The sequence below is a fragment of the Ranitomeya variabilis genome, chromosome 2, assembly GCF_051348905.1.
Source record: "Ranitomeya variabilis isolate aRanVar5 chromosome 2, aRanVar5.hap1, whole genome shotgun sequence".
Taxonomy (NCBI): domain Eukaryota; kingdom Metazoa; phylum Chordata; class Amphibia; order Anura; family Dendrobatidae; genus Ranitomeya; species Ranitomeya variabilis.
The window spans coordinates 374,216,559-374,288,647 of NC_135233.1; the positions used below are offsets into that span (position 1 = coordinate 374,216,559).

The 72,089-nt window shown below is 46.4% G+C and overlaps 1 long non-coding RNA gene across 1 annotated transcript; it reads left to right on the plus strand.

The window, feature by feature from the left end:
• Positions 1-7,286: 7,286 nt before the first annotated feature.
• LOC143806076 (uncharacterized) lies at positions 7,287-40,267 on the plus strand. The gene is made up of 5 exons (XR_013221383.1): positions 7,287-7,877; positions 33,569-33,637; positions 35,483-35,530; positions 37,583-37,674; positions 38,874-40,267. It is a non-coding gene; the product is annotated as an uncharacterized LOC143806076 (long non-coding RNA).
• Positions 40,268-72,089: the final 31,822 nt, after the last annotated feature.

Genomic DNA, 72,089 nt, shown 5'->3' on the forward strand with positions numbered 1-72,089 from the left:
ATTCAATCATTATGTTTCTGTCTTTGTTTTCTTTTTCTGTTCAGTGGCCAGTGTGAATGTGCGCATACATGCTGCATGCACACCAGTTTATATCCCGATTCGTAAAGCTGACATCAACCCCAATTTATTATCCCACTTGCCCCTGCACCTAGGCAAGTGGAAAGAGCTGTCCAAAACACCAGAATTAGCACATCTAATGGATGCACCTTTTTCTAGAGCGACTGAGTGCTGATTTATTTAGTCTGGGATGGCATAAATATCCATGGCCCCTTCCAAGTCTACTAATATTAGCCCTCAGCTGTCTGCTTTAACTTGTCTGGCTATCAAAAATGGGGGTGACTCCACAACATTTTTAAAATTATTTAAATAATTTAAAAAAATGGCATGGGGACCCCTCTATTCCAAGATGAAGCTGACAGCTGAGGGCTGCAGCCCACAGTTGTCAGTTTTTCCTCTGCTGGTTATCAAAAATAGAATGGACTTCTTTTTTTAAAATGTATTCAAACAGTGCTCCGCCGGCCAATCACAGCAATGAATTGATATGGCTGTACTGGGGCCAGAAGTGCTGCTGCAGCCTTTCAACAAGCTTTGTTCGGGCTGCTGAACCTGAACAGAAACAAGTCCATGTTCGGGATCTATGCACGGACACTAGATGTTAGATACGGACCCCGAAACTTTACTGTTCAGATTTGCCGATCTGTATTCACAATCTTGCAAGGTTTAGTAAGTTTACACCCACTGGGACTTTGATACTAAGATCAGTTTTAATCATTTTTTCCCTAAAAAGATAGCCAAAGGATGGTTTAGGGGGCATTTAAATAATTTAAAATTACAGGGTGTGCTAAAATATTAGTAAAAATCTCCCAAAATATTCCAAAAAATCATCATGGGTTAGAAAACTTTCTTATAAGTGGTTTTGCTTGTTAATAAAAAAAGTTCGTAAAGCATTGTTGAAGTAGAAAACAACCCCATATGAAGGTAACTTTGGAGACAATCACGCCACAAATTTTTTTTTTAACCAGATAATTTATGGGGTATTTTTTTTCTATTTGAACTTCTTTTAACACATGACTTCTACAATGTTCTGAGATGAGTAAAACTCCTGAAATTCAATTTTTTAAGCAGATTTCATCAAATTTGGGTGGCAGCTTCTAGGAAAACTGATATGATTGGCATGTCAGGAGGGGGAAGCAATTAAAAAAATACATCTTTGTACACCTTTCCTTACCTGCTCTAACACCTCTGCCTCTGTTCCAACTCCAATCCTCCATGTCAGTATTCTAAAGTGGACTTTTTTCTTCCCTCACTCCATGCTAGTCGTTACATATGTCCTCACCCCACGCATGAGGCCAATCACAGAACTTGGGTTGGTCTCAGCGCTAGATTGGAAGCAATGGAAGAAAAGAAGATGATTTTGAAGGACTACTGTTCTCAAAATAATCCAGCAGAATTGTGGCGGTTGTCCATCATTTTGACTGATTCGTACAAATTGTATCCCGAAAAATGTGCATTCTGGTGAATAGAGTCCCTCATTTCTATGTATTATATAATTATATGAATTTCTATACTTTTAAAATTACTTTTTATTTTCTAATTTTTCCAGAAATTAAATCCTACCAACATGGGGAAATTACTCTTTTTGGTGTCAAGAATGATTTAGGACTGCTATGGCCCAACAAAGAGGATATCCAGTGTTGACATCATCTATTACATCATCGACCAGTGCAGGAGAATCAATACGTCCACACATTGTCTGAGATGTTCTTTCTATGTGATCACTTGAAAGATGTAGAAACATTTTGTTGTCACTTTTGGTTTTATTATCTCTTTATAAATTATGTTGCTCGTATATGGCAAGGTAACATTTTTCCTAATCTGAATAAAGTAGGTCAATCAAAAATTCTTGGGCAACGATTGTGGTTCAGCAGGAATGTGCTAAAAGTCATCCAGGAAGGAATCTTATAATTAGGGCACTTATAATACTGGGAATACCTGTTAAACTCTTTAACCTAGTAATGAGATCATCAAAATATTGTTAATCTAGGCTTGGTACGTGAAAACGCACAGAGCCTACAACACATACAATATCCTACAGGGCACCTGATTAGAAACACTGCCGCCCTCCACAAGAACTGGGAAAGGGGTAATGGACCTGATTTATGTCTTACACGGTTCTAGTAAAATGAAACCTCATTGGTCATGAAAGGTAATAAAGACTCTTTTAGTGTAAGACAATTTTGAAGAATGAGGCCCGATAATAAATGTCATCCTATAGAAACCACACAAGTAGAACAGAGGGCTGTTTTTGTGGCACAACCTCTAGTTCCAGAGTTGGACTTAGGTGCTGGTCACCGATGGACACAAACAGAAGAGCGTCCCTGTGTAAGAACAATATATGGGTCCTTTGCAGTTCAATAGTTCCTCATAATGCACAATTCCACATGTTTTGTAGGTGAAAATTGGCCTCTTTACCTCTTGGGCCTGTGGTTGCACCATTGATATGTCTGCCCCTGGTGCTCGTTATCAAACAAATCATGTTACAAAACAAAGAGAACAAAATTAGTACTGAAAAATTGCCAGGCTCCTCGAATTTCAGCATGAGAAACATAGAGTTATCCAGCATATTATGTCTTATACTCTAGGTTCTTCAAAGTAGCCACCTTTTGCTTTGATGACTGCTTTGCACACTCTTGGCATTCTCTTGATGAGCTTCAAGAAGTAGTCACCAGGAATGGTCTTCCAACAATCTTGAAGGAGTTCCCAGAGATGCTTAGCACTTGTTGGCCCTTTTGCCTTCACTCTGCGGTCCAGCTCACCCCAAACCATCTCGATTGGGTTCAGGTCTGGTGACTGTGGAGGCCAGGTCATCTGGCGTAGCACCCCATCCCTCTCCTTCTTGGTCAAATAGCCCTTACATAGCCTGGAGGTGTGTTTGGGGTCATTTTCCTGTTGAAAAATAAATGATGGTCCAACTTAACTCAAACCGGATGGAATAGCATGCCACTGCAAGATGATGTGGTAGCCATGCTGGTTCAGTATGCCTTCAGTTTTGAATAAATCAACAACAGTGTCACCAGCAAAGCACCCCCACACCATCACACCTCCTCCTCCATGCTTCACTGTGGGAACCAGGCATGTAGAGTCCATCTGTTCACCTTTTCTGCATCGCACAAAGACACGGTGGTTGGAACCCTTTACCATGAAGGCTGGCTGCACAAAGTCTCCTCTTAGCAGTTGTTGTAGAGATGTGTCTGCTGCTAGAACTCTGTGTGTCATTGACCTTGTCTCTAATCTGAGCTGCTGTTAACCTGCGATTTCTGAGTCTGGTGACTCAGATAAACATCCTCAGAAGCAGAGGTGACTATTGGTCTTCCTTTCCTGGGCGGTCCTCATGTGAGCCAGTTTCTTTGTAGCGCTTGGTGGTTTTTGCCACTGCACTTGGGGACACTTTCAAAGTTTTCCCAATTTTTCGTACTGACTGACCTTCATTTCTTGAAGTAATGATGGCCTCTTGTTTTTCTTTACTTAGCTGCTTTTTTCTTGCCATAATACAAATTCTAACAGTCTATTCAGTAGGACTATCAGCTGTGTATCCACCCGACTTCTGCACAACACACCTGATGTTCCCAACCCCATTTATAAGGCAAGAAATCCCACTTCTTAAACCTGACAGGGTACACCTGTGAAGTGAAAACCATTCCCGGTGACTACCTCTTGAAGCTCATCAAGAGAATGCCAAGAATGTGCAAAGCAGTCATCAAAGCAAAAGGTGGCTACTTTGAAGAACCTAGAATATAAGACATAATTTCAGTTGTTTCACACTTTTTTGTTAAGTATATAATTCCACATGTATTAATTCATAGTTTTGATGCCTTCAGTGTGAATGTACAATTTTCATAGTCATGAAAATACAGAAAAATCTTTAAATGAGGTGTGTCCAAACTTTTGGTCTGTACTGTATATATAAAATAAAGTGCCACCCCTGCAATAGCACCATCATAGGCATCTGCTCTCTGGCATTAAGCAGAATAAATGACCCTGACAGCTGCGTATGTGCGCTTAAAGTGGTTGTCTCACCTTCTTAAATGGGTAAAATTTCAAAGTGTTTATAAAAACAAGCAAATTTGCAATTTATCACTTATAACTAATCTTCTCTTGCTTGTTGTCAAGGTTACCGGCAACCTCTGCAGTCTATAATTGATAGCTGGATTGGTTCCAAGACAAGGATTGCAGCACTTGCAGCTCTATACTATAGAGCCTGTAAGCGCTGCTCTATAGCTGGTCAGATATGGTGGCTTCATTGTCCTGTGCTCCTCCCATGCTACAGTCAAAGTTGCCTCATATAGCAGTATGGGGGCCACGTTGGTATTCTGTGGTTGCTGAACCAGATGCCTCCGAATCCTCTAATACCTGCCTGCATCATTGGGGTTTCTTATCTGTATGCATGGCGTGACATCACCACTGCAATAAGGACATTGTGTTGGATTTATAATCAGAAGATTAGGGGATCTAGGCAAATAGGAGGCATCTACAGGCTAAAAGTGTGGTCAATGAACCAGAGTCCTGCAAATCTATACCTAAACTAACCTAATGTGATGATTGAAATTTGACCTTGTGTCTTCAATAGTAGCTTTGAAAGGGTTTCCCTATCTTTTGATATTAAGAGGCGATATGAAGATTTTGATAAAAAGAGAACAATAATTCTCTAATTTGAATTAATTATGATCTGATTATCTAATTAATAAATCATTTGATTCATTATTATTATCATTATTTTATTGTATATTATTATTGTTATTAATTATTATAAAATTAATTATTTAATCTGATAATCTAATTAATTCAGATACAAAAATTATTGTTCTCTTTTTCTTAGTCTCTGCAATCAAGGTAACACTGAAAGCAAGTTTCCAGTTTGCCAATATATATGCTATTTATGTGTGACCCACATCTCTACAAGATTGAAAATACTTCACTGCTATCCTAAGTTGATCGTTTCCTTGCGACAAGTTCTTTTTTGCATAAATCTCTACCATTAACCATAACGCTGCAATTTAAGCTTGAACCAAATTGCCTATACATCTTCTCTTCTCATATGTACCCACACACCCGGCTTTGCTTCATCTGGTGCTTCCTGCTTTGCTCTCAATATGCCATCTTACATTCCCCATTGTCCTGTTCCTCATTGATCCATGTACCTTCCAGCATGTCTCACTCCACTTCTTCATTTACTCCATTCCATGCCACTCTCCCTGTCGTTGGAGAATCTACCCAACCAACAGAGCCCTCAACAATTTTACGCCAATAGACCCTAGATCAGGGATGCCATAACAAAACACCAATCTTGATGAATCGGCCTCAAAGTATTTTCTCCATCTAGTTTCATCACATAATTACAATGTTCACAATCTCATACCACAAATTTATTGCCACATGCTGCAAAAATACTAAACAGGCTGCAAGCCACATCCCAACCACTGGGTGGCCATATAAATATATTTTAAACTCCTAAAAAAAATTAAAAAACACATAATTTTTTGTCTTCTCAATACAGCAAGAATGGTAGCGAAGGACACAACAGGAACAAATTGGACTCTTTATTATAATTACTTTCTTTTGTGTCACGCTCTGGAATATCTCCTCTCAATATGAGTTTATTCTCTATACAGTATTTAGGTCTCTAAGGTCATGTCAGGACTGGATTAATGAATGGTTTTGCTCTTTAGGTACTGCCTTATCTACCAGCAGTGCATAGAAATATGGCTCATTTCTTACTTATAATTACGGTAATTATTATTAGTTTTTATTTGGATTTTACAGTTAACATTGTAAATCTAAAGGTGTGCCTCAACGACTAAAGCACAGCATATACCCATGTGAGTAACCCGGTATATCCAACTAAATCATTAATTATTCAACTGTCATTAGACCATAGATCCTTAAAGATGACCTTAGCTTAAATGAAACAGTACCATCTACGATTGATTGACGACAGTGTTCTGTGCACATGTGAGTTTACTTTGTGCAGAATTATTATAGTTAGGGGGCAAATACTTTTGTTTTTGTTTGTAAGAGAGGTGAAGTTTTTATTATTTTCATTATCCCTAGTTTTACAATTGTCCCCCAGGATGAAGCATCACGCGAAACGCGCATCGGGGCTCAGTGCTGTGCTGAACTTCAATGGATATGCTCATGAACCTTTGGGTCTGTTTTAAAAAACTTTTTTATATTTTTTAAGACTTCGGTCTTTGGAATTTTTTCTGCATTTTATGTGTATACCACAATTTTTGAAAGTATTTGAATTTATGTATTTGTATGCCACAATATACCACTAGGTCTTTTTTACTCTTAGGCCTATGTGTATTCAGAGTGCAGGCAGCATATTCTGCTTATGTATCTCCCTTGAATTATTTATTTTTGTAGGTTTTTAATGCTTTCTTGATTAAATAAAATATTTGTTTTTTAAATTGGCACAAGCTCCCTTGTCTCTATATGATATACTAGTTTTAAAGGATTGTAGTAGGCTACAAAAACAGGATTTCTCCTAGTACATCTATCCATTGTCTTAATGATTTCCCATTAAAAAACATGATTTTACAGTCTTTTATTTTTAAAAAATAACATTATTCCACGCTTGGTGGCTTCATTTCACACATATAATTGTTGCTGCAAAAATAAAAAACAGATGCGGTGCGTTCTAACTCAATAAACTCAATATAAAGTGGAGATGAACTGTAGGTAGATTAGGGGGGGAAGCGCTCAACTTCTGGGTTTGTGCCGTTACAGGCACAACTCTAGTAAAGAATTACAGCCGGTCAGCAACTGTTAATATTTGTTTGGTCTGCGATTGTCTGTGGGAACTAATCACTTGAAGGCCGCAAAATGTTACAAACTCTAATATGATTCCCTTATAAAATACAAAAAAATAAATCCTCAGAATCTGAATGAATGGGTTAAAACTGTGCTGCCATAATGATGATGGAAAAGGAAAGACAGATTCCAGGAATGTGATTTATTAGTCGAAGCGTTTCGAATTTCCAAACTTCTTCATGAGTACAAACTACAGGGGTTTTTGTCCTGATGAAGAGGTTTGAAAACTCGAAACGCGTTGACTAATAGATCACAATTCTGGATTCCATTTTTCCTTTTCCACCATCATTACGGCAGCGCAGTTTTAACCCATTCATTCCATTTCTGATTTTATCTTAGCTGTGGGTCTGCAGCAGCCTCGAGCCTTTACAGTGGTTGTGGTCGCCTAACCACTCTAAGTGAGTACCATTACCTTCGGTCTTCCCATTTTTACCCGGATAAGACTCTATTGCATTTATTGTTGTTCCATTTTTCTACCTCAAAAAAATAAATCCTCACGCAGATCTCAGATTGTAAAAACATAAACCGTTAAATGGGTTATTAAAGTTACACTGTGCTGATGTATCTGGCCCTAAAAGAAGACTACTTTGACCTGCGGGATGTCATCTGCTTCATACATGGATTCCCCTTTGCTGTGTCGTCAGCTCAATGCCTTCATTATTCCCCTCTTTACATTCATTCTTCTGTGTTCTCGTCCTCCAGGATCAATGTTTATTGACAAGGTGTGCACCCTATAATGTTTACAAGGTGAGGCCAGAGCACGGTCTGACATCACCGAAGAAGCAGGGAGGAACAATGGCTTGGTGTTCTGCGGAATATCAGACAGTAATCATCTATGGGTCTCATATAGATAAAGTAGAGCTACTGCAAAGTAAAACTTCCTTCTATCTGTTTGTATTATGAGGTCTGGCGGTCTACGAGCGAATCACAAAGAACGCCTTTCACACTTTATGGATACAAGCATTTTGGAATTATGGTGCAATCTCACCAGAAGTAGCAAATAACAGGTAACTGCAATCTACACAGTAATTTCACTTTACTGAACTACTTTGTTTTTTCTTAGAGCAGCACAGTCGATAGTCCGATTCTTATGGTTGTTGGTACACCGGGCGCTTGCTGGACAGAGTTTTTGCGGTCACTTCACTGTTAGCGCTGCTCCTCCTCACCTTGTCTTCTTCATCTGTTTGATCTCAATTAACAGGAGTCCATCTGATATGTGGTGTAGCTGCAAATACTCCAGATAGATAGACACATAATGATATACAGTGGGGAAAATAAATATTTGATACACTGCCGATTTTGCACGTTTTCCCACCTACAAGGAATGGAAAGGTCTGTAATTTTTATCATAGCTACACTTCAACAGTGAGAATCAGAATCAAATATAAAAAACAGAAAATCCCATTGTATGATTTTTACATAATTAATTTGCATTTTATTGCATGAAATAAGTACTTGATACAATAGAAAAACATAACTTACAATTTGGTACAGAAACCTTGGTTTGCAACTACATAGGTCAGATGTTTCCTGTAGTGCTTGACCAGGTTTGCACACACTGCAGCAGGGATTTTGGCCCCCTCCTCCATACAGATCTTCTCCAGATCTTTCAGGTTTTGGGAATTGTCACTGAGCAACATTGAGTTTTGTTAGGCTCGCGCTCTGACTTTTTAGCATGAGCGTGGATTGTGGCCTTACTGTGCCACTTATCAGACTTACCCCGGAGGGGCATGACTAAGTAGCTACCTAGGTCTTTGCTGGAGCCTCTAGTGGTGAGCTCAGGCTTGTGCGGCAGGTAGCTGCCAGGTAACACTCAAGGGCAGCGTCTCGTAGTAGCAGCTGACCCCCAAAGGGATAGGACACTGTAATGGAAAGTGCAGGCAGGTATTGTAGGTAGGCACAGCTGATTCACAGGCAATTACTGGCAGCCATGGCTGGAATGCAGACAGTTTGGTGCAGATTGGCATAACCAACTGACATACTGGCAGGTGGGCACGGCTGATATGCAGGGAACTGCAGATGCGGACAAGCAGGGAACCGCAGATAGGGACTAGCAGGGAAACACAGATGCAGACCAGCAGGAAACCACAGATACAGACAAGCAGGAACACTAAAGTCCATGATGTTAAATAGGCACCTCCCAATGGGGGAAAGTGGCATAAGTACCAGATGCCTCCCAGGTATTGGCTGGGGACATCTTAGGAGTGCATGCACTGCCTGTTTAAGAACCAGAAAGTTCCCACTCATGCACCCTAAGCATGCTGCCAGGAAAAATGCACAGCAAGTAGAGGACATAGAGCTCACAGCATGGCCACGAGTGGTGAGTAGTGTTGAGCATTCCGATACCGCAAGTATCGGGTATCGGCCGATACTAGCGGTATCGGAATTCCGATACCGGGATTCCGATACTTGGCGCGTATCGGATACCGGAATCGGAAGTTCCATGATTCAAAATTCAGAAATTCAGCCAATGAGAAAGATTCCAAGTGTGGGCACATCCTGTTTAGCATGGAGGGCATGAAAGTACTGGCAAGGCTGTGATTGGCTGCTGAAATGATGTCATGATGCAGTTTAAAAGTCGCTGGCGCCATTTTGCGATCACTCTGCTGTGAATTCAGTTAGTGACAGGACGCTGTTTGCTGACTGAGGGACAGTTTAGAGATAGCGATTTGCTTCTTTGTGCTTTCCAAAGGCTAATTTAGCAACCGCTGTGTTCACCTACTATTCACCTTGCTTTTGCCTTGTAGCGCTGTTTTCACAGCGATCTGCAAGGTCTCTCTGTGTGTGTGTGTGTGAGTGCAGCCCACTCTCTAGTCTGAGTGCAGCCACATAGGCCATCCATAGCTGGTTGTATTCAGTTCAGGGAGGGTGGTTCATTGCCTCATACTGTCCTTTTTTTTTTTTTTTTTTGAAGTAGTGCAGGCTGCTGCACATTTTTTCAAATAATTCCTATTAGTGTCTTTCCACCCGTCTCCATCTAATTTGTGGAAAAACACTACATAGGATAAAGTAGAGGAGGGTTTTTGGGCCTTGCAGCGCCGTTTACGGCTGTCTGCACGGTCTCCGTGTGACTGCAGCTCGCCCTGTAGTCTGTGAGCAGCCGTAGCTTGGTTGTCTCCAGCTCAGGGTTGTTCACTGCGTCATACCGCCAAATCAATTTTAATTTTTTTTCAAGTACTGTAGTCTGCTGTTAATTAATTTAAAAAAATCCTATTAGTGTCTTTCCACCCGTCTCCAGCTAATTTGTGGAAAAACACTACATAGGATAAAGTAGAGGAGGGTTTTTGGGCCTTGCAGCGCCGTTTACGGCTGTCTGCACGGTCTCCGTGTGACTGCAGCTCGCCCTGTAGTCTGTGAGCAGCTATAGCCTGGTTGTCTCCAGCTCAGGGTTGTTCACTGCGTCATACCGCCAAATCAATTTTAATTTTTTTTCAAGTACTGTAGTCTGCTGCTAATTAATTTAAAAAAATCCTATTAGTGTCTTTCCACCCGTCTCCAGCTAATTTGTGGAAAAACACTACATAGGATAAAGTAGAGGAGGGTTTTTGGGCCTTGCAGCGCCGTTTACGGCTGTCTGCACGGTCTCCGTGTGACTGCAGCTCGCCCTGTAGTCTGTGAGCAGCCGTAGCTTGGTTGTCTCCAGCTCAGGGTTGTTAACTGCGTCATACCGCCAAATCAATTTTAATTTTTTTTCAAGTACTGTAGTCTGCTGCTAATTAATTTAAAAAAATCCTATTAGTGTCTTTCCACCCGTCTCCAGCTAATTTGTGGAAAAACACTACATAGGATAAAGTAGAGGAGGGTTTTTGGGCCTTACAGCGCCGTTAACGTCTGTCTGCACGGTCTCCGTGTGACTGCAGCTCTATCCGTTGTCAGTTCAGCCCCCAAAAAAGAAATAAATAATAAAGTTCACCAAACACACCAGTTACACCACTTTACATTTGTGTAGGCCACATTAACTCATATTAAAGTCTAGTCCACACTTTAGCTAATTAGTGTTTCTTATACCTGTTAGGAGGAGTTTTTCAGGAATAAGCACACAAAGCCGTTAGTACTTTTCTGCTTTTCTTTATCAGTCAACCACGATGAAGAAGGCAGTGAGTAAGGCACGTGGGCGTGGGCGCGGAGCAGGGAGGGGACGTGGGGATTCTGTGCCCGCTGCGGGCACCGGTGACTCATCAGCACCCACTTTCACGAGGGAACAGTCGTTCATGCGCAGCTTTGTCGCCGAGCGCCGTACACCGCTGCTGCGTGAAGACCAAATTGAAGCCGTTGTGGGATGGATGGCAGCTAATGCATCAACTTCCATTAGTGCCACATCCTCTCAGACACAGAGCACTGGAGAGCAGCCATCTGTCTCTTCACCACCTGCCAAATTGCCCAGGCAGACAGAGAGCCCAGGACAGGAGCCGTCTCTACTTCTGTTCTCTGAATCTCTTGGCTTGGAAACAGGGGGCCAGCCAAGCAGCATTGGAGAAATGGAAGAAGAGGCAGGGTGCAGTGATGCCCAACAGCTTTTTCTCTCTGAGTCTGAAGAGGCGGGTGGGCCAGTGGCTCCGTTCACCACATCGCAGGCCGCATCAGCTGATGATGACACTCAGGTGCCACTTACTGGTGCGTGCTCTGCTGCTGAGACTACCCGGGAGGAGCAGTTGGGGGCAGAGGGTAGTGTGGATGACGAGGTCCTTGACCCATCTTGGCGTCAGGGACAGGAAGGTGGTGGGAGCAGCTCTGAGGAAGAGATTCCCCGTACGGTCCAAAGAGGGAGAGGGAGGGGGAAGACTGCGGATCCTGCAGCCTCCGCTTTGGCACCCGTAAGGAGCATGTCTCTTCCAAAAGTCAAAAGGGGGGCTCCCAAGACTTGCAGTGCCTGGTCCTTTTTTGACACAGTTGCAGATGACATTTGCTATGTCAGATGCAAGGTGTGTCATCAAAAAATCAAAAGAGGTCAAAAAGTCGCCAACCTCAATACCTCCAACATGTGGAAACATGTGCGCAACAGGCACCCGGCGGAGTTAGACAAACACACTGAAGAGCTAGGCCAACCAACAGCGGCAGCTACCACCTCTTCAGCTCGTGTTGCCTCTTCCTCTAGCTCACACGCAGCTGGTTCGGCTTCCTCCCAGGATCGCCGTGGAAGAACCTCTGGCCCTGTTGTCCAGAGACCCGCTGTAATTCCACCCGCAGCACCACTTTCCCAGTCAACCACACACTCCCAGCCCAGTCTACAGCCATCGGTAGTACAGGCATGGGAGAAAAGGCGGCCTTTCTCGTCAAACCACCCACGAGCACAGGCTCTGACTGCAGGCATTGCCAAACTTCTGTCACTGGAAATGCTGTCATTCAGGCTGGTGGAGACTGACAGCTTCCGTGACTTGATGTCATTGGCAGTCCCACAGTACAGTGTGCCCAGCCGCTTTTACTTCAGCAGGCAAGCCGTCCCTGCCCTGCACAAGCATGTGGAGGGACACATAAAACACGCGCTACTGAACGCCGTCAGTAGCAAGGTCCACCTCACCACCGATGCGTGGACCAGTCAACATGGACAGGGGCGATACCTTTCCCTCACTGCCCATTGGGTTAATGTAGTTGAGCCGGGTACAGACCGTGCGAGTGGCGCAGGACGTGTCCTGCCCACTCCAAGGATTGCAGGAATCCATTCTGTACGCATTGACTCCTCCTCTTACACCAGTTCCTCAGAATCATCGCTGCAGGAGCCGTCACAGTCCACCTCCACATGGACCCGTGATGAACGTGTACCTGTTACGACCGACATGAGCACAGCCGTGGCCAAACGTCAACAGGCCGTCTTGAAATTAATTTTTTTGGGGAATCGTAGCCACACAGCGCAGGAGCTCTGGAATGCCATCAAGCAGGAGAGCGATGTGTGGTTTGAGCCAGCGAATCTCCAGCCAGGCATGGTAGTGTGTGATAATGGCCGAAATCTGGTGGCAGCCCTGGGCCTCGGCAACCTCACTCACATCCCATGTCTGGCACATGTGCTCAATTTGGTCGTGCAGAGTTTTTTGAGGGACTATCCGGATCTTGATGCACTGCTGCACAAGGTCCGCCTAGAGTGTGCTCACTTGCGGCGTTCCAGCACGGCAAAAGCGCGCATTGCGGCTCTGCAGCGCCGACACCGCCTGCCGGAACATCGCATCATATGTGACCTACCTACCAGGTGGAATTCCACGTTACATATGTTGGAGCGGTTGTGTGAGCAGCAGCAAGCTGTAATGGAGTACCAGCTGTATCAGGCGCACAAAAGTCGCAGTCAGCGCCGTACAGACTTCACAACCACAGAGTGGGCCACTATGAAGGATGTCTGCCAGGTTTTGCGTCCCTTCGATTATTCCACGCGGATGGCGAGTGCAGATGATGCACTAGTCAGCATGACTGTCCCCCTTATCTGCCTGCTTGAAAAATCACTGCAAGCGCTAAGGGATGATGTTGTGGAAGAGGTGGAGGATGAGGATTCACCACTTCCATCATCTTCTGGACAGTCAGCGCCACGTGGTTCCTCACAAACGCGTAGGCAGGGGACAGTTTGTGAGGAGGATGAGGAGGAGTCAATGGAGGAGGAAGACATCCGTCCAGAGGAGGGAGTTACACAATTGTCCAGTACTCAGTGTGTACAGCGAGGGTGGGGTGATGACGAGCGGGCAGAGATCACGCCTCCAGCTGGGGACAGCGTTTCTTGGGCAGTTGGCAGTCTGCAGCACATGGTGGATTACATGCTGCAGTGCCTGAGAAACGACCGCCGCATCGACCACATTCTCAACATGTCTGATTACTGGGTGTTCACCCTCCTCGATCCTCGCTACCGGGACAACGTAGAAAGCCTCATCACACCGTTGAACCGGGAGCGAAAAATGCGGGAGTACCAAGACACACTGGTCAGTTCCATCATCTTCTCCATTCCAACTGAGAGAAGTGCTGCTAGTGCATTCCAAAGCAGCTCAGTGCGTCCAGGCAGTGGTGGAGGCTCTGCACAAAGAGGGAGCAGAAGCAGTGCCTCTGCCCAAGGCAAGACCAGTATGGCCCAACTGTGGCACAGTTTTGTGTGCCCCCCACAAAAGTCTACACCATCACAGACGGCTCCAGTCAGCAGGAGGCAACGGTTCCGTCAGATGGTGACAGACTACATGTCTTGCCCTCTTGCTGTACTCCCAGACGGCTCTTCCCCTTTCAAGTTTTGGGTCTCAAAGCTGGATACATGGCCAGAGCTAAGCCAGTATGCATTGGAGGTGCTGTCTTGCCCTGCGGCCAGTGTATTATCGGAACGTGTCTTTAGTGCTGCAGGTGGTGTACTAACTGACCGTCGCATGCGACTATCCTCCGATAACGTTGACCGGCTTACTTTCCTGAAAATGAACAAGGCCTGGATCTCGCAGGAATTTGCCACTCCTCCTCCTGATTAAATAATTAGGTCACTGTATACGTTATCCAGGTCTCCTGTTGTGTTCATCTTTCAACCACCTGAACTTACATTCCTGGGCTCCAACAACGCCAGTTGAGGCTCAGAAGTGCCATCTGCACAGTCAAAACATACGACCCAGTGTTATTGGGTTTCAGTAACGTCAGCTGATCCCCAGCTGTGTAGCCGGCAATGTGTCCTGCGACCGCCACGCTGACACAACTGAAATGTAAGGGAACCTGTCCCCCCCCCCCCCCAAGGCGTTTGTTACTGAAAGAGCCACCTTGTGCAGCAGTAATGCTGCACAAGGAAAAGGTAGCTATTTTCATTATGCTCCTTGCACACGCAGAACTTAACACTTATAAAATGTGTCCACTGATACCGTAAAACCGTCCCGGAGGTGGGACTTTCCTTCGTAATATGACGCAGCACAGCTGTCATTCCTACCCCCTCGGCGCCGTGCCCCGGCTCCTCATCGTTGTTTGATTCCGTCCCGGAGCCTGCGCTGTTATGTTATCCCTTGGCCAGGCACACTTAGCGCTGCCCATCTTCTGACATCATTTGGTGTCAGGCTGGCTGCGCCTGTGCGGCCGCGCTGTCCGAGAGCCCGCCTCGCAGTGTGGTCTAATGTAATCCCACCGCGGGCCTGGGATCAGTGGCCATGCGCAGTGCATATCCTCGCCTCTCGCTCCACTCCCTACGGCTTCTTCAGACTGTGCGGTGCCAGCTGATCCGTAATAGCATGCCACGGCCGTGGCAGCGCACAGTCTGAAAAAGCCGTAGGGAGGGGAGCGAGAGGCGAGGATATGCACTGCGCATGGCCACTGATCCCAGGCCCGCGGTGGGATTACATTAGACCACACTGCGAGGCGGGCTCTCGGACAGCGCGGCCGCACAAGCGCAGCCAGCCTGACACCAAATGATGTCAGAAGATGGGCAGCGCTAAGTGTGCCTGGCCAAGGGATAACCTAACAGCGCAGGCTCCGGGACGGAATCAAACAACGATGAGGAGCCGGGGCACGGCGCCGAGGGGGTAGGAATGACAGCTGTGCTGCGTCATATTACGAAGGAAAGTCCCACCTCCGGGACAGTTTCACGGTTTCAGGGGACACATTTTATAAGTGTTTAGTTCTGTGCTTGCAAGGAGCATAATTAAAAGAGCCACCTTTTCCTTTTGCATCTTTTGAGCTGCACAAGCTGGCTCTTTCAGCTACAAATGCCTTGGGGGGGGGGGTTAAAGGTTCCCTTTCTCCAATCAGGCTTCGGCCTACATTGTGTTCCTCTGCTTCTACTGCTGTCCCTGGGCTCCAACACCGCTAGTTGTTGCCTGGTAGTGCTGTACGCACAGTCAACAGTCGCTCCTCTGTTATTGGGGTTCAGTAACGTCAGCTGTTCCCCTGCTGTGTGTGTGGCAATCCCTCCAACCTCCTCCAACCTCATCCAAACTCCTCCTCCTCCACCTGTCCCTGGGCTCCAACACCGCTAGTTGCCGTCCAGAAGTGCTGTACGCACAGTCAACAGTCGCTCCTCTGTTATTGGGGTTCAGTAACGTCAGCTGTTCCCCTGCTGTGTGTGTGGCAATCCCTCCTACCTCCTCCAACCTCCTCCTACCTCCTCCTCCTCCACCTGTCCCTGGGCTCCAACACCGCCAGTTGCCGTCCAGAAGTGCTGTACGCACAGTCAACAGTCCCTCCTCTGTTATTGGGGTTCAGTAACGTCAGCTGTTCCCCTGCTGTGTGTGTGGCAATCCCTCCTACCTCCTCCAACCTCCTCCTACCTCCTCCTCCACCTGTCCCTGGGCTCCAACACCGCCAGTTGCCGTCCAGAAGTGCTGTACGCACAGTCAACAGTCCCTCCTCTGTTATTGGGGTTCAGTAACGTCAGCTGTTCCCCTGCTGTGTGTGTGGCAATCCCTCCTACCTCCTCCTTCCTCCTCCACCTGTCCCTGGGCTCCAACACCGCCAGTTGCCGTCCAGAAGTGCTGTACGCACAGTCAACAGTCCCTCCTCTGTTATTGGGGTTCAGTAACGTCAGCTGTTCCCCTGCTGTGTGTGTGGCAATCCCTCCTACCTCCTCCAACCTCCTCCAACCTCCTCCTCCTCCACCTGTCCCTGGGCTCCAACACCGCTAGTTGCCGTCCAGAAGTGCTGTACGCACAGTCAACAGTCGCTCCTCTGTTATTGGGGTTCAGTAACGTCAGCTGTTCCCCTGCTGTGTGTGTGGCAATCCCTCCTACCTCCTCCAACCTCCTCCTACCTCCTCCTCCTCCACCTGTCCCTGGGCTCCAACACCGCCAGTTGCCGTCCAGAAGTGCTGTACGCACAGTCAACAGTCCCTCCTCTGTTATTGGGGTTCAGTAACGTCAGCTGTTCCCCTGCTGTGTGTGTGGCAATCCCTCCTACCTCCTCCTACCTCCTCCTCCTCCACCTGTCCCTGGGCTCCAACACCGCCAGTTGCCGTCCAGAAGTGCTGTACGCACAGTCAACAGTCCCTCCTCTGTTATTGGGGTTCAGTAACGTCAGCTGTTCCCCTGCTGTGTGTGTGGCAATCCCTCCTACCTCCTCCTTCCTCCTCCACCTGTCCCTGGGCTCCAACACCGCCAGTTGCCGTCCAGAAGTGCTGTACGCACAGTCAACAGTCCCTCCTCTGTTATTGGGGTTCAGTAACGTCAGCTGTTCCCCTGCTGTGTGTGTGGCAATCCCTCCTACCTCCTCCAACCTCCTCCAACCTCCTCCTCCTCCACCTGTCCCTGGGCTCCAACACCGCTAGTTGCCGTCCAGAAGTGCTGTACGCACAGTCAACAGTCGCTCCTCTGTTATTGGGGTTCAGTAACGTCAGCTGTTCCCCTGCTGTGTGTGTGGCAATCCCTCCTACCTCCTCCAACCTCCTCCTACCTCCTCCTCCTCCACCTGTCCCTGGGCTCCAACACCGCCAGTTGCCGTCCAGAAGTGCTGTACGCACAGTCAACAGTCCCTCCTCTGTTATTGGGGTTCAGTAACGTCAGCTGTTCCCCTGCTGTGTGTGTGGCAATCCCTCCTACCTCCTCCAACCTCCTCCTACCTCCTCCTCCACCTGTCCCTGGGCTCCAACACCGCCAGTTGCCGTCCAGAAGTGCTGTACGCACAGTCAACAGTCCCTCCTCTGTTATTGGGGTTCAGTAACGTCAGCTGTTCCCCTGCTGTGTGTGTGGCAATCCCTCCTACCTCCTCCTTCCTCCTCCACCTGTCCCTGGGCTCCAACACCGCCAGTTGCCGTCCAGAAGTGCTGTACGCACAGTCAACAGTCCCTCCTCTGTTATTGGGGTTCAGTAACGTCAGCTGTTCCCCTGCTGTGTGTGTGGCAATCCCTCCTACCTCCTCCAACCTCCTCCAACCTCCTCCTCCTCCACCTGTCCCTGGGCTCCAACACCGCTAGTTGCCGTCCAGAAGTGCTGTACGCACAGTCAACAGTCGCTCCTCTGTTATTGGGGTTCAGTAACGTCAGCTGTTCCCCTGCTGTGTGTGTGGCAATCCCTCCTACCTCCTCCAACCTCCTCCTACCTCCTCCTCCTCCACCTGTCCCTGGGCTCCAACACCGCCAGTTGCCGTCCAGAAGTGCTGTACGCACAGTCAACAGTCCCTCCTCTGTTATTGGGGTTCAGTAACGTCAGCTGTTCCCCTGCTGTGTGTGTGGCAATCCCTCCTACCTCCTCCTACCTCCTCCACCTGTCCCTGGGCTCCAACACCGCCAGTTGCCGTCCAGAAGTGCTGTACGCACAGTCAACAGTCCCTCCTCTGTTATTGGGGTTCAGTAACGTCAGCTGTTCCCCTGCTGTGTGTGTGGCAATCCCTCCTACCTCCTCCTACCTCCTCCTCCTCCACCTGTCCCTGGGCTCCAACACCGCCAGTTGCCGTCCAGAAGTGCTGTACGCACAGTCAACAGTCCCTCCTCTGTTATTGGGGTTCAGTAACGTCAGCTGTTCCCCTGCTGTGTGTGTGGCAATCCCTCCTACCTCCTCCAACCTCCTCCAACCTCCTCCTCCTCCACCTGTCCCTGGGCTCCAACACCGCTAGTTGCCGTCCAGAAGTGCTGTACGCACAGAGCCAAACACCTCGCCAATGTGTTAGTGGGGTTCAGCACCGCCAGCTGTTCCCCTGCTGTGTATACGGCAACGTGTACTGCGACCGCCACGCAGACACAACAAGTTAAATGTAAGGGAACCTGACCCCCCCCCCCCCCAGGCGTTTGTTACTGAAGGAGCCACCTTGTGCAGCAGTAATAATGCAAAGGGAAAAAGTGCCTCTTTTCGTGATGCTCCTTGCACATGCTGAACCTAACACTTATGAAATGTGTCCCCACACAGCGTTAAACCGTCCGGTAGGTGGAACTTTCCTTTGTCGTGTGACGCAGCACAGCCATCATTTTTACCCCCTTGGCGCCGTGCGCCCACTCCTCAGCGTTGTTTGAATCTGTCCCGGAGCCTGCGCTGTTAGGTTAGCCCTTGGCCATGCACACATGTTGCGCTGCCCGTCTTCTGACCTCATTTGGTGTCAGGCTGGCTGCGCCTGTGCGGGTGCGCTGGTCGAGATCCCGCCTCGCAGTGTCGTCTAATGTAATCCCACCGCGGGCCTGTGATCCGTGCCCGTGCGCAGTGCATATCCTCTCCTCTCACTCCCCTCCCTACGGCTTCTTCAGACTGTGCGATGTCAGCTGGTCCCTAATAGCATGCCACGGCCGTGACAACGCACAGTCTGAAAAAGCCGTAGGGAGGGGAGTGAGAGGACAGGATATGCACTGCGCACGGGCACGGATCACAGGCCCGCGGTGGGATTACATTAGACGACACTGCGAGGCGGGATCTCGGCCAGCGCACCCGCACAGGCGCAGCCAGCCTGACACCAAATGAGGTCAGAAGACGGGCAGCGCAACATGTGTGCATGGCCAAGGGCTAACCTAACAGCGCAGGCTCCGGGACAGATTCAAACAACGCTGAGGAGTGGGCGCACGGCGCCAAGGGGGTAAAAATGATGGCTGTGCTGCGTCACACGACAAAGGAAAGTTCCACCTACCGGACGGTTTAACGCTGTGAGGAGACACATTTCATAAATGTTTGGTTCCGCATGTACAAGGACCATAATTAAAAGAGCTAAGTTTACCTTTTCCAGCATTAGTGCTGTACACAATGGCTCTTTCAGCTACAAACGCCTGGGGGGGGGGGTGTTAAAGGTTTCCTTTCAACTTGCTCGAGTGCAGGCTTCGGCCTACACTCCGCTCCCCCTGCTCCTCCTGCTGACCCTGGGCTCTAACACCGCCAGTTTTTGCCCAGATGTGCTAGCTGCACAGAGAAAAACACCAGCCAATGTGTCAGTGGGGTTCAGCACCGCCAGCTGTTCCCCTGCTGTGTAGCCGGCAACGTGTCCTGCGACCGCCACGCAGACACAAGAACTGAAATTGAAGGGAACCTGTCCCCCCTCCCCCAGGTGTTTCTATGTTTTACAGCTACCTTGAACAGCAGTAATGCTGCATGTGTTCAAGGTGGCTCAGAAACTTATTCTCCTTGCCCATGTTGAAGTGAACACGTCTAAAATGTGTCCTCTGTGACCATTAAAACGTCCCTCAGGTGTGATTTGACTTTGTATTGACACACGCAACAAGCTCCTTGGTAGCGCTGCCCGTCTTCTGGCATCATTGTTTGGCTGGCTGCGCCTCTGCGGCCGCCCTGACCCACACAACGCCCCTCGGTGTCTTATTTATTGGGACTGCGAGGGTGTGATTGATGGGCAGGATCAGTGCATCAGTTCGCCTGTCCCTCCTCTCCTTCCGCCTTCTTCGGACTGTGCGGCTTCATGGCCGTGGCATGCGATAAGGGATCAGATGACGCCGCACAGTCTGAAGCGGGTGTAAGGACCCGAGTGTGAGAGGCCAACATATGTGCTGCGCCAGGCCCTGAATCCCAGCCCCGCAGTGTTTTAACAATGTTAAGACACTGCGGGGCTGGGATTCATGGGCATCGCGAACCGCACCGGCCGACATTACATGATGCCAGAAGATGGGCAGCGCTAACGGCGCTAGGCCAGGGGATAACACGACAGCGCAGACTCCTGTACAGCAAATAACAACGCTCAGGAGGCTGCACCCAGCACCAAGGTGGGATTCTTGACATCTGTGCTGCGTCTCATTACAAAGGGAACTCTCGCCTCCATTACACAGTTTGACTGTATAAAGGGCTAAATGTTATACGTGTTCCATTCAGCGTGTGCAAGGAGAAAAATTACAAGAGCAACCTTTGACTTGCGCAGCACTACTGCTGCATAAGCTGTGGCTCTTCTACTTTGTAACCCCTGAGGGGGGGTTAAAGGTGACTTTTGAAATCGGTTCAATTAGGCTTCGGCCTACACTCTGCTCCACCTGCAGAGCCCGGGCTCCAACAACGCTAGTTGCTGTCCGGAAGTGCTGGCTGCACAGAGCCAAACACCTCGCCAATGTGTCAGTGGGGTCCAGCACCGCCAGCTGTTCCCCTGCTGTGTAGCCGGCAACGTGTCCTGCAAAAGCCACGCAGACACAACACACCCAAAGCTGCCGCCTGTGCAGGCTTCGGCCTACACTCCCCTCCCCCTGCTCCTCCTCCTCCTGCTCCTCCTCCTGCTGTCCCTGGGCTCTAACACACCGCCAGTTTTTGCCCAGATGTGCTAGCTGCACAGAGAAAAACACCAGCCAATGTGTCAGTGGGGTCCAGCACCGCCAGCTGTTCCCCTGCTGTGCAGCCGGCAACGTGTCCTGCAAAAGCCACGCAGACACAAGAACTGAAATTGAAGGGAACCTGTCCCCCCTCCCCCAGGCGTTTTTACGTTATCCAGCCACCTTGTACAGCGGTAATGCTGCATGTGTGCAAGGTGGCTCATAAACGTATTCTCCTCGCACATGTGGAACTGAAAACACGTCTGAAATGTGTCCTCTGTGTGACCATTTAACCGTCCCGGGGGTGTGACTTTCCTTTGTAATGACACGCTGCAACCCCCTTGGTAGCGCTGCCCGTCTTCTGGCATCATTGTTTGGCTGGCTGCGCCTCTGCGGCCGCCCTGACCCACACAACGCCCCTCGGTGTCTTATTTATTGGGACTGCGAGGGTGTGATTGATGGGCAGGATCAGTGCATCAGTTCGCCTGTCCCTCCTCTCCTTCCGCCTTCTTCGGACTGTGCGGCTTCATGGCCGTGGCATGCGATAAGGGATCAGATGACGCCGCACAGTCTGAAGCGGGTGTAAGGACCCGCGTGTGAGAGGCGAACATATGTGCTGCGCCAGGCCCTGAATCCCAGCCCCGCAGTGTTTTAACAATGTTAAGACACTGCGGGGCTGGGATTCATGGTCATCGCGAACCGCAACGGCCGACATTAAATGATGTCAGAAGATGGGCAGCGCTAACGGCGCTAGGCCAGGGGATAACACGACAGCGCAGACTCCTGTACAGCAAATAACAACGCTCAGGAGGCTGCACCCAGCACCAAGGTGGGATTCTTGACATCTGTGCTGCGTCTCATTACAAAGGGAACTCTCGCCTCCATTACACAGTTTGACTGTATAAAGGGCTAAATGTTATACGTGTTCCATTCAGCGTGTGCAAGGAGAAAAATTACAAGAGCAACCTTTGACTTGCGCAGCACTACTGCTGCATAAGCTGTGGCTCTTCTACTTTGTAACCCCTGAGGGGGGGTTAAAGGTGACTTTTGAAATCGGTTCAATTAGGCTTCGGCCTACACTCTGCTCCACCTGCAGAGCCCGGGCTCCAACAACGCTAGTTGCTGTCCGGAAGTGCTGGCTGCACAGAGCCAAACACCTCGCCAATGTGTCAGTGGGGTCCAGCACCGCCAGCTGTTCCCCTGCTGTGTAGCCGGCAACGTGTCCTGCAAAAGCCACGCAGACACAACACACCCAAAGCTGCCGCCTGTGCAGGCTTCGGCCTACACTCCCCTCCCCCTGCTCCTCCTCCTCCTGCTCCTCCTCCTGCTGTCCCTGGGCTCTAACACACCGCCAGTTTTTGCCCAGATGTGCTAGCTGCACAGAGAAAAACACCAGCCAATGTGTCAGTGGGGTCCAGCACCGCCAGCTGTTCCCCTGCTGTGCAGCCGGCAACGTGTCCTGCAAAAGCCACGCAGACACAAGAACTGAAATTGAAGGGAACCTGTCCCCCCTCCCCCAGGCGTTTTTACGTTATCCAGCCACCTTGTACAGCGGTAATGCTGCATGTGTGCAAGGTGGCTCATAAACGTATTCTCCTCGCACATGTGGAACTGAAAACACGTCTGAAATGTGTCCTCTGTGTGACCATTTAACCGTCCCGGGGGTGTGACTTTCCTTTGTAATGACACGCTGCAACCCCCTTGGTAGCGCTGCCCGTCTTCTGGCATCATTGTTTGGCTGGCTGCGCCTCTGCGGCCGCCCTGACCCACACAACGCCCCTCGGTGTCTTATTTATTGGGACTGCGAGGGTGTGATTGATGGGCAGGATCAGTGCATCAGTTCGCCTGTCCCTCCTCTCCTTCCGCCTTCTTCGGACTGTGCGGCTTCATGGCCGTGGCATGCGATAAGGGATCAGATGACGCCGCACAGTCTGAAGCGGGTGTAAGGACCCGCGTGTGAGAGGCGAACATATGTGCTGCGCCAGGCCCTGAATCCCAGCCCCGCAGTGTTTTAACAATGTTAAGACACTGCGGGGCTGGGATTCATGGTCATCGCGAACCGCAACGGCCGACATTAAATGATGTCAGAAGATGGGCAGCGCTAACGGCGCTAGGCCAGGGGATAACACGACAGCGCAGACTCCTGTACAGCAAATAACAACGCTCAGGAGGCTGCACCCAGCACCAAGGTGGGATTCTTGACATCTGTGCTGCGTCTCATTACAAAGGGAACTCTCGCCTCCATTACACAGTTTGACTGTATAAAGGGCTAAATGTTATACGTGTTCCATTCAGCGTGTGCAAGGAGAAAAATTACAAGAGCAACCTTTGACTTGCGCAGCACTACTGCTGCATAAGCTGTGGCTCTTCTACTTTCTAACCCCTGAGGGGGGGTTAAAGGTGACTTTTGAAATCGGTTCAATTAGGCTTCGGCCTACACTCTGCTCCACCTGCAGAGCCCGGGCTCCAACAACGCTAGTTGCTGTCCGGAAGTGCTGGCTGCACAGAGCCAAACACCTCGCCAATGTGTCAGTGGGGTCCAGCACCGCCAGCTGTTCCCCTGCTGTGTAGCCGGCAACGTGTCCTGCAAAAGCCACGCAGACACAACACACCCAAAGCTGCCGCCTGTGCAGGCTTCGGCCTACACTCCCCTCCCCCTGCTCCTCCTCCTCCTGCTCCTCCTCCTGCTGTCCCTGGGCTCTAACACACCGCCAGTTTTTGCCCAGATGTGCTAGCTGCACAGAGAAAAACACCAGCCAATGTGTCAGTGGGGTCCAGCACCGCCAGCTGTTCCCCTGCTGTGCAGCCGGCAACGTGTCCTGCAAAAGCCACGCAGACACAAGAACTGAAATTGAAGGGAACCTGTCCCCCCTCCCCCAGGCGTTTTTACGTTATCCAGCCACCTTGTACAGCGGTAATGCTGCATGTGTGCAAGGTGGCTCATAAACGTATTCTCCTCGCACATGTGGAACTGAAAACACGTCTGAAATGTGTCCTCTGTGTGACCATTTAACCGTCCCGGGGGTGTGACTTTCCTTTGTAATGACACGCTGCAACCCCCTTGGTAGCGCTGCCCGTCTTCTGGCATCATTGTTTGGCTGGCTGCGCCTCTGCGGCCGCCCTGACCCACACAACGCCCCTCGGTGTCTTATTTATTGGGACTGCGAGGGTGTGATTGATGGGCAGGATCAGTGCATCAGTTCGCCTGTCCCTCCTCTCCTTCCGCCTTCTTCGGACTGTGCGGCTTCATGGCCGTGGCATGCGATAAGGGATCAGATGACGCCGCACAGTCTGAAGCGGGTGTAAGGACCCGCGTGTGAGAGGCGAACATATGTGCTGCGCCAGGCCCTGAATCCCAGCCCCGCAGTGTTTTAACAATGTTAAGACACTGCGGGGCTGGGATTCATGGTCATCGCGAACCGCAACGGCCGACATTAAATGATGTCAGAAGATGGGCAGCGCTAACGGCGCTAGGCCAGGGGATAACACGACAGCGCAGACTCCTGTACAGCAAATAACAACGCTCAGGAGGCTGCACCCAGCACCAAGGTGGGATTCTTGACATCTGTGCTGCGTCTCATTACAAAGGGAACTCTCGCCTCCATTACACAGTTTGACTGTATAAAGGGCTAAATGTTATACGTGTTCCATTCAGCGTGTGCAAGGAGAAAAATTACAAGAGCAACCTTTGACTTGCGCAGCACTACTGCTGCATAAGCTGTGGCTCTTCTACTTTGTAACCCCTGAGGGGGGGTTAAAGGTGACTTTTGAAATCGGTTCAATTAGGCTTCGGCCTACACTCTGCTCCACCTGCAGAGCCCGGGCTCCAACAACGCTAGTTGCTGTCCGGAAGTGCTGGCTGCACAGAGCCAAACACCTCGCCAATGTGTCAGTGGGGTCCAGCACCGCCAGCTGTTCCCCTGCTGTGTAGCCGGCAACGTGTCCTGCAAAAGCCACGCAGACACAACACACCCAAAGCTGCCGCCTGTGCAGGCTTCGGCCTACACTCCCCTCCCCCTGCTCCTCCTCCTCCTGCTCCTCCTCCTGCTGTCCCTGGGCTCTAACACACCGCCAGTTTTTGCCCAGATGTGCTAGCTGCACAGAGAAAAACACCAGCCAATGTGTCAGTGGGGTCCAGCACCGCCAGCTGTTCCCCTGCTGTGCAGCCGGCAACGTGTCCTGCAAAAGCCACGCAGACACAAGAACTGAAATTGAAGGGAACCTGTCCCCCCTCCCCCAGGCGTTTTTACGTTATCCAGCCACCTTGTACAGCGGTAATGCTGCATGTGTGCAAGGTGGCTCATAAACGTATTCTCCTCGCACATGTGGAACTGAAAACACGTCTGAAATGTGTCCTCTGTGTGACCATTTAACCGTCCCGGGGGTGTGACTTTCCTTTGTAATGACACGCTGCAACCCCCTTGGTAGCGCTGCCCGTCTTCTGGCATCATTGTTTGGCTGGCTGCGCCTCTGCGGCCGCCCTGACCCACACAACGCCCCTCGGTGTCTTATTTATTGGGACTGCGAGGGTGTGATTGATGGGCAGGATCAGTGCATCAGTTCGCCTGTCCCTCCTCTCCTTCCGCCTTCTTCGGACTGTGCGGCTTCATGGCCGTGGCATGCGATAAGGGATCAGATGACGCCGCACAGTCTGAAGCGGGTGTAAGGACCCGCGTGTGAGAGGCGAACATATGTGCTGCGCCAGGCCCTGAATCCCAGCCCCGCAGTGTTTTAACAATGTTAAGACACTGCGGGGCTGGGATTCATGGTCATCGCGAACCGCAACGGCCGACATTAAATGATGTCAGAAGATGGGCAGCGCTAACGGCGCTAGGCCAGGGGATAACACGACAGCGCAGACTCCTGTACAGCAAATAACAACGCTCAGGAGGCTGCACCCAGCACCAAGGTGGGATTCTTGACATCTGTGCTGCGTCTCATTACAAAGGGAACTCTCGCCTCCATTACACAGTTTGACTGTATAAAGGGCTAAATGTTATACGTGTTCCATTCAGCGTGTGCAAGGAGAAAAATTACAAGAGCAACCTTTGACTTGCGCAGCACTACTGCTGCATAAGCTGTGGCTCTTCTACTTTCTAACCCCTGAGGGGGGGTTAAAGGTTACCTTTGAAATTGGTTCAAGTAGGCTTCGGCCTACACTCTGCTCCCCCTGCAGAGCCCGGGCTACAACACCGCTCGTTGCTGTCCGGAAGTGCTGGCTGCACAGAGCCAAACACCTCGCCAATGTGTCAGTGGGGTCCAGCACCGCCAGCTGTTCCCCTGCTGTGTAGCCGGCAACGTGTCCTGCGACCGCCACGCAGACACAACACACCCAAAGCTGCCGCCAGTGCAGGCTTCGGCCTACACTCCCCTCCCCCTGCTCCTGCTCCTCCTCCTTCTCCTGCTGTCCCTGGGCTCTAACACACCGCCAGTTGGGGCCCAGATGTGCTAGCTGCACAGAGAAAAACACCAGCCAATGTGTCAGTGGGGTTCAGCACCGCCAGCTGTTCCCCTGCTGTGCAGCCGGCATCGTGTCCTGCAAAAGCCACGCAGACACTTGCTCTTGTACCTTCTGCTCCCCATCCTGGTTCCAGTACCGTCAGCTGGTTCCGGGCAGAGCCTTTGGCTTAGGTGCCTCCCTTTGGTATCCGAGTTCCACCAACGTCAGGTGGTCCTTGGTAGTGCTTTCAGGCACGGGTACCTCCTGCTTAGTAACCGGGTTCCAGTAACGTCAGCTGGTCCTCGGTAGTTCCATTGGCTCTTGGACCTTCGGCTACCCATCCGGGTTCCAGCACCGTCAGCTGGTTCTCGGCAGTGTCTTTTGCTCTTGTACCTTCTGCTCCCCATCCTGGTTCCAGTACCGTCAGCTGGTTCCGGGCAGAGCCTTTGGCTTAGGTGCCTCCCTCTGGGTATCTGAGTTCCACCAACGTCAGGTGGTCCTTGGTAGTGCTTTCAGCACGGGTACCTCCTGCTTAGTAACCGGGTTCCAGTAACGTCAGCTGGTCCTCGGTCGTTCCATTGGCTCTTGGACCTTCGGGTAGCCATCTGAGCTCCAGTTCCATCAGCTGGTTCTCGGCATTCTCTCAGCCTTCTTGTACCTTCTGCTGCATTTCCAAGTTCAAGAGACTAAACACGATGACCCGGAAGACCACCCCTAAGATGACGACGACACCAGAGACGACAACCACCGTGATGACGACGACCCTGGAGACGATGACCCTGAAGACCACCCCGATGACGACGACCCCGGAGACGACCCCGATGACGACGACCCCGGAGACGACGACCCTGGAGACGACGACGACCTGGAAGACCGAGAAGCAGAAGAACAAGAGGCTGCAGAACAAAGAGCAGAAGGACATTAAGCATAACACAAAATATCAGAGCAAAAAATATTATGTAAATTATAAGCAGAAGAAGACTAAGCAGTGTATGGGGGTGAGTCCGTTCCTCCTCGTGGTGCCCCTGGATAAAGCCTGATGCTGCAGGCCAAACTGAACGCGGACAAATGTAACTGTTTTGTGACAGGCAGAACGGAAGGTGTAATCTTCAAACTTTTATAGATAACAACTACGGGAATGCCTGTCACAAATAAGAATATGATGAAGAAGTAGAATATGATGAAGATAATAGTAAAATAAAAAGAATATGAACAATGTAACCCAAAAAATAATAGGTAGAAGATGAAGAAGAAGATGAAGAAGGTGAAGAAGTTGATGTCAAAGAAGCTGATGATGAGGATAATGAAGAAGAAAGCGTGGGAGAAGTAAAAAAGAAGGTGAAGGGCGTGGAAGTAGTGAAACATCAATATCTGACATAAAAAAAAAAAATAACATAGTCAAATTCTTTCTAACGCCGAACGTCATAAAAAAAAAAAAAAAATCCTGCTATTCTATTAGATTGGGCTAAACCTCTGTGCCTTTAATGTCTCCGCCACGTCCCCCAATACATCCTACATTATTCTTAGTTGTTTTCCTTCATGTAGAATGAACCTACAAGTGTATAAAGGGTTTATTTTAATTCCGATATTTTCGTCCCATTGACTTGCATTGGGATCGGGTATCGGTATCGGATTGGATTCCGATACTGTGACGGTATCGGCCGATACTTTCCGATTCCGATACTTTCCGATATCGGAAAGTATCGCTCAACACTAGTGGTGAGTACTCCGGCATTCCTGCCATGAGGAGGAGGCACGCAGGGACAAGTTTCTGCTCCATCCAAATTTTTTTTATTGGATTCAGATATGAGAACCTTGAAATGCTTCTGGATGACGCAGCCACAACCAATCTTCAATGCTCTTACTGAAGGAAGGAGATTGTTTTCCAAAATCTCATGATACATAACCTCATCCTTCCTCGCTTACATACGGTGCAGTTGTCTGTCACTTGGCAGAAAGTACACCCAAAGTATGATGTTTCCCCTACCATGCTTCACGATTTGGATGGTGTTCTTGGGGTTGTACTCATCCTTTTGCTTCCTCCACAGACCGCGAGTAGAGTTGGCACCAAAAAGTTCTATTTTGGTCTCTTCTGACCACATGACATTCTCTCATGCCTCCTCTGGATCATCCAGATGGTCATTGGCGAACTTCAAATCGGCCTGGACATGTGCAGTCATCCTGTGATTCTTGCATTTTCTAACAATTGTGCCAGCAGTTGTCTCCTTCTCACCCAGTGTCTTACTTATGGTTTTGTAGCCCCTTCCAGCTTTATGCAGATCTATGATCTTGTCAGTGACATCCTTAGAAAGCTCTTTGGTCTTGCCCATGTTGTACAGGTTAGAGTCTGACTGATAAAATGAGTATGTGGACAGGAGTCTTTTATAAAGTTGGCTATCAATAAACTGCTGGATGGAAAACAAAGCGCAATAGGGTCTTATCCAGGTGTTAGGAGATAAATTCCATTTGGATTTACTCACCAGAGCCCAAACACAGGTTCATGAAAGTGTCAGCTGCTGCAGATCCACCTGGTCTCCTCGTGACCAACCAAAGTAAAAAAAGTGGAAAAAAAGTGGATTATCACCGCGCTGCTTGAGGTATAAAACAGTCCAAAGAGAAAATCAAATGAAAAAGAGGCTTTATTCATTATTTATTGCATAAAGCCACTTTTTCATTTTATTTTCTCTTTGGACTAATTTATACGTCATGCAGCGCGGAGATAATCCACTTTTTTTCCACTTTTTTTATAAAGGTGACTATGTAAGTGTATGTTTCCACGTTCAGGAAACGCTGCGTGTTTGACGCTGCGTAGGGCCGCAGCGTCAAACACGCAGCGTCCAGATGTTACAGCATAGTGGAGGGGATTTTATGAAATCCCATCTCCACTATGCGTGGTAACACGCACCCGGCGGCCCTGCGATTCCGGACATGTGGCGCATCTTTTTAGATCACAGCATGTCTGTTTACCTTATGGCGATGCAGCGCCGCAAGGTAAAACACATGGCCCTATGTGTGGGGTGCGATGATTCCGGATGTGTGCAATGAACACATCCAGCATCATCGCGTCTGCAAAAGGGGGCGGCGCTTTTGGTGGAGCGGGTTTTCCGCTCCATCCAAACCGTCGGCCATTCTGAACGTGGACACGTACCCTAAGACAGCTGTCTTTAATGCCGGTAGCGAGTTGATTAGGAGCGTCTAACTGGTCTGTAGGTGCCCCAAGGGTGGTTTGCACGTTAATGACCAGGCCAATTTTTACAATTCTGACCACTGTCCCTTTATGAGGTTATAACTCTGGAACACTTCAACGGATCTTGGCGATTCTGACACTGTTTTCTCGTGACATATTGTACTTCATGATAGTGGTAAAATTTCTTCGATATAACTTGCATTTATTTGTGAAAAAAATAAATATTTGGCGAAAATAACATTTCCCACATGTCTGCTTTACATCAGCACAATTTTGGAACCAAAATTTTTCTTTGTTAGGGAGTTATAAGGGTTAAAAGTTGACAAGAAATTTCTCATTTTTACAACACCATTTTTTTTTAGGGACCACATCTCATTTGAAGTCATTTTGAGGGGTCTATATGATAGAAAATACCCAAGTGTGACACCATTCTAAAAACTGCACCCCTCAAGGTACTCAAAACCACTTTCAGGAAGTTCATTAACCCTTCAGGTGTTTCACAGGAATTTTTGAAATGTTTAAATAAAAATAAACATTTAACTTTTTTTCACACAAAATTTATTTCAGCTCCAATTTGTTTTATTTTACCAAGAGTAGCAGGAGAAAATGGACCCCAAAAGTTGTTGTGCAATTTGTCCTGAGTACGACGATACCCCATATGTGGGGGTAAAGCACTGTTTGGGCGCATAGCAGAGCTCGGAAGGGAAGGAGCGCTATTTTACTTTTCAATGCAAAATTGACTGGAATTAAGATGGGACGCCATGTTGCGTTTGGAGAGCCCCTGATGTGCCTAAAAATTAAAAAACCCCAAAAGTGACACCATTTTGGAAAGTAGACCCCCTAAGGAACTTATCTAGATGTGTTTTGAGAGCTTTGAACCCCCAAGTGTTTCACTACAGTTTATAACGCAGAGCCGTGAAAATAAAAATTCTTTTTTTTTCACAAAAATGATTATTTAGCCCCCAGTTTTGTATTTTCACAAGGGTATCAGGATAAATTGGACCCCAAAAGTTGTTGTCCAATTTGTCCTGAGTACGCTGATACCCCATATGTGGGGGGGAACCACTGTTTGGGCGCATGACAGAGCTCGGAAGGGAAGGAGCGCCATTTGGAATGCAGACTTAAATGGATTGGTCTGCAGGCGTCACGTTGCATTTGCAGAGCCCCTGATGTACCCAAACAGTACAAACCCCCTACAAGTGACCCCATATTGGAAACTAGACCTCGCAAGGAACTTATCTAGATGTGTTGTGAGAACTTTGAACCCCCAAGTGTTTCACTACAGTTTATAACGCAGAGCCGTGAAAATAAAAAATCTTTTTTTTCCCACAAACCTTATTTTTTAGCCCCCAGTTTTGTATTTTCCCAAGGGTAATAGGAGAAATTGGACCCCAACAGATGTTGTCCAATTTGTCCTGAGTACGCCGATACCCCATATGTTGGGGTAAACCCCTGTTTGGGCACACGGGAGAGCTCTGAAGGGAAGGAGCACTGTTTTACTTTTTCAACGCAGAATTGGCTGGAATTGAGATCGGATGCCATGTCCCGTTTGGAGAGCCCCTGATGTGCCTAAACAGTGGAAACCCCCCAATTATAACTGATACCCTAATCCAAACACACCCCTTACCCTAATCCCAACAGTAACCCTAACCACACCTCTAACCCAGACACACCCAACCCTATTCCAACCGTAAATGTAATCCAAACCCTAACTCTAACTTTAGCCCCAACCCTAACTGTAGCCTTAACCCTAGCCCCAACCCTAGCCCTAACCCTAGCCCTAACCCTAGCAATAACCCTAGCCCTAACCCTAACTCTAGCCCTAACCCTAGCCCTGACCCTAACCCTAGCAATAACCCTAGCCCTAACCCTAGCCCTAACCGTAGCCCTAACCCTAACCCTAGCCCTAGCCCTAACCCTAGCCCTAGCCCTAACCCTAGCCCTAATCCTAGCCCTAACCCTAATGGGAAAATGGAAATAAATACATTTTTTTATTTTTTTATTTTTCCCTAACTAAGGGGGTGATGAAGGGGGTTTGATTTACTTTTATAGCGGTTAATTTAGCGGATTTTTATGATTGGCAGCCGTCACACACTGAAAGACGCTTTTTATTGCAAAAAATATTTTTTGCGTTACCACATTTGAGTCCACAGAGTCCTGTGAGGTCTTGTTTTTTGCGGGACGAGTTGACGTTTTTAGTGGACATTTTCGGGCACGTGACATTTTTTGATCGCTTTTTATTCTGATTTTTGTGAGGGAGAATGATCAAAAACCAGCTATTCATGAATTTCTTTTGGGGGAGGCGTTTATACCGTTCCGTGTTTGGTAAAATTGATAAAGCAGTTTTATTCGTCGGGTCAGTACGATTACAGCGATATCTCATTTATATCATTTTTTATGTTTTGGCACTTTTATACAATAAAAACTATTTTATAGAAAAAATAATTATTTTGGTATCGCTTTATTCTCAGGACTATAACTTTTTTATTTTTTGCTGATGATGCTGTATGGTGGCTTGTTTTTTGTGGGACAAGATGACGTTTTCAGTGATACCATGGTTATTTATATCTGTCTTTTTGATCGCGTGTTATTCCACTTTTTGTTCCGCGGTATGGTAATAAAGCGTTGTTTTTTGCCTCGTTTTTTTTTTTTTCTTATGGTGTTTACTGAAGGGGTTAACTAGTGGGGCAGTTTTATAGGTTGGGTCGTTACGGACGCGGCGATACTAAACATGTGTACTTTTATTTTTTTTTTTATTTATTTAGATAAAGAAATGTATTTATGGGAATAATATATATATATTTTTTTCTTTATTTAGGATTGTTATTTTTAATTTTTTTTTACACATGTGGAAAAAAATTTTTTTTACTTTGTCCCGGGGGGGACATTACAGATCGGTGATCTGACAGTGTGCACAGCACTCTGTCAGATCACCGATCTGCCTCACAGCACTGCAGGCTTACCAAGCGCTTGCTCTGAGCAGGCACTCGGTAAGCCACCTCCCTCCCTGCAGGACCCGGATGCCACGGCCATCTTATATCCGGGACCTGCAGCGAGGAAGGAGGTAGGAGACCCTCGGAGCAACGCGATCACATCGCGTTGCTCCGGGGGTCTCAGGGAAGTCCGCAGGGAGCCCCCTCCCTGCGCGATGCTTCCCTGTACTGCCGGCACACCGCGATCATGTTTGATCACGGTGTGCCGGGGGTTAATGTGCCGGGGGTGGTCCGTGACCGCTCCTGGCACATAGTGCCGGATGTCAGCTGCGATATGCAGCTGACACCCGGCCGCGATCGGCCGCGCTCCCCCCGTGAGCGCGGCCGATCGCGTATGACGTACTATCCCGTCGGTGGTCATACGGGCCCACCCCACCTCGACGGGATAGTACGTCATATGTCAGAAAGGGGTTAATGGTTGGTGGGGGATCAAATACTTATTTCTCACTGCAAAATGCAAATAAATTTATATAATTTATACAATGTGATTTTCTAGATTTTAGTTTTGATATTCTATCCGTCAGTGTTAAAATTAACCTACCCTTAAAATTATAGACTGTTCATGTCTTTGTCAGTGGGCAAACTTACAAAATCAGCAAGGGATCAAATACTTATTTCACCCACTGTAGATAAATAGATAGATAGATAATAGAGAGAAGGATAGAAAGATAGATAATAGATAGATAACAGATAGATAATAGATAGATAATAGATAGATAAATAAATAGATAGATAGATAATAGATAACAGATAGATAATAGATAGATAACAGATAGATAGATAATAGATAGATAGATAGATATGGGATAGATAGATAGATAGATAGATAGATAGATAATAGTGAGTATCCTTATCTCACGTCTCGGCAGATCATACACAGTGTCAGTGACACGTTGTCTTCCTCGATGTGACACATCCGCAGACAATGTCAGTGATTGGTTGGGGAGGATCCTGCACATTCCTCAGATGTATACATGAAACAAAACCTGTTATCTGCTCGATAGAATTCATCCGTCCGCTCATCAGCTGCACAATGAACGGCCATGGCTGGGGCGTCTGCGGCCTCCTACTAGGTGAGTGCACATCAGATCTTCACACTGAAGGGGGGGCAGTAACTTTTTATTTGTTCCCTTTTGTTTCTGGCTACTGCTATAAACTTTGCAGGAATAGCAGACCTGAGTTCGTCATCAGCAAAACGTGATAACTTATCTCTACTACAAATGTGTGTTGGGTATTCTAGTGCTTGATACAATGGTGGGTCATCTGTACGGAACAGTGTCTCTGGTTGCTTGATGTGTATGGTGTTATTTTCTACTATAGCAAAATTATTATTTTTACTCCATTTCCCATGGACTCACACAATGATTAGTCAGGATGGGGAGACAGTGGGGATGGTTTAGCCTGGCAATTAATGTATAAAGGAGTGCAAACAATTTCAGAACCCTGGCTCAGTTGCCCTCTGTGGTCGTCTGTAGCCACCTACTCCATACAGCATCCCTTCTTCTAATTAGTAGACATGTGCCATGCTGCAATGTAGTGACATCACCAGTTGTGCTGTAGATAGCGGGAGGCTTGTAGGGCCCTAGTATAACAACCATGGACTTCCAATATAGCCAGGGGACCAAGGTTCTGCCAGTCTTTTCTCTCAACTCAAGGTTACTAAACAAACATTCACTTCTCAACTGATATTTATATTAAAGGAGTTTAGTCCCGAAGGAGATGCAGTAATTATCCGATATATGTGAGCCCCTTGACTGGGACTGGCATCTATCTCAAGAACAGGTGTCTCCCGATCCCCTGTTCCAGTTATCAGTGAGTGGAGAGATCCATCATTGCTATAGGAGGTCTGAATCCAGCCATGAGTATTTTCTCCTAATGATATGGCATGAATGTCTTTCGGGAGATAGTTCCTTTAAAGAGATATTTCCGTAATGAATATCTATAGAGTAAATAATAGGCTACGCCATAAATGTCTGATAAATGTGGGTTCCCCTACCAGGACCAGCATCTATCCGGACAATGAGGTCCTATTGTGCACCACAGTAAGTGGAGAGGTGACTGCAGATGCACCGCTTTCTCCATTCACTTGTATGGATGTGCTTGGAAATTTTCTAGTCTCCCATACAAATGAATTGAGGGACCTGAGCTTGTGTGTCCATCTGTCCATTCCAGACTGCATGGAATAGACCTCATTGTCGAGGTCGATATGAGACTCAAGGGTGAATATATCACAAATGTCTTAAGCCCCCGATACACAACATATAGCTGTCGGCCAGACAAAGGTTCTGCCGGTCATTCAGCCAGCAGGTGTCTCTCCTGACTCCTCTATTCACAGGAGCGCTCGTTATGCCGGGTGCTCCTGTGTGTGAATCCGCTGCCGGACTTCTCTACCGACGGCTTGTCACACAGAGCACAAAAGTATTGGAAGTCCGAAACTGAATATGTCGAATCCTTAATCCTATCATCTCCAGTCTGGGAAGAGTCGGGGGCCCTCATGCATAGGAGAATGTCAGACGATCCCAACGATGTCGGTCAATGTTTGATTAAGGGGGGCTTTAGAGGAGATAACTCTTTTAGCACAAAAAAGGCAGATTGGCCTTTTCCTATGTTGCATTCACACAGTCACCCTGTATACAGGATCTACAGAATACTGTATGTAGTGTGTTATCCTATGGGGATTGTATGAGAAAAATATAGCTGCTTCTGTCCATGGGATGGGTTTGGTATTGCAGCTCAACCACATTCAAGCGCTTTGAGCCATTTAATGATCTGATCAGACCTGGTCACATCACCGATCGGCAAATCATTAATAATGAAGTCTCCAAGTTTTGTGCCGAATAGCTTCGAATTGGCACATTGACAAATACGGTATATAGTCCTATATGCACAAAAGATTAATCAAGTACATTGTATTACAGGTTTTCTGTACAAGGAGGCTTCTGCTGCAGAAGATGCTGCCTCACTGCGTAAGTATGAAGAGATATCTATGTAATAGGTGAATAATGTGTAAAATACATCAAATGTCTCTGAATCCTGGAACACTGTCCCATCTAATATGACTACTCATAGCAAACCAGGTGTACCGATGGGTCAGTGCTATCAATCCTTGTCACACTCATGTAGCCGGAGGGACGCTGCGCAGCGCGCTCATTCTCTACGGACTCGGACACACAGCGCAGTACTCTTGCAACTCTGTTGCTCCTGACCCTGGCGCTTGCTCCCCCTGATCGGTGTCCTTCATTCCTCAGTACATATCCGCCGCAGCAGGCTCCCATATCCTGGACACTCTTTTACTCCTTTTGAGCTTGCTTCCACATCCAGTTCATGTCAAAGAATGATCTGATGAAGGTCCTATATCGGGCCGAAAACGTTCATTATCATTAGATTTTTTTTTCTGGATGCACTAATAAAAGGAAGCAATACTCTTTTTCACATACCGAGTGCCAAGTTCCTTTACTATTGTTTTATGGGCTGGATACCCTACTTGAGCATCAATAGCACCTACTTCTATTGAGTGCCGTGTTTTTTTGTTATTATTATTATTTTAGTCGCTGCCAGCGCTGCCAAGTTCTTGCTTAAAGGTAAACCACCAGAATATGGCGCATATATACCACTGCACCAGAAAAGTTTTTTAGATTAAAATTATATTCTTTAATTAAACAAATAAGTAAAAACAACAATCATTAGATTATTAATGTACAAACAGAGCGATTCAAATTAGGCCACAGGTGCCAAGATGTAAAATTGCTACAGATAAGACAAAAAACATAACACATGGGTCTAGGTGGGGCGTGGGGCGCGTGGCTGCTGATGGCAATAACATGGGTAAGACTATAGAGTATACATGGCCCCCTAGTGCTGTAGGTAGGGAGTTCTTTATGGAAGGTCACTGACTGAAGAGCTAGGAGAAATCTCCATGGTTTATAGTACTATCTCCCTCCACTTTGGAATTGGTCATCTATAGATATATGTTTTATGCATCTGATACTGTGATCGGGGATATTACTGATTATTAGACATTACCTAGACCCATGTTTTATGTTTTTTGTCTTATCTGTAGCAATTTTACATCTTGGCACCTGTGGCCTGCTTGTACGTGAATAATCTAATGATTGCTGTTTTTACTTATTTGCTTAATTAAAGAATATAATTTTTATCTAAAAAAAACTTCTCCGGTGTAGTGGTGTATATGCTCCATATTCTGGTGGTTTACTGTTGTGTGGGAGCTCCGCAGGGTACTACCCACATGCATACGAGTTGCTTTAGTCCCGAATTTATATGATGTTATCTGTATTGGAGATATTGTTATTTACAAGTTCTTGCTTAAAGTTCTGCTCTTCCTTTACCCTTTATATGGAAACTATAAATAGCGTGATGTCAACATTTTATGAAATTCCTGTTAATGATAATTAATTATTAATAAATTCTGTGCCTCATGCCTCAGGAAGTCTAATTAAGTCTATTCATTAGCAAGATGCAATTTTATTGTCACCTTTAAAGCTCGAGCATGCCGATACATGGAATTCCTGACCTTTTAATACCAAAGTGTCAATGAATATTCATATACTAGTAGAGTCCTCCATTGGGATGAAGAGTCGGATTGTTCTCGGAGTCTGTTGTGACTCAACCAGTCTTACAATCTCATGACAGATCATACCGTTCCGATAGCATCACCATGTCCAGGAACTATTGAGATGAGCCAGGAGGACAAAACACATTCCATTTTGCTATAGAAACAGAAAAAAGGAGAACATGAAGGAAACAACGTTGCAGATTTCAGCTTTCAGCAGAATCAGAACTGGGATTAAATTGGGATTAAAGAATGAATCAACACAAACAAAACTGAGACTAAAGTTAATATCTGGTCAGGCATAGCTATCTTATAGGCTAAGACTCCTCACGTTATTGATCAGTCCAGTACATAGTTGTCTAGAATTCTTAGTATAGGAGAAAAGATCCTTATACCCAATTAAGTTGTTCTGTTAATGTAACCTAAACTTTTTTGTTCTCTCACATAGAAAATTCTAGAAACCTTCCATTCTGGTCGATTATTCTCATCTGCCTGTGTTGTATACTGGTCATGATAGTTCTTCTATGTGTCCTCTGTACAGTAAGTATCTGAAAAAAATATTAAAATGTACCAATAAAAAATAGTAGAAGTCTATAACCTATGGAAGGTGTACGACATCGGAAATATATGGCATATCAAAGAATGAGCCATAAATGTCTTAAAGATGCAGGTCCAGGTCCGGCCAATGGGACCCACATGATTACTGAGATTAGAGCTCCATTATTGGCTGTCAAAAGTAGAAGGCTCTCTTGATTTATTTCCAAGCTGACCCTGTTGGCTTGACAATTTATGGCCCCTAAAGAAATTTATAGACAAAGAGTAGTGCATGCACAACCATCTCTCCATTCTGACAGAGAGTTATAAGTGAAGAACGAACACATGCCAAAATGTATATACTGGAGAAGATTTAATAATCCTGCCTAATTTAAAGCTATATAGTTATAGTAGATAACCAGGAAATGCACAAAATGTATCACATGTGACTCCTGCTTGTTGATGTGTTTGGTTTATCTTTAGGTACTTTTTTTCTAACTTTACACCACCTATTGGTTTACATCACTTATGCAAACATTTTGCACCAATATTTTGTTGTGCATGCCGTTCCTATTAATCCATGCCCTCTTTTTTGCAAAGCCACGCTCATAGATAATAAATTTGCTGCACAGCATTGTTTGGTTCAAATTGAGCCACAATTTTGGTGCATGTATCCTAGTGAATTTCCTCCATTGTGTTATACCTAGTACAGAGCCTGCAGGGGTGGAGCATGACACTGTGATTCCCTAATTGGTGTCCTTTAAGACTCCGCCCCCAAGGAACTGTACTAGACATAACATTTTTTTCAGCAGAGATTTAGCTTCAAGCTGTAAGATCTCAAACCTATATATGTGTGTAAGCAATGCTCTGCAAAGGGCCTGAAAATAGTAAGGGGGTAATTACAAAGAAACTTTTTTTTTCATAAAAACTATGTTAAATTCTGTAGATTTAGGTTTGTTCTCTGCAGAGATGTTGCATGTCGAAAACCCCATTTTCTTTCTAGCCTATAGATAGTAAAAGAGGTAGGGGCAAGGAGGAACAGAGAGGGATATACTTCAGGATCAGACTACACACAAGATGTGTTTGTAGTTTGTGACCAACGAAACACACTATCTGTAAATTAGTTGTTTTTTACTTTAGATGTAGAGAGAAATAAAAAAAAGTTGAAGTTTTATTTAAGCATTTACATTTTTTCTTACTTTTAGATTGGTGCAATAATGAAACCTCACTTGTATCCTCGAAGAAGTTGGGTGCGTACTTACTTCCCTCATTTGGCCTTCTGGGGCTTTGATGAACCTACGGCCAATGCACAGTAATGGATCCTCCTACTGTATGGTGGAATAAAAATGCTGCAAGCAATTTTGACCAGCTGCAGTGATCATCTGGAAGTCTTCATCAGGATGTCCTCATCTGGAGGCCTTCAAGAACAGATCACCATAGACTTAATGACACTTGTGAAGTACTGTAATATGTAAAGCTAATTAATGTATAGAGTTCCATATTTTAATATACCTCTTCTGGGCTTCTTATTAATGATTTAGACCCAGCAATTAAAGGCTCGACCACTAATCAGATTATATTTAAGGAATGAAGACTCACTTTTCAAACTACTGGGGACAATATCTTCTACTAAAAATATGTCATTAACAGAGAGTCCAGCTATTTGCACCTACAGTGACCAGATATGATCTCAGAGAGAACCAAGTCTTCAATCTATTTATAGCACCACCATAGTAAAAACTAAGCATTACACCATTTCTTACAAAATGTAAAGCTTATTTGCATAATGTGTAGACATGTTAGGTCCTCCAAAGCAAGAAACATTTTATACAGGAAGCTGTTCTAGTGATAAAAGGAGTAAAGATGAGCAATTATCGATGCACTGGTCCTGCATCCAGTCCGGTCCTCCTTGGCATCCAGTCTTCACTTCTGTTAAAAGCATCCTTTGCTTACTTCTGATGCTTGCTGTCAAGAATGCTGGACATCGGACCATGGCAGCATGGATAAAAATTGCTTATTACTAATGAGGATTAAACAGGGGATCTTCTACCAGTAACCATTGAGAATGAGTTTAATCTAAACCAGGCAATCACTTAAAAAAAAAAAAGTTTTATTGCACGGTGGAACTGGACTAAGAAATAATCCATAAATGTTATAACGCTTTCTTACCTTGATCTAAGATGTATGGCCAGCCTACCCCACCTTGTAAAAACTGGATGCCAGTGGTCTCATTGTATGGCTTTCTATCGTGCTAAAGAATTGCTGAAGAGCTGATCATTTCCCAATGTAAAAAATGAGTGGTGCCGAAGCAACTCTTTAAAAGAAAGCCACAGGCTGGAGACCGCACTAAAGCTGGAGACCACACCAAAGGCTGGAGACCACACTTCTATGCTCTCTAATAGAGCTACAAATTCCATTACAATTGGTGTACTGCAAATTGCATTTTTACTAGAACAAGATTTTTAACATAATTTTATGAATAATTTAGAACTGATTCATTGTATTGGAATTTTTCATAATTTATTGTCATTCGAAAGCCCATAAATGACACTAATGAATGTTATTTAATAATAATTATTTAATAAAAGTTATGTAATATATTTATTTATTTTGATTGATTTAAAGAAGATAGAAATAATAATCTTTATTAGATTTACAGTTCTACTATATTTTGACACTTAATGAACTTGCACAGTTGAAGAAAATATACTGTAGATAGGTCCAAGCTTACCTTTTTTAGCTTACCTTTTTTTACCTTTTTTCAACTGCCATCACCGTCACTGGATGACCATATGCAGACACGTATAACATAAATAGAGTATCAAAAAGTCACGTCTCATTCAAAACTGATCTCACACTACTCATCTCTGGATACGCTGATTTACTGTTGTAAGGAGGCTAATGGCTGTATAATCGATGGGAGGTATGTGAGATGGCTGCTCCCTGCGCCCTGCGATGCAACCCAGAGGATTTTGCTTTAGTGTATGTGAGCACTAAGATGTCATTTAGTGCACCTGGGTGCGGGACATTACCTCAGCCTGTGTACCTACAGACCTAAGGGAGCAGAATCCTGCCAGGACCTGTGGCCAGCGTCATGTAACCAGGCCATGTGAGTTAGTGGCTGCTGGTGTCTTGGGAGAGCAGGAACTACCACATAGCTCTTGGAGGAGCTAGAGGACTGTGCTATGGACACTGATGCTTTGTTTTGCCTGCTCTAAATGCTGTTTTCCTTTTTGTTGTTGCTTCCGGATTTTATGAAGCAAATAAACCCACAAGGACTTCGAAATTAACGTGACTCCTGTCTTCCTCCTGATGCACCTGAGTGAGTACAATCCCTACAGTTGGTGCTAGACTGCGGGCATTGGTCCAGGAAGTACCTGGGAGGACTACAGCAGGTGTTTGCTGTGGATCGGCAGGTCGAACTCCAAGCATCTGGCAGTAGCTCTGAAGGGCCATTAAGATTACAAGCTTCTGGCGGAAAGGGGGTAGAGTACCAAAAAGGGGCGGTGACCCAAACAGGGATGTTGCTCAAAAAGGGGTGGGGTCCCAAAAGAGGGTGGTAACCCAAACAGGGATGGTTGCCCAGAATAGGGTGGAGTCCCAAATGTGGTGGTGACCCTAAAGGGGGTGGTGTCCCAAAAGGGCAGTAATCCAAATAGGGGTGGTGGTCCAAAAAGGGGCCACAGTTGTGCCAATGGACTGTAACCAGGGACAGCTTGATTCATGCTATGCAGGTCCACTTTATAGTGTGGACTGCTTGGCCAATGAGACGTCACGGCTGTTTCCCATCTGTCTGGATGGAGAACATGTGATGGGACTGATAGACCCGGGGAGTGGAGTGTCCTTACTAAGAGTCCCTCTGAAACACTCTAGGTTGCCTGGGACAAAAGTAAGCAGTGGATGTGAGGACATTAAGGGTCTTCTGAAAGCCTGCCTTTACATTGTCGCAGCTGAGGATTCCATGTACCACGAGGTGGGTGTACTCCCGGACTTGCGGTGTCCCATGGTAATAGGTCCAGACTTGGAAGTACTCTGTGAATGGTGGATAGAGGGAGAGGTATCTGTTGAAATAATGTGTGTAAGATCTATTAATGAGGAGAATGCACCCCCTAGAGTTGATATTTCCTGACTTAGGCATGACCAAGCGAAATTGTGAACGGACCCTATTTAGCGACATGATGGGGAAGGCAATTCAAGGAAGTATGACTAGACGGAAGTGTGAGTCTGACCAACTTTGGGACTTGGCAGAGGTGACCAAAAGTTTAACCATTGAAGATGGGTAGCTCCTGGAGAGGGGTCTAACAACTGTTTAAGTGGGGACTGCTGGTTCCAGGATGACAAACTGAATAGTGGTGACTTCTATTCAGATGGTGATGCAAGGGGAAAAGAGTGCAGTAAGGTTGACCCGGGTACAAATGGCAAGCCTTCCTCTCCTCGCCGGGGACACAGTGGCCGCAGAAAGGCAGGTCAGGCTACACCCTCTGAGAAGACAGATAAAGAAGAGATAGGGACAGGTGTCAACAAGGTTAATTTCCATGATAAGGGGGTCACTTTACCACTGACAAACCCTAGCACAGAGGTAGTTGATGATGTACAGAAGATAAAGCTGACACAGAGTAGCAGTAGGGGAAGAACTCTGACAAAAATGGAGAGACTGCAGGCAAAGCTATCCAAATCAACAGCAGTGAGAGGATAAAATTGAAAACTGAAAGGCAGCACCTCCAAGGCATACAAGGAGAGGTCAAGTGTGCATCTTGGACAACCAATACAATAGGTAAAAGGCATGGAAGAATCAGGAAAGATACTGGTATGGTCACTTAAGTAGTCCTTCACTATCTTGGTCAACTTCTCTTCCTTCCTTGTCATAGCTACACCCACAGATAGCCCTTGGTGATGTGATGGTTTCATGAAAATGGCCCAGTTGGTGGACATTTCCCCCCTCCTGAGTTGCACCTGGTGTGCATATCCCTCCCCTGTATTTATTGTGGGTGAAAAGTGCTGGTACCTCTGCCTGCAACTTTGTCTGAGGGTAATCTTTTCAGCAACTCTTCAGCAATGGCCCTTGGCATGCATGCATTGAAAATGACACATCTGCTTCTGACATGAGAGAAGGAAATTTCTCCTTGTACCGTGGCTCAAGAAAGGTGCACAGCCAGTATTTCATGGTGGACAAAATGTCTTTCACGCGAGGGTCTTGGGAAAGGCATCTGGACATGAACTGTGCCATGTGTTGCAGACTACAAAGAGTCAAACATTCAATTGTTTTATATCGCCTTTATGACACACGCCAACAGCAGACTCAGTAAAATTAGTAGCACTGGTAAATAGTGATGTCTGTGTATCTCAGCAGGCTTTGCGCCAGTCGCACAACTGCTAGATAAATATGTTATTTATTTAATCAATAGCAGAGTAATTTTTTGTTATATCACCTTTATGACACATGCCAACAGCAGACTCAGGAAAATTACTGGTAAATAGTGTTGAGCATTCCGATACCGCAAGTATCGGGTATCGGCCGATACTTGCGGGTATCGGAATTCCGATACCGAGATCCGATACTTTTGTGGTATCGGGAATCGGTATCGGGATTAATATCAATGTGTAAAATAAAGAATTAAAATAAAAAATAGGGATATACTCACCTCTCCGGCGGCTCCTGGACTTTACCGCCGTAACCGGGAGCCGTTGTACCTAAGAATGCGCGCTTGAAGGGCCTTAGATGAGGTCACTGCGCTCTGATTGGTCCGTAGCGGTTGCGTGACCGCTACGCGACCAATCACAAAGCAGTGACGTCACCTAAGGTCTTTCAAGCGCTTGAAATACCTTAGAAGAAGTCACTGCTTTGTGATTGGTCGCGTAGCGGTCACGCGACCGCTACGCGACCAATCAGAAGCTGCGGACGTCTTCTAAGGTATTTCAAGAGCTTGAAAGACCTTAGGTGACGTCACTGCTTTGTGATTGGTCGCGTAGCGGTCACGCAACCGCTACGGACCAATCAGAGCGCAGTGACCTCATCTAAGGCCCTTCAAGCGCGCATTCTTAGGTACAACGGCTCCCGGTTACGGCGGTAAAGTCCAGGCTGCGTCGGAGGGTGAGTATATCCCTATTTTTTATTTTAATTCTTTCTTTTACACATTGATATGGATCCCAGGGCCTGAAGGAGAGTTTCCTCTCCTTCAGACCCTGGGAACCATACAGGATACCGTCCGATACTTGGTGTCCCATTGACTTGTATTGGTATCGGGTATCGGTATCGGATTAGATCCGATACTTTGCCGGTATCGGCCGATACTTTCCGATACCGATACTTTCAAGTATCGGACGGTATCGCTCAACACTACTGGTAAATAGTGACGTTTGCATTTCTGAGAAGGCTTTGCGCCAGTCGCACAACTGCTGGATAAATGTATGCTATTTATTTAACCAATACATTTTTTTTATGTCTTTATGACACATGCCAAAAGCAGAGTAAGGAAAATTATTGGCACTGGTAAATAGTGATGTTTGCGTATCTTTACAGGCCTTGCGCAAGTCGCACAACTGCTGGATAAGTATAAGTTATTTAATTAACCAATAGAATTTTTTTTACATCACCTTTATGACACACACCAACAGCAGACTTAGGGAAATTACTGGTAAATAATGACATTTGCGTACCTCTGCAGGTTTTGCACCAGTCACACAACTGCTACACAAATATACGCTATTTATTTAACTAATAGCAGAGTAACTTTTTTAGTATCGCTTTTATGATACACACCAACAGCAAACTCAGGGAAATAACTGGTAAACAGTGACGTTTGTGTATCTGATCAGGCTTTGCGCCAGTCGCACAACTGTTAGATAAATATACGCTATTTATTTAACCAATATGATTTTTTATATCACCTTTATGACACATGCCAACAGCAGATTCAGGGAAATTAAAGTAATGTTTGCATATCTGAGCAAGCTTTGCACCAGTTACACAACTGTTAGATAAAAAATACGCCATTTATTTAACCAACAGATTTTTTTTATATCTCCTTTATGACACACCCCAACAGCAGAGTAAGGGAAATTATTTGCACTGGCAAAAGGTGACATTTGCATATCTCTGCAGGCTTTGCGCAAGTCGCACAACTGCTAGATAAATATACGCTATTTATTTAACCAATAGAAATTTCTTTTTATTTCACCTTTATATCACACGCCAACAGAAGACTCAGAGAAATTACTAGTAATAGTCACATTTGCATATCTTTGCAGGTTTTGCGCCAATCACACAACTGCTAGATAAATATTAGCTATTGCAACAATAGGGAAGAAATTTTATTTAGCAATTAGCTTTAAAAATATGTTTAGTATATGTTGGCACTGAGGAATATTATATAGCTGTAAAAAAAAAGTGGTTTACTATATGCTGGTATGCAGGAATATTATGTAGCTTCAAAAAATTGTTTAGTATATGATGGTACTGTGTAATATTATTTGGCTCTAAAGTTATTCATCCAACTATAAACTATAACTAATAACAATAATCTAAATGTAATTATATTATTTTCCCCCCAAAAAAATTAACAGTTCAGTTTTTTTTAATGTAAAATGATAAATAAGTCACACGGCGCAATATTTACTGTTTGCAATTGTCACAGGTATAATTGACATGTCTTTTCAGAAACAGATTGCTCTGCATTGGATTCCCCATCACTTATGTAGTCCTCCTCTTCTGACACATTCTCAGGCGGGGCATCATCATCAACAGAATTAGAGGCGTTTACAAAGTCCTCCAAATCTTTTTCAGTCATTCTACGTTTTCTCATTATGCAAAGAGGCAACACTCTGGAATGAAAACATAAAATATACATAAGAAATAATAATACAATGAGAGAACAAACTATTACCAGTTTTACAACAATAAACACAATTAGGGCCCCATCACACATTGAGAAATCCCCTGCGATTGTGATGCTGGAGCATCGCAAACAAGACCATCCATATAAGCATGCACTCATTCTATCAATTGCTGCTTTACACTATACCATCTAGTCAAAAGAATTGAATACTTTGACAATAAAAAAATAGTTTATCTGCTACATACCTGTAAACTGAAAATGAAACCGGATAGACTACTATGGCAATTGTCTACTGATAGGATAAAATAAACCCCACCCCCACCCTTTAGGATAAGAGCTCAGAGTAAAGCAAGCACACTTTTCAGACATAATTTATTAGTACTCTTTCAGGTCAGCATTTCACAGAAATTAGATCAGGGAACACAAGTAAAAAAAGAGAATATGTTCATTTACAATATGAAATGTTGAGAACTGAATTGAACTATTTTACAGGAACAGCAGGGTAAAAATATTTGGCACATAACTATACTGGAAGGTAATCCATCAGCAGTATTGTAATGAGAAAATGTATGTATGTGTAAATCTGCATGGACCAAAAGGACCTAAATAAATTGATAAATAGTAGTAGATGTAATATGTAGTCCAAAATGAGATTATAGCTCCTTTATTTTACTCATAAAATGGCTGGAGATCACTATAAAAGGCTATCGGTCATTTTTGACCGAAGAGTACAAGTGTATAAAAAATTGTGGAGCAAAAAGTAAACATAAAAAAATATATATAACAATATGCATAGTAAGAACCCCTCAAATGAGGATAAGTCAATCAACCACAAGTTTCAGAACCGCATCTTGAATATTTTTAAAAATATTAACCCCTTCATGACCTTGGGATTTTCCGTTTTTCCGTGTTCGTTTTTCGCTCCCCTCCTTCCCAGAGCCATAACTTTTTTATTTTTCCGTCAATTTGGCCATGTGAGGGCTTATTTTTTGTGGGACGAGTTGTACATTTGAACGACATCATTGGTTTTACCATGTCGTGTACTAGAAAACGGGAAAAAAATTCCAAGTGCAGTGAAATTGCAAAAAAAGTGCAGTCCCACACTTGTTTTTTGTTTGGCTTTTTTGCTAGGTTCACTAAATGCTAAAACTGACCTGCCATTATGATTCTCCAGGTCAGTACCTGAATCTGATGTTTGCTGCTATGTAGCAGAATTGCAGGTGTGGTCAGCGCTCACAGCTGCCGGGGATCAGTAACCATAGAGGTCTCAAGGACCTCTATGGTTACTATTCTGAAGCATCACGGACCTCTGATCATGTGATGGGGTCGGCGATGCGATCATTTCCGGCTGCCCGTCCGGAAGCGGTAGTTAAATGCCGCTGTCTGCGTTTGACAGCGGCATTTAACTAGTTAAAAGGCGCGGGCAGATCGCGATTCTGCCCGCGCCTATTACGGGCACATGTCAGCTGTTCAAAACAGCTGACATGTCCCGGCTTTGATGCGGGCTCACCGCCGGAGCCCGCATCAAATCGGGGCTTCTGACCTCGGACGTACTATCCCGCCCGAGGTCAGAATGGGGTTAAAGTTCAAAATCGGTCGTTTTTGACCGAAGACAACAGCAGGGTTAAAGAGCTTTCTGGACTCAGAAACTCTACCTATGCGCTGCTTTCACTCTCCCTACTCTCCCACTACGCTGTTTCCAGCTGTAATGTGTTCAAGATGGCACCAACAGGGATTAAATATCCCTTATGACGCTGTAAGGCCAGCCAATCAAAGTAATGCCAAACCAAAGATGGTGCCGGCATTACTGCGATTGGCAAGCCAGCCCTGCATGTTCATTGGCTGCAAATAAAGCACCAAACATGCTACGCGGCACACTCTAATACCAAATTATTACTCGCCAAGTAACGAGTAGCCCGAATACCATACTATTTGTGCGAGTAACGAATAGTGATGAATATATTCGCTCATCACTAGTTCCTAGGCTTCACAAACTTTTACTTCCAGTTCATTAAAAATTACTCAACAGTGGAGTCTCCTCTTATGGCTCTCACTCAGAAAGATGTTAATTCTAGGAACTGCTGTTAAAGCCTTCAATCAACTAATTTCTTGTATAAATATTTCTTCCTCTCATCCTTCTCATTTCTGTGAGACAGTAGTTTGACACATTTTTAGAATTACTCTCAGAGTATTTAAAGTAAATTGACTAGAAATATTGAGCTTGAGGCAAAGAAAAACATAAAAGAGTAATAAACTTGGAACTTCAGTGGATCTGAGTATACACTGCAGCTACGGCAGGAGGATGGTCCCTGTACACATATAGAAAAACCTAATCTCTACATTGAAGAGTCCAGCATGACTCGTTGTCATTATTTTGGCAGAAATGTTTGCAATTAATTTTTGAGGTCCTCCAGAGAAGATAAGTTATCACCTATCTACAGGATAGATGATAATAAATGATAGATCAGTGCTCGTCAGACCTCTGGTACTCGCACTGATCGGCAGAACGGGGTACTTTTATCCCTGTTAGCATTGAGTCATACTGAAGATAGGGCACGCAATCCTATGAGCACAGGTTAAAGTCCCCTATAGGTGGGTTAAAAATAAAGTGAAAACAAAAAAGAATAAAAAAAGGTTTTCAAAATAAGAAAACAAACATTTAAATCACCACCTTTATCCTCACCCAAAAATAAAAGAATCTAAAAAAAATAAACATATTTGTAAAAGTCTTTCTTCTTTATTTTTTTAATAATCTTTATTTTTTTTATATAGCGCTAAAATATTCCACAGCGCTTTACAGTTTGCACACATTGTCATCTCTGTCCCCATTGGGGCTCACAATCTAAATTCCCAATCAGTATGTCTTTGGAATGTGGGAGGAAACCGGAGTACCCGGAGGAAACCCACGCAAACAACATACAAACTCTTTGCAGATGTTGTCCAGGATGGGGTTTGAACCCAGGACCCCAGCGCTGCAAGGCTGCTGTGCTAACCACTGAGCCACCGGAATGAATGAAAATATGAAATGATTCCTTTCAGAGCATAAACACTGTAAAGAAATAAAATTGAAAAGTGAAAATTGCTCCCCTCAAAATTAAATAAATTAAATAACTGAAACATTGTATGTGGCACCCAAAAAAATGTCAGCTCACCATATTAAAGAAAACCACAGCTTGCTTCATGAAAAAACATAAAAAGTTACAGGTGCCAGAAAATGGGGACAGAAATAAAATTGATTTTGAATGAAAAAAAATTTTCACTATTAAAATAAAAAATATAGATAATTCATATCACCGTAATTGTACATAGCTGGAGATTCATGGTGTCAGGTTATTTATACAAATGATACCCAAAAAACTATGGCTGAATTACAGTGTTTCTCACTATTTTACTTTTTCCTCCTTTTCATTAAATTGTACAATGATTATAATCATGAAGATATTAATAAAAATGACATCTCATCCCGCATAAAACAAACCCTCATATGGATAGTCGAAAAAAATGAAAAAGGTGAAGAAGAAGGAAGAACGGGAGGAAAAAAGAATAGTGCTGAGAAGAAAAATCTCCCGCTCATGAAGGAGTTAACCCCTTCCCGACCCATGGCGCCACGTAGGCATCATGAAAACCCGTGCCAATCCGACCCATGACGTCTATGTGGGGTCATGGAATGATCGCGTCCCTGCAGATCGGGTGAAAGGGTTAACTCCAATTTCACCCGATCTGCAGGGACAGGGGGAGTGGTACTTCAGCCCAGGGGGGGTGGCTTCACCACCCCGTGGCTACGATCGCTCTGATTGGCTGTTGAAAGTGAAACTGCCAATCAGAGCGATTTGTAATATTTCACCTAAAAAACTGGTGAAATATTACAATCCAGCCATGGCCGATGCTGCAATATCATCGGCCATGGCTGGAAACCCTGATGTCAGCCCCCCCCACCCCACCGATCGCCCCCCCAAGCCACCGATCTGTCCCGTAGTCCCCTCCGTCCTGTGCGCCGCTCCCCCGTCCTCCTGTCCGCTCCCCCGTGCTCCTATGCCACCCCCCTGTGCTCCGACACCCCCCCGTGCCCCGATCTCCCCCCCTTATACTTACCGAGGCTTCCGGTGCCCGTCCGTCTTCTCCATGGGCGCCGCCATCTTCCAAAATGGCGGGCGCATGCGCAGTGCGCCCGCCGAATCTGCCGGCCGGCAGATTCGTTACAAGTACATTTTGATCGCTGTGATAGGTTCTATCACAGTGATCAAAATAAAAAAATAATAAATACCCCCCCCCTTTATCTCCCCCATAGGTAGGGACAATAATAAAAAAAAGAAAATATTTTTTTTCTTTTTCCACTAGGGTTAGGGTTAGAACTAGGGTTAGGGTTATGGGTAGGGGTAGGGTTAGGGTTAGGGGTAGGGGTAGGGTTAGGGTTAGGGTTAGGGCATGTGCACACAGTGCAGATTTGGCTGCGGATCCGCAGCGGATTGGCCGCGGATGCGGCCGCGGATTGACTGAGGTTTACAGTACCATGTAAACCTATGGAAAACCAAATCCGCTGTGCCCATGGTGCGGAAAATTCCGTGCAGAAACGCTGCATTGTATTTTCCGCAGCATGTCAATTCTTTGTGCGAATTCCGCAGCGTTTTACACCTGTTCCTCAATAGGAATCCGCAGGTGAAATCCACACAAAAAAACACTGGAAATCCGCTGTAAATCCGCAGGTAAAACGCAGTGCCTTTTACCTGCAGATGTTTCAAAAATCGTGCGGAAAAATCTCACACGAATCCGCAACGTGGGCACATAGCCTTACGGTTAGGGTTGGAATTAGAGTTAGGGTTGGAATTAGGGCTAGGGTTGGAAATAGGGTTAAGATTAGGCTTGTGGTTAGGGTTACGGATAGGGTTAGGGGTGTGTTGGGGTTACAGTTGTGGTTAGGGTTGGGATTAGGGTTAGGGTTGGGATTAGGGTTAGGATTAGGGTTAGGGTTGGGATTAGGGTTACGGCTGTGTTGGGGTTAGGGTTGTGGTTAGGGGTGTGTTGGGGTTAGGGTTGTGATTAGGGTTATGGCTACAGTTGGGATTAGGGTTAGGGGTGTGTTGGGGTTAGCGTTGAAGTTAGAATTGAGGGGTTTCCACTGTTTAGGCACATCAGGGGTCTACAAACGTAACATGGCGCCACCATTGATTCCAGCCAATCTTGCGTTCAAAAAGTCAAATGGTGCTCCCTCCCTTCCAAGCCCCGACGTGCGCCCAAACAGTGGTTTACCCCCACATATGGGGTACCAGTGTACTCAGGACAAACTGGGCAACAACTATTGGAGTCCAATTTCTCCTGTTACCCTTGCAAAAATAAAAAATTACTTGCTAAAACATAATTTTTGAGGAAAGAACAATTATTTTTTATTTTCACGGCTCTGCGTTATAAACTTCTGTGAAACACTTGGGGGTTGAAAGTGCTCACCACTAGGGTTGAGCAACTTTTATTTTTATAGGATCGGGTCGGGTTTCACGAAACCCGACTTTCTCAAAAGTCGGGTCGAGTGAAATCGGCCGATCCTATAAAAAAGTCGGGGTCGGGGTCGGCCGAAACACGAAACCCAATGCAGTGCAATGGGATACTATGGTTCCCAGGGTCTGAAGGAGAGGAAACTCTCCTTCAGGCCCTGGGATCCATATTTAAGTGTAAAATAAAGAATTAAAATAAAAAATATTGATATGCTCACCTCTCCGACGCAGCCTGGACATCGCCGCTGGTAACCGGCATCTTCCGTTCCTAAGAATGGCGCTTGAAAGACCTTTCGATGACATCACGGCTTGTGATTGGTCGCTGCCGCCCACGTGACCGCTCAGCGACCAATCACAAAGCCGTGACGTAATTTTCAGGTCCTAAATTCCTCATTCTAGGAATTTAGGACATGAGAATTACGTCACGGCTTTTGATTGGTCGCTGAGCGGTCACGTGGGCCGCCGCGACCAATCACAAGCCGTGACGTCATCGAAAGGTCCTTCACGCGCTCATTCTTAAGAAGGAAGGCTGCCGGAAAGAAGCCGAGGGTGAGTATATTCCTATTAGGTATATACTCACCCTCGGACGCGCCCTGCTTCTTTCCGGCAGCCTTTTTTTTTATTTTCACGGCTCTGCGTTATAAACTTCTGTGAAGCACCTGGGGGTTTTAAGTGCTCACTATGCATCTAGATAAGTTCCTTGGGGGTCTAGTTTCCAAAATGGGGTCACTTGTGGGGGAGCTCCAATGTTTAGGCACACAGGGGCTCTCCAAACGCGACATGGTGTCCGCTAACGATTGGAGCTAATTTTCCATTCAAAAAGTCAAATGGCGCTCCGTCCCTTCCGAGCCTTACCATGTGCCCAAACAGTGGTTTACCCCCACATGTGAGGTATCGGTGTACTCAGGAGAAATTGTCCAACAAATTTTAGCATCCATTTTATCCTGTTGCCCATGTGAAAATGAAAAAATTGAGGCTAAAAAAATTTTGTGTGAAAAAAAAGTACTTTTTCATATTTACGGATCAATTTGTGAAGCACCTGAGGGTTTAAAGTGCTCACTATGCTTCTAGATAAGTTCCTTGGGGGGTCTAGTTTCCAAAATGGGGTCACTTGTGGGGGAGCTCCAATGTTTAGGCACACGAGGGCTCTCCAAACGCGACATGGTGTCCGCTAAAGATTGGAGCCAATTTTTCATTCAAAAAGTCAAATGGCGCTCCTTTCCTTCCGAGCCCTGCCGTGCGCCCAAACAGTGGTTTACCCCCACATATGAGGTATCAGCGTACTCAGGACAAATTGGAAAACATCGTTCGTGGTCCAGTTTCTCCATTAACGCTTGGGAAAATAAAAAAATTGTTGCTAAAAATCATTTTTGTGACTAAAAAGTTAAATGTTCATTTTTTACTTCCATGTTGCTTCTGCTGCTGTGAAACACCTGAAGGGTTAATAAACTTCTTGAATGTGGTTTTGAGCACCTTGAGGGGTGCAGTTTTTAGAATGGTGTCACTTTTGGGTATTTTCAGCCATATAGAACCCTCAAAAAGACTTCAAATGTGAGGTGGTCCCTAAAAAAAATGGTTTTGTAAATTTTGTTGTAAAAATGAGAAATCACTGGTCAAATTTTAACCCTTATAACTTCCTAGCAAAACAAAAATTTGTTTCCAAAATTGTGCTGATGTAAAGTAGGCATGTGGGAAATGTTATTTATTAACTATTTTGTGTCACATAACTCTCTGGTTTAACAGAATAAAAATTCAAAATGTGAAAATTGCAAAATTTTCAAAATTTTCGCCAAATTTCCGTTTTTTTCACAAATAAACTCAGAAATTATCGACCTAAATTTAACACTAACATGATGCCCAATATGTCACGAAAAAACAATCTCAGAATCGCTAGGATCCGTTGAAGCGTTCCTGAGTTATTACCTCATAAAGGGACACTGGTCAGAATTGCAAAAAACGGCCAGGTCATTAAGGCCAAAATAGGCTGGGTCATGAAGGGGTTAAAAGAATACTCCAGGAAAAGATGATACATTGTGCTATCTCTAGTGCAGGGAATAAATAAAGAGTCATGCCCAGCCCATAGAAGGGAATGCCCATAGTATCAGTTTTTTTGGACTGTTCCTTTAAATATAATCACAAAATCTGAGCATATTAGGCTTGACATGAAGAAACCTGGATCCTGAGTCAAAGGAAAGATATTCCGTCTATTGGTCGCTCTCCTCATTCTACGGAGCTTGTAGGTGGGTCTTCTCCTGAAGCCTCCAGTCATGTGTCTCTGGCCTGAGCAGGTGAGTCACCTCTTTTTGTTATGTCTGGAGCAGGTGGAAGCACCTTTCTGCCGTTAAATCCATAAACCGCAAACCCCAGGTGAGGCCCCTGTGGGTTTTATGGCACACGCCAGTCGTTAACCCCATCCGTCCTGGAAAATCATCCTGTCATCGTCAGTAAAGGCTGTCTCCTGTTGAACATCATTACAGCATTTACTGCTATTAAGGCATTAATAGCCATGAGTTCTGTCTTGTCTGTCTCATTCATCATTCCGTTCTTGTCTTCTTTACAGTTAAGAATCAAAATTCTGCGCTTATTAGTTTCCTCATATAGAGATCGGGGCTCCTTTTTTTTTTTAAAGAGCCAAATTTTTCACTTTCCTCTACATATATCTGAACTCCTGAAGTCACCACTAGGAGGCGTGTATGAGCTGATTGAGTTCAATATGAGCTCTTTAAATTCTTCTTAATAGAGTAGAACTAGTCTACTGAAACTCATTTTGAGCAGATTTGTATTAAATGGCCAGCAGACCCAATACTTGTCTGAATAAAATTCAGTCCGAATTGAACCTGCCCCAAAAAGATGTTTATTATGCACTGGGGTCTCTCTGCCCCCCCCCCCCCCTCCAAAAAAAAAGAAAAAAAGAAAAGTGGACTGGATGCGATTGAAAATTATAAAAGATTATGCTCACATATGCTGCCCCGACTGGCTCCCTCTAGTTTTCTCTTTGGTCCAGATCTTCTGCCATTGACTATGACTTTGCGTTGTCTTTGAGGGATATGCCACATAATTGACTTGTAACACACTACTCGTGACCATGTGAGGACTGGTCAAGCACCTGACGATCTGTACCAGACACCAAAGAGAAGACTGGAGGGAAATATTACCAGTGCTGCAAGTGTCACTATAAAGGCAGAGGGAGCTAAATAAATAGTACAGAAATTCCAAGAAGGAAGGGTGAGGATTTGGGTTTCCCGGAGCAGTGGGGACCACAAAGGTCTGTATTGGGAGCATTGGGGACCACAAGGATCTTTTCTGGTATCAGGGGGACCACAAGGATCTGTACTGAGAGCAGTAAGGATCTCAGGGATCTGTTCTGGGAACATCGGGATCCACAAGGATCTGTTCTGGGAGCAGTAAGGACCACAATGATCTCTTCTAAGAGCAGTGGAGACTGCAATGATCTGTACGGGGAGCATGGGAGACCACAAGAATCTTTACTGAGAGCAGTGTGGACCTCAAGGATCTGTTCTAGGAGCAGTGTGGACATCAAGGATCTGTTCTAGGAGCAGTGTGGACCTCAAGGATCTGTTCTAGGAGCAGTGGAGACAACAAGGATCTCTTCTAGGAGCAGTGGAGACTACAATGATCTGTACGGGGAGCATGGAAGACCACAAGAATCTTTACTGAGAGCAGTGTGGACCTCAAGGATCTGTTCTAGGAGCAGTGGAGACAACAAGGATCTGTTCTGGGAGCAGTAGAGACAACAAGAATACGTTCTGGGAGCAGTGGGGACCTCAAGAAACTGACCTGGGAGCAATAGAGACATCAAGGATCTGTATTGCGCAGTGGTGGACATAAAGCTGGTGCAGCCGGCACAGCTGCACCGGGGCCCAGATGTGGAGGGGGGGCCCTGCAGGCTGGAGCTGTGAATAAGTACTATCCAGGCTATGCGAAGGTGTGTGTGCAGTAGATCTATTCGAGTATGTGTGCAACAGCCCTGGTATGGGGCTTTTCCGTTCACTGTTATCCACCCCCTACACAGTGTGCACAGTCGATTGAATAACTACAGACAACAGATCTGTGGGATAACAGCTGCTTTACTTCAGCAGAATGGGGGGGCTATAACATGGAAATAGTAGTTTACAGTTCATGTGGGGAATCCATGGCCAATACAGTTCAGGATTGGATTCTAAGACAGAATTGAGGTTCCGGAGCTTTAAGAACCTGTTTTAGTTAGAAGCAGTACTTGCAGGTAATTATAAGAGAGTTCAAAGTCTCTTGGTAGCATAAAGGCAGAAAAGGAAATATATTGCAATATGTACAGACGTGAAATCCTGCATTCATTTTCTCTGCTGGTCACGTGCAGAAATATACTTGAAGTAAATAACAGATAATTTGCGGTGAGGTGGGGACCCTCGATTTCCTCAACACGTGGAGCATTAGGTTCTTCTATACTCATTTAGTGCGACCTAATGCTGGAGAAACATGCCTTAAACCAGATAGAGGGGATCCAGGGTTAAAAGGGTTAAAACAAAGCCATCTTGGCTGTAGAAGTCAGGGGAAGGTCCAAGGCATTAGGTCTGGCTATAAGGGTATGTGCATACGTTGTGATTCCATTGAGGATTTTTCCACGTGGATTCTGCAGAATCCGCAGGTAAAGAGACCTGCATTTTACCTGCGGATTCCCTGCGGGTTTTCTGCGGATTTTGTGCTGATTTTGTGCTGATTTTGTCTACACCTGCAGATTCCAATAAAGGAATAGGTGTAAACACTGCGGAATCCGCACAAAGAATTGGCATGCTTCAGAAAATAAACCACGGCGTTTCTGCGTGGAATTTTCTGCAGCATGGGCACAGCGGATTTGTTTTTCTATAGGTTTACATGGTACTGTACACAGCATGGAAAACTGCTGCGGATCCACCAGGCCAAATCTGCTGCAGATCCGCAGCCAAATCCGCAACATGTGCACATAGCCTAAGTCTTGAGATGAAGAGAAGGATGAAACTCCAGGCTCCAAGCCTGGAGGGGTCAGGAGACCTCTCACCGGAGGTCTGCTCTGGACCTCATCTTTCCAGAACTCTGTCTGGTCTCCACAGAGACTGGAGGGGTCAGGAGACCTCTCACCGGAGGTCTGCTCTGGACCTCATCTTTCCAGAACTCTGTCTGGTCTCCACAGAGACTGGAGGGGTCAGGAGACCTCTCACCGGAGGTCTGCTCTGGGCCACATCTTTCCAGGACTCTGTCTGGTCTCAACAGAGACTGGAGGGGTCAGGAGACCTCTCACCGGAGGTCTGCTCTGGGCCACATCTTTCGAGAACTCTGTCTGGTCTCCACAGAGACTGGAGGGGTCAGGAGACCTCTCACCGGAGGTCAGCTCTGGGCCACATCTTTCCAGAACTCTGTCTGGTCTCCACAGAGACTGGAGGGGTCAGGAGACCTCTCACCGGAGGTCTGCTCTGGGCCACATCTTTCCAGAACTCTACAGAGACTGGAGGTAGCTCCTCCTATTGAACCTTGGTGACAGGGTCATTAACCAATAGGATCAATGCTCAATTCTTGTGTCAGAGTATACATTGTGAGGTTAATATATAAAGCAACACAACGAATGAAAAGTGCACTTAGGAAGGAGTAGTGCACTTAGGAGGATAACTTAGGAATGAGTTGCAGTATACAGAAGCTACTCACAGTTCAGGGTTACTTAAAGGGGCATACCCAGTCTGGACCGGGTCACCGCATGGGTATGCAGCAGAGCTGTGTGAGTGTGTATGTGTATGCAGCAAAGCTGTGTGTTTATGTAGTGGAGTTGTGTGAGTGCATGTACTGTGTATAGCAGAGCTATTTATTCAGCAGGGCTGTGTGTGAGTATGCAAAATAGCTGCAGCGTGTGTGTATGTAGCAGAGGTGTGTGTCACAGAGCTGTGAGTGTGTGTATGTATGTAGCAGAGCTGTGTGTAGCTGTGCAGGGTGTGTCTTTTTGTATGAAGCAGTGCTGTGATAGCAGCAAAGCTGTGAGTATATACGCTATGAGCTTTTTAACTGTGTACATGTACAGTATGTAAAACAGAAGCATGGGCAATAAAGCTGAATGTGCAGGAATGCTGTGTGCATTTAATGGAGCTGCGTGAGTGTGTGTATGTCAATGCAGAAAAACTGCTAAAAAGGAGAATTTGTGGATTTTGATCTGCGCTACCATCACATCCAAAAACAAATACCACCTGTGGTATCTCCTGAAGAAGGAGTCATGTGTACTCCGAAACACATAGAATAAACCACTGTTCAACCATACAATTGGTCTGTTTTTGAATGTGCTGGTAGCGCAGATCAAAATCCCCAAATCCTCCTTTTTAGCGATTTAACTGCGGTCAAACGCCTACCGGTGGATCTGCGCAGCCGGCAACATATGCTTTTGAATATTCTACATCAGGTGAGCAGTTGATTTTTACAGATAAATCCTCTATAATTTGTGAGATAAGACACTATTTGCGGTTCTTTCCTGAAAGTTATTTTACTAGATGCAGAAAAACTGTGAGAATATTTGTAGGTATGCAGCAGAGCTTGTGAGTGTATGTACATATGCCAGAGATCCTTGTGTAGCAGTGTTATGTGAGTGTATGTGTGGCACCCCAGGAGTCCGGGTACCACAGTAGTGCTGTCTTCCTCACGGGGAGGATAGTGCTATGTCCAGAGACAAGTGAGGTTTCCTATGGTAGGTTTACACACACACAACACCTTCCACTTCCAGGCCAGGAGGGGGAGCTCCAAGCCCTGTTTTAGGGCAGCTTCCCTCAATAAAGATCCTGGTTTGGAGGCGGAGATAGCTCAGTTTGTAGTAGGAGTCTGTGTGCGAGGACAGACAGGAGTGGAGTACAGAGGAAAGAGAGCTCCAGGAGGCCACGAGCAGGCCTCTGAAGAGTATCAGTGCAAGAATCCGGGTACCGGGAGCCCGAGGCTTTTGTGGATTATAAAACACAGAGCAAAGCCGGAGGGTATTGATCTACAAGGACTTTGCCCATCATTACCTGTGGCACAGCAGCACCTAGGAGTCTGGAGTCACCGAGAACAGACCCCTGTTCACACAGCCCTAGCTGCCTGCCATACAGGTACCTGTCCTAGGACAGCAGAACAATTAAAGACCTTTTTGAGACACTTAGTGGAAGCAGGGTCTTAGAGACAGAAAGTGCAGAGTGGTAGGCTCCCACCTGACTTACCCAGGGGAACTTGCTTGTCTCTGGACTGCCCGGACTTCTCTGCCTGCCCTGTGGTCTGGTGCTCTGGACTGTGGACACTGAAGCCTTCAGTAAAGGTAAAGAGACTACTACCTTGTGTCCTCGTTCTTATCTGCACCTCTCACCATACCACCATCTACACACCGGGAGCCCTGGGGATACACTTCACCTGAGGGAAGTTATACCATCTAGCTGCCATAACATCACCCCAGGGAACCCCTGAAAGCAGCGTCGGTCCCCACTGACCGAATACCACAGGTGGCGTCATGAACATAAACACTATCCCTTTAAAGACCTCTCCCTTTTACATGGGCGCCCTGGGGCACGGACTGGGTCGCAGCCACCGTGACATCCCCCTGTGAACTGCAGGACCCGGTACCGAGTACCCCCTAGCCCGCGGAGCGACTCATATGATTTATGAGAAGAAAGAAAACCATTTTTCACATGATAAACACAAGTGTAACATCTGAGTCACAGTATTTGGCAATAGTAAACCTGTCCGGTAACATGAGGGGAACAGAATAAGGTGAGTTGTTTTGAAGGCATTTACAACATGTCACAACAAGTGAGGGAAAACTTTGGAAGGAGCTGAGGTGAGTTCCAGTGGACACCGAACTAACAGCGTCATTCAGAGTCAGGAAATGACCAGGAATTGAAAAAATGTCCCCACCACAATCACATATTTATTACTATCTCTACTCCTCAGTTACCACTGCTATTACTACACAATTAGTTTCCCAGAACTAACACTGATTGTTTTAATTCCTGCTGCAGCCACTGGTAAAAATTGAAAGATAAATATGTGTTTTAACCCCTTCATGACCAGAGGTATTTTCGGTTTGTCATTTTCCTTTTTTGCTCCCCTTATTCCTTATTAACGTTTTTAGATTTTAGTCAATATGGCCATGTGAGGGCTTGTTTTTTTTCGGTACTAGTCATTACGAGTTCATAGACACCAAACATGTCTAGGTTATTTTTTATCTAAGTGGTGAAAAAAAATTCTAAACTTTGTTAAAAAAACAAATTGCACCATTTTACGATACCCATAGCGTCTCCATTTTTCGTGATGTTGGGTTGGGTGAGGGCTTATTTTGTGCACACCAAGCTGACATTTTTAATGATGCCATTTTGGTGCAGATATGTTTTTTGTTTTTTTGATCGCCCAGTATTGCATTTTAATTCAATGTCGCGGCGACCAAAAAAAAGTAATTCTGGCATTTTTACTTTTTTTCTTGCTATGCCGTTTAGTAATCAGGTTAATCCTTTTTCTTATTGATAGATCAGGTGATTCTGAAAGCAGCGACACCAAATATGTGTATTTTTTTATCGTTTTATTTTTAATGGGAGCGAAAGGGGGGTGATTTGAACTTTTATATATTTTTTATTTTTTTAACATTTTTAAAAACACTATTTTTTTCACTTTTGGCATCCTTCAATAGTCTCATAACTCAATCGGCTCTGCTGCATAGAGGTGATCATCAGATCGCCTGTATGTAGCAGAATACCTCACATTCTATAAGCGCTGACCACCGGCAGAAGACCTCTGGTTGTCATGCCAACCCATTGGTGACCCGCGATCACATGACGAAGGTCACCGATGGGTGGATATCCAGCGCGATTGCCGGAAGTGCATGTTAAATGCTGTTGTCATTGTTTGACAGCAGCATTTAATGGGTTAATTGCCACGGGTGGATCACGATTCCACCCTCGGCTGTCCCGGGTGCATGTCAGCTGTTCAAAACAGCTGACATGTGCTGGGAAAGAAGAGGGCTGGAGCCCACACTGGTGAAGCCCACATCATAGAGAGGGTGTCCGACATTGGTGTACTATTATGGCCGATGTCGGAAAGGGACTAATGTAGAAAATAATGTGGTGCAACAAAACTGCAGAATTACTTTCATAAAAGACCAGGCTGAAGCGAGCCGCCCCACCCTCTCCCTCTGTACGTGGAAGCCGCCATGACAGGGGGTTTGGAGCATGGAGAAAAAGGGGGGGGGTGTTTCGCTCTTGGGGGTGGGTTAATGCTGGCCAGAGAGGGTATGGGTGAGTGGGGGGGGAGGAGCCGTTCACTTCCCACTCTGAGGACCTGTGAGCAGGACAGAACACCAGCGCTTACCTCATGGCCTCCATAGAACAAGTTCTGGCTCAGCTTCGGGCAGCGGCGGCGTCACAGCCTCCAGGCTGGCTGGAGGCTCAAGTGTCCGGGATCCTCGGTGGTGGCAGCGGCAGTGTGGATCCCCCGGCGGTCGGGCCTGGTGAGCGGCGATCCAGGTGAGTGCGGCCCCCGGAGCGCCTATCCCCCGATGTCACCCCGGTGTCTCAGTGGTGGCGCAGGAGCCCCTCAGGGGACCCTCCAGACCTCGTGCCTGCTCAGAAGCGCCCCAACAGGCCGTGGTCTGGGAGGAATCCGCCAGCTGCGCTGAGGCCTGCGGCGGCAGTTGGGCCTTCTCCCCCAGCACACCAGGGGGCAGGGCCTGCGTGTGCCAGGGCTCCTAACAGCCAGAGCGATGTCACAGCGGGCCGCCGCGGTGAGGATCAGGCCAGGCGGCCTGCTTCCGGCGGCAGCGCGAGACGGCGGGGGAGCATCCCAGCTGCAGCAGCGGGCAGCGCCCCAGGTCCAGCGGGGCTGCTGGACACAGCCAGGGGGCACTATTCCCCACAAGCACCGGTGACCGGGCCTGCATCCTCTCGGGTGGTGGCATCAGACGGCAGCATCTCGGACGGCGGGTCCGGGTCTGGGCCTACTGGACATCAGGCGGACTCATCGGCTGGCGGGTTCGGCACGGTCCCCTCCGTAAGGGGCGGATCGGTTGGAGCGGTATTGCGGAGCGAAGTCCACATCCGGGAGGGCCCAAGGACGGCATCGAGATCGAGAGACAGCTGGACGGTGACAGCGTCTGCGGCTGGGGGGATCACAGCTCCCCTGCAGCCTGGTGAGAATCAATCTATGTGTTGTTTGTCCCCGGCATTTTCGATGCCGACTTTGACTTCTGTGAATCGGGTTAAGGGGTATGTGGAGCGGGGTGATGGAGTCGGTACGTGGGCTGATGCGAGTCGTGAGGGGGTGGGGGAGTTGTCCGGTGTACGGGAGCTGTTGTTACGGTTGGGCAGTGGTAGGCCAGGGCCGTCCCCTTTGTCGGCTTGGGTCGGATCGTTTGATCTGGGGTTGGAGTTATCCGGCAGCGGGTCTGCCGAACGGGGCAGGTTGACTGAGCCGGTCTCGGTATCTGTGCAGACGGAAATAGAGAAAGAGGGGGGCATTCAGCTGGATGATAAGGCGCGGGGTGAGGTGTACGTTTGCTTTGAAGGGCCGTTAGGGGCGCACTTAAAGAAGGAGGTGCGTGAAAAGATTTGGAAAGACGAGTTTGTGGAGATATTTTCGCTCTTGCTGTTGGAAACATTTAACCTTGATAAGGGTAAAAAGGAGGATAGTAAGAAAGAGGATGAGGAAAAGCAGCGATGGCGCCTTATTCCTCAGACATTTATGAATTGGCTTCAGGCATTCGCGATTTTGGCAAGCGTTATTGGCGAGAAGTGATTGGTGCGTTCGCAACCCGGGATCCACCGTGCAGGAAATATCCTGCCGCTAAGTAAATGGCGGCACTATATGGCAGTATTAACCAGCTCTGTTAGCTTCACAGAGCGGCTGAGAAAGCAAAGCTCTGTGCCCTGTTAACTCTCACAGAGACACAGGCTAACTACACAGAAGAGAGCAGTCAGTGGTCATGCATGCACACAACACTCCTCGCCGGAGGTGCCAGCATTCTAAGGGCTTATTTCAGCCGGGTCCCTGAATACTCTCATACACAATCTCCTCGCCAGAGGTGCCAGCATTCTAGGGGCTTATTTCAGCCGGGTCCCTAAACACATTCACGCATATGACCACAGTGGCGCAAAGCATGTAACTTTAGAAGATACTAGCGCATGGCCGTGCGGCCATGTGAGCCTTAAATAGCTGCAGCACGTACAGGACCTTAAAGAAGAGGACCAATGAGAGATTGCTACTGAGTCTGCGTACCTACAGGACCTTCCTAGAAAGACCAATAGACTTGGCTCCAGTACCTGATCATGTGACCCTCGATCTCCACTGAGAGATCTTACCCTGTGAGAGATCTTACCCTGGGCATGCTCAGTGTGTGCAAAGCAGGACTTAGTCCCAGAAAAGCCTGTTCGCCGTAGATCAGTGCAGGGTACAATAGCAGAGCCTGGAGAGGCAGCAAAAACCCTTTGCACTGAATCAGACAGTGAGACGCTGGGACCGACGTCTCCGCTGAGCAGGCTCCACTGCAGCCGAATGAGAATGGGAGACCGCAGCAGGAGCGGATCGAGATTCCCCCTGTGCAGCAGAGGAAACTCTACTCCTAACATTACCCCCCCTCCTAGGGCCCCCCTCCTTGAGCCTCGCTACGCTCAAAAGCTGCAATGAGCAGCAGAGCCCGAATGTGCTCCACAGGCTCCCAGGTTCTATCCTCTGGACCGTGACCCTTCCAATCCACCAGATAAAATTTCTTGCCACGTACCACCTTGCACCCCACGATAGCATTCACCTCAAACTCATCCGTGGATGAACCCGATGTCCCGGCAGATGACTCAGAAAACAAGGACAAATGAACGGGCTTTAAGAGGGAAACGTGAAAGGTATCGGTGATACCAAGGCGTGGAGGAATAGCCAAACGGTAGACCACAGGGTTCACCTGTTCCAGAACCTTGAATGGGCCAATGTAGCGAGGCGCAAACTTAGTGGACTCAACTCGCAGCCTGATGTTATGGGCGGAGAGCCACACTAAGTCGCCAGGAGCAAAGGTCGGAGCGGGGCGCCGGTGTGTATCAGCCGAGACCCTCATTCTCTCCTTGGAGGCCCGGATGGCATCCTGTGTGCGGTCCCAGATGTCACGTGCCTCCACCGCCCAGTCTGCCACCCTAGAATCGGTGGATGACACAGGCATGGGCACAGGGACACGCGGATGCTGGCCGTAATTAAGGAGAAAAGGAGTCTGACCAGTGGAATCGGCTACGGCCCAGTCATCCTGCCTAGCAGAGACAAAATGTCGTAAGTATGTCACCAGAGTCTGATTGGTTCTCTCTACCAACCCATTCGTCTCGGGATGATATGCAGAGGAGAGATTCAGCTCTATGCTGAGTAAATGGCAGAGCTCTCTCCAAAACCGAGACGCAAACTGGGGACCCCGGTCGCTGACAACTTTATCAGGCATTCCATGTAAGCGGAAAATATGTTTGATGAACAACGCCGCCAAGGCCCGTGCAGAAGGTAACCGTGGTAGCGGCACCAAATGCACCATTTTCGAGAAATGATCGGTGATAACCCAAATGATGGTACAGCCGCAAGACTTGGGCAAACCCACCACAAAGTCCATCCCGACCATCTCCCAGGGCCTGTCTGCCACCGGCATGGGGTAAAGTAACCCAGCAGGCCGTTGTCGTGAAGACCGATTCTGGGCGCAGGAGACACACGCCCGAATATAGTCCCCGACGTCAGGGGCCATATGCGGCCACCAGTACGTCCTCGCCAAAAGCTCAGATGTCCTCTTGGTTCCAAAATGTCCACCCACTCTGGACGAGTGAGCCCAAGAGAGAACCTCCGGTTGCAAATTCGCTGGTACGAAAGTCTTGCCTGGGGGCACGGACTCTAGCGAAACCGGGGCCACAGTTCTCAGGCTCTCAGAGGGGACAATAAGCTGAGGCTCCTCATCCTCCTCCTCAGATGACACTACGGAGCGAGAGAGAGCGTCGGCATGAATGTTCTCCCCAGAGAGAAGATGGAGAGTAAAATGGAACCGGGAGAAGAACAAGGACCATCTGGCCTGGCGAGAATTCAGACGCTGGGCCGTCTGTATGTACACCAAGTTTTTGTGGTCGGTGAATACTTGGAAGGGAAAGCGAGCTCCCTCCAAGAGATGTCTCCACTCAGAAAAAGCTAACTTCATTGCTAGCAACTCCCTGTCCACGATGGAATAATTCCTCTCCGCTGGTGTGAAGGTCTTAGAGAAGAAGAAGCAAGGATGCTTCCGACCTTGAGCATCCTTTTGGAAAAGGACTGCTCCAGCACCAACGGATGAGGCATCCACCTCCATTATAAATGGCTTACCTACATCGGGGCGATGTAGAATAGGAGCGCTAGCGAAGTGTGACTTAATCGAAAGGAATGCCTTGGAGACATCCTCCGACCACAACTTGGGATTTGCTCCCTTCTTGGTGAGGGCAACCAAGGGAGCTACCAAAGTTGAAAAGTGTGGAATGAACTGGCGATAGTAATTGATGAACCCCATAAAGCGCTGCACCGCTTTAAGAGAATGGGGTTCCTGCCAGTCCATCACAGCCTGTAGTTTGACAGGATCCATAGCCAAACCCTGGGCAGAGATGATATAACAAAGGAATGGCCAGGACTCCTGCTCAAACACACACTTCTCCAACTTGGCGTAGAGGGAGTTTGCCCGTAAGAGGTCGAAGACTTTGCCAACATCTCTCCGGTGGGAGTCAATATCTGGAGAGTAGATGAGAATATCATCCAGATAGACTACGACCACCGAGGTGGTGAGCATCTCCCGGAAGATGTCATTCACAAAGTCTTGGAAAACGGCTGGGGCATTACAGAGCCCGAAGGGCATCACCAGATATTCATAGTGCCCATCTCTGGTGTTAAAAGCCGTCTTCCACTGGTCCCCCTCAAGGATGCGAATCAGGTTATAAGCACCCCACAAATCTAATTTAGTAAATACCCTTGCTCCCCGTAGCCTATCAAAGAGCTCAGATATCAGGGGTAGTGGGTACTTGTTTTTAACGGTGATGGCTTTAAGACCCCTGTAGTCAATGCAAGGATGTAATTCTCCACTCTTCTTCTGCACGAAGGAGAACCCAGCCCCTGCAGGTGACACTGACTTCCTAATAAAACCTCTTGCCAGATTCTCTTGGATATACTGAGACATTGCCTCCGTCTCCGGGAGAAATAACGGACAGACTTGACCCCGGGGAGGCTCAGCACCAGGCAAGAGATTGATAGGACAGTCATAGGGGCGGTGAGGCGGAAGGGTCTCCGCAGCCCTTTTGGAGAACACGTCCGCATAAGGCCAATAGTGCTTGGAGAGAGAGGAAAGATCAGCGGGTACCTCAGTTGTAGCAACCTGAACGCACTCCCTCTGACATCTACCCTCACAGGATTTACTCCATCCCAAAATTTTCCCTGAGGACCACTCTATATGAGGAGAAAGAAAACGAAGCCAGGGTATCCCCAACAGGACCTCATCAACTCCCTCAGGAAGGACCAAAAGAGAAATAATCTCCTGATGTGATGGAGATACAGAAAGAGTGAAAGGGATGGTTTGGTGTGTAATCTGTGAAGGTAGTGTCGACCCATTTATTACTCGAATGGTTATTGGCTTGGCGAGCATCACCAGGGATATTGCGTGTTGCTGAGCGAAAGCGGAAGACATAAAATTACCCTCCGCCCCAGAGTCCACGCAAAGCTCTACCATTAGAGTGGATGGGCCTATGGTAATTGTCCCGTTGAAGGACAATTTTGAGGTAAACGTCGCTGTGTCTAATGTACCTCCTCCAACTGCCACTAGACGCTGACGTTTCCTCGACTGCTGCGGACACTTGGAGGCAAAATGTCCGGACTGCCGGCAAACATGACAGACCTTAAGGGCACGAGCGGCCTGGGACTTAGACCCCGCTCGCGACCCCTCTATGGCCTCATGTGACTCGGGCGCCCGGACCGGAGATTCCAAAGGTCTGGCGAAGGTGGGAGCCAGCTGAAACCTCTGCTTACACTGGGCTCGCTCCAACCCTCGCTCGTGAAAACGAAGGTCTATGCGGGTTGATATCGATATGAGCTCCTCCAGTGTAGAGGGAATCTCCCTAGTGGCCAAAGCGTCCTTCACATGGTCAGCCAGCCCCCTCCAAAATACTGGGATGAGGGTTTTATCTGACCACTCCAACTCAGACGCTAAAGTCCGGAAGAGAATGGCAAATTGGCTGACCATGGTCGAACCCTGAGTCAATGCCAGCAGTTGGAGCGCCGTATCATGGGTGACTTGAGGTCCTACGAATACCTGCTTCAGAGTGCCCAGAAACCGAGGAACACTCTGCACCACATGATCGTTGCGCTCCCACAGTGGCGTAGCCCACTCCAAACCTCTGTCTGACAGGAGACAAATTACAAATCCCACCATTGCCCGCTCTGTGGGAAAACGTGCAGCCAGGAGCCCAAGATGTATACCGCACTGGCTCACGAATCCCCTACAGGACTTACTGTCCCCAGAGAATTTTTCAGGCAACGGAAGGTGGGATAGGGTCGGAACAGAGGTGGCAGTGGGTAAAGCTGCTGCAGCCACGCTAGCAGCCTGAACAGCAATTGCGGTAACATCCACCGCCGAGGTTGCACGCTCGAGAGACGCCAACCGGCCCTCCAGCAGCTGGATGTACCCCTGCAATCGCTGTTCGTCCGCCATTACTTAGCCAGATCCTGGCGCTAGTATACTGTTAGGGTTTGCGGAACGCACCGAATATATTTATTGATGTGATTGGTGCGTTCGCAACCCGGGATCCACCGTGCAGGAAATATCCTGCCGCTAAGTAAATGGCGGCACTATATGGTGGTATTAACCAGCTCTTAGCTTCACAGAGCGGCCAAGAAAGCAAAGCTCTGTGCCCTGTTAACTCTCACAGAGACACAGGCTAACTACCCAGAAGAGAGCAGTCAGTGGTCATGCATGCACACAACACTCCTCGCCAGAGGTGCCAGCATTCTAAGGGCTTATTTCAGCCAGGTCCCTGAATACTCTGATACACAATCTCCTCACCGGAGGTGCCAGCATTCTAGGGGCTTATTTCAGCCGGGTCCCTGAACACATTCATGCATATGACCACAGTGGCGCAAAGCATGCTTCTTTAGAAGATACTAGCGCATGGCTGTGCGGCCATGCGAGCCTTAAATAGCTGCAGCACGTACAGGACCTTAAAGAAGAGGACCAATGAGAGATTGCTACTGAGTCTGCGTACCTACAGGACCTTCCTAGAAAGACCAATAGACTTGGCTGCAGTACCTGAACATGTGACCCTCGATCTCCACTGAGAGATCTTACCCTGGGCATGCTCAGTGTGTGCAAAGCAGGACTTAGTCCCAGAAAAGCCTGTTCACCATAGATCAGTGCAGGGTACAATAGCAGAGCCTGGAGAGGCAGCGAAAACCCTTTGCACTGAATCATACTCAGTGAGACGCTGGGACCGACGTCTCCGCTGAGCAGGCTCCACTGTGGCCGAAGGAGAATGGGAGACCACAGCAGGAATGGATCGAGATTCCCCCTGTGCAGCAGAGGAAACTCGACTCCTAACAGATACCAAATGTAATTTTTTGGTGAAGAATCAACAACAAGTGGAACACAATTCTGAAGTTGAACAAAATTTATTGGTTGTTTCACATTTTTGTGGAAATTCAAAAACTGAAAAGTGGGGCATGCAATATTATTCGGCCCCTTTAACTTAATACTTTGTAGCCCCACCTTTTGCTGCGATTACAGCTGCAAGTCGCTTGGGGTATGTCTCTATCAGTTTTGTACATCGAGAGACTGAAATTCTTGCCCATTCTTCCTTGACAAACAGCTCGAGCTCAGTGAGGTTTGATGGAGATCGTTTGTGAAAAGCAATTTTCAGCTCTTTCCACAGATTCTCGATTGGATTGAGGTCTGGACTTTGACTTGGCCATTCTAACACCTGGATACGTTTATTTGTGAACCATTCCATTGTAGATTTTGCTTTATGTTTGGGATCATTGTCTTGTTGGAAGACAAATCTCCATCCCAGTCTTAGGACTTTTGCAGACTCCAACAGGTTTTCTTCATGAATGGTCCTGTATTTGGCTCCATCCATCTTCCCATCAATTTTAACCATCTTCCCTGTCTCTGCTGAAGAAAAGCAGGCCCAAACCATTATGCTGCCACCACCATGTTTGATAGTGGGGATGGTGTGTTCAGGATGATGAGCTGTGTTGCCTTTACGCCAAACATATCATTTGGCATTGTTGCCAAAAAGTTCAACTTTGGTTTCATCTGAACAGAGCACCTTCTTCCACATGTTTGGTATGTCTCCCAGGTGGCTTGTTGCAAACTTTAAACAACACTTTTTATGGATATCTTAGAGAAATGGCTTTCTTCTTGCCACTCTTCCATAAAGGCCAGACTTGTGCAGTGTACGACTGATTGTTGTACTATGGACAGACTGTCCCACCTCAGATGTAGATCTCTGCAGTTCATCTATAGTGATTATGGGCCTCTTGGCTGCATCTCTGATCAGTCTTCTCCTTGCTTGAGATGAAAGTTTAGAGGGACGGCCGGGTCTTGGTAGATTTGCAGTGGTATGATACTCCTTCCATTTCAATATGATCGCTTGCAGTGCTCCTTGGGATGTTTAAAGTTTTGGAAATCATTTTGTATCCAAATCTGGCTTTAAACTTAAGACCTGCCTGTTGTGTTCCTTTGTCTTTATGATGCTCTCTGTGCTTCAAACAGAACCCTGAGACTATCACAGAGCAGGTGCATTTATACGGAGACTTGATTACACACAGGTGGATTATATTTATCATCATTAGCCATTTAGGACAACATTGGATCATTCAGAGATCCCAATGAACTTCTGGAGTGAGTTTGCTGCACTGAAAGTAAAGGGGCCGAATAATATTGCACACCCCACTTTTCAGATTTTGAATTTCCACAAAAATGTAAAAAAGCCAACAAATTTAGTTCAACTTCACAATTGTGTTCCACTTGTTGTTGATTCTTCATCAAAATTTACATTTGGTATCCTTATGTTTGAAGCATGATATGTGGGAAAAGGTTGAAAAGTTCCAGGGAGTCGAATACTTTCGCAAGGCACTGTATATGCAAGCCATGTACAGCATTGTCGATAATTGGCAGATCTTGTTGGGTTTTACTAATATACCCCTCCGTCAGGAACAATATTCGCACTAACTCGTAATGGAACAATGTGCCTGTCAAGCGCAGGCTAGAAAAATGCCTAGAATATCTCATTTTCTCAATTTCAGTGAACTAAAAGTGATCAGAGACCTTCATAGGGATGTATTAAAAGAGACTACACATTATCAGGTGCAAAACAAACCCATTTACTCAACATAAAAGTAATAACTTTGATATACACAAATTTCAAAACTCCCACCAAATAGCCCCCAATGATATCAAGTAACGGTTATTAAAAAGAGAAAATTTTGGCACAAAAAACATTTTCTAGGCACCTAGAATAATATTACACACAGAATTAATCTGAATTAGATCCTGAAGGTTCCCCAGAAAAAACACATTTGCAAAGCAAAGAGCAAGAATTGCAATACATTTTTGCATGTGTCAGGCAGATTGCATGATGACATTTGAGACATTCATAATTAGAAAGCCTTCTGTTCCCGCTTTCCATGGTGCAGGTGCTGCATCTCCTTCTTTTGGGAGGTGGTACAGGTGTTAGATTTTCAGTATCAATATCTGGGCAGAATCTTTTGAGCCTAACTTGAAGGCCAGAGGGGATACCGATGGTTTTCATACTTCTCCTGCGTAGCTCTCCAAGCATTAGTTCATGGGCCAATTTTTTCAGGTACAATCGTGGTTCAAGCTGGTTTTCAAGGTAAATGATTTGTGAATTTATACCACCCAAATTTAGCATAGCGAAAAATATGACCATTAGCCAGCGCTTGGTGTTTCTGCTGACGCTGAAAGTTGAGCACATCTGATCAGCTGTATCAACACCCCCTTTTGGTTTCATTATAAAATGTAATAATCTCTGGTTTTTGTTGTGCTTCAGATTTAGGCTCGATGGCATCATCATTATGAAGCGTTGAGAGAAGAAGGACATTTTTTTTTTCGTGTGGTACATAGGAAACCAAAACCTTTCCATCATGGAATGCAAACATACTGCTGTACTGTTTTCTCCCTGTCACAGTAACAAGCTGTGGCGGCAATTCTTTTTTATTACTTCTTACAGTTCCGACATATGAAAGCTTCTGCGTTTTTAGATAATCAATAAGATTACAATTTGAAAACCAATTATCAGCAGTTATATTGCGACCTGATCCAAATAAGGGCTCAGACATTCTTTTCACAACATTAGTGGGTTTGTTGCTGACACAGTAAGGACCATCTGGCTGTTTTCCAGCATAAATTTCAATGTTGTATGTGTAGGTCTTACTGGCATCAACAAGGGCATACATTTTTATTCCGTATTTGCTAGGTTTTGATGGTATGTATTGACGAAATGCGCATCTGCCACGAAAACCAGGGAGCATTTTGTCAATTGTGACATTTGCCCCAGGGCGATAGTTTATCTTACAGTTTTCCACAAATTTTTGGAATACATTGCGAATTGGAGCAAGCCGGTCATATGTTTTACATTCGGTTCGGGTAGTTCTGTCATCAAACCGAAGGCAACAAATTAGAATCTTGAATCTTTTTAGAGACTTAGCAAGGCTAAATTTTTCAATTCCATCACTTTCTATACCCCAAAGTTCCTCCAAACTTTGCCGATTTGCCCTATAAGCTCCTGCAAGGTATAATAATCCAAAAAATGCACGCAGTTCGATTTCATCCCTGGGCTTCAGGATTCTGTCACAGATGAACTTGTGCTTTATATTGTCTATATATTGATTAGTGTATATGACAATAGAGTCCAGAATGTCATCTGTGAAAAAAGTATTCCAGCATTCAGCTGCAGTTTTTGCATTACGTGCTGTTTCCATAACTGCAGGAAGGTGAGTGATAATGTTATGAGGTTCCATACGTTTTTTTATGGGTGGATTCTTGTTCCATTTGTTTTTTTTTATCTTTTCCCATATAATACGATTCTATATCTTCTTCCTCCTCATCACTGTCACCATCTTGCTCTGTTTCAGAATTTAGTTCACAGACTTCCACCTCATCATGAGAATCAATCTCACTTTCTTCAAAATCCTCATTCATTGTGGGGTCTGCATCATCATCATCATCATCTAACAGCATGTTTCTCACTTCCTCAACATGATGGGGTTTTGAAAGATCATACATTTTCTTCTCCATTTCAGAAGATAATCTGAATCAAGAGAGAGAATAGGCATTAGGGAACAATGTGCCTGAGAAGCACACTTTCATTTGTAAGAAAATCTGCCTTATTTATATGAAATATCCACAAACCTTTCTCTATCCATTCATAAAACAAGCTAAATAAACAATAGTAATGACTAAAAACATTACATACCAACCTTATAAAGTGTGATGTGTTCGGGACCAATGAGCCTGAGAAGCCAGCACAGCTATAGCTTCCTTCCTGAAGCTCTGCAGACCAACTGTGGTATCAGGTTTCACACAGCACCTAGAGCCAGGAGACTATCTAGAGGGAGGGGGTTTCCTGAAAATCTGGTGAGAAGGGAGAAATGAAAGTAGAAGAGCTGCGCCTGTCAGATCCATTGTTCCTGACGGAGGGATACAGAAGTCTTGTATGGTGTTCTTAGTAAGCAGTGGTTAGTACATACCAAAGGACATGAATAAATCTATGGGCACCCAAGGTGTAGGTTCAGTCAAATCCCACAGAACTACTGTGGGGCAAACTGTTAAAAAGGTTACTTCCAGCTGTGATAAAAAGGTGCCAGAAAATCACAGATTTCTGTGTACAGCGTTGCGTAGCTTTGTAGTATATAATATTAGGAAAGCAGATTAAATGTTATGGCTGATTGGTGCACATCAAGAAAAGAGAGAAAATGTACATGTAGTACATGTTGGTCTTCTAATTGTCCTATGGCAAGTTACTCTCATCCATTTTATAATTTTCTCATATTCTTTTTCTGTGAAGCCTATGAATTTCCATCATCAGAATTTCCTTCAGGCTACAAAAATGTG